This window comes from Sus scrofa, chromosome 1 (assembly GCF_054392235.1).
Source record: "Sus scrofa isolate SSC_HxYL_T2T_F1_AM1 chromosome 1, Sscrofa_HxYL_maternal_Yorkshire_Landrace_v2.0, whole genome shotgun sequence".
Lineage (NCBI taxonomy): Eukaryota > Metazoa > Chordata > Mammalia > Artiodactyla > Suidae > Sus > Sus scrofa.
This window is the reverse complement of record NC_139383.1, coordinates 134,636,531-134,708,619: the sequence shown is the minus strand read 5'-3', so window position 1 is coordinate 134,708,619 and position 72,089 is coordinate 134,636,531. Positions and strand designations below refer to the sequence as shown.

General features: G+C 36.4%; 2 pseudogenes; one reads left to right on the top strand and one right to left on the bottom strand.

Annotated features, from left to right (window-relative positions):
• Positions 1-17,901: 17,901 nt before the first annotated feature.
• Positions 17,902-55,658, bottom strand: LOC100157010 (elongation factor 1-alpha 1-like; annotated as a pseudogene).
• Positions 55,659-65,118: 9,460 nt separating this feature from the next.
• Positions 65,119-66,171, top strand: LOC100623671 (gem-associated protein 2-like; annotated as a pseudogene).
• The last annotated feature ends 5,918 nt before the right edge of the window (positions 66,172-72,089 follow it).

Sequence of the window (72,089 nt, the reverse complement as noted above, 5' to 3'; positions counted from 1 at the left end):
TTTCATGCCAGGGAAAATGCCCCAATGTGCTTGTAAAAAGAGGACAACCAGGTATTAGTGATGAGTGCTTATTCCTACAGTGTGTTATATGATAGAGGTTTAGTCAAAGGATTATGGGTAACTGGTCAGTTAGTAACAGAGGGTAAAGTGGCCACTGTTTGCATTTTCTTATAGTTGTGGGATGGAAATATAAGTTGGTAAATCCTGACATATATAGTAAAAGGAAAAGATAGGAAATCATTAAATTAGAGTCTCCCTGTATACCCTAACCTCTAACCTAATAATAACAAATATGAATTTTATACCCTCTTGTATAAAGTCCTGTGTGAAACACAAAATAAATAGGAAATATGATTTTGGTTCTTAAAGAGCTTACAAAATAATGGGGAGGTGAGATAAACCTAAAGAAATGCAGTAAAAGATTATCAATCTGATAACCTATGAACTGGAAATCTTTATTACCTCCCTACGTATATAGGACAATGATAATGATAACCCTGAGACACTGAAAAACCCTAAAGTGCTTTCAGATTCATTAAAGGAATGTTAAAATATTTTCAAAATAGTTTAGGTTTGAGGCTATTATTGAATTTTAATACTAGATAATGGGCCATTCATTCAAGCATATATTACATATCTCTTTTAACTTGAACCTGTGATGAACTACAGTAACCCATTCTCTGTTCATTTATAAACAAAATTAGAGAAACAGATAAACATTTGCTCCTAGCAACATCTGCACAGAATTGCTTATGCATATTGAACAATCATAGTGATTTATAATGGGAGTAAGATGGAAGTGGGTTAAGTAAGAGTTTATATTAACAGGCTATCTGAAGAAGATGAGCATGTTTTACAGGAGAGGTAGGAGGAATTTTGGAGCACAGGGACATAAAGATGAGTGGAGGCATTTTAGAAAACGAAACGAGGTTTTGAAACAGATGTATGAACTTGGTCACATTAATTGTGATTGTGTAGCTAGAGAAGATTATATAATGGACAACAGCAGGATGAAGAAAGATCTAATAATGGGTAGAATCTACATGCTTAGGACCAGGAGTTTTTGTGAGCTTCAAACTGCAAATTAAAACCCATTCAGGTGCTCAGTAGGCAGGGCTATAGATTCAGTTCTATATTTGTTTTAAGATAGGTTGGATAAGGAGAAGCTTCCAAGATGATTGGTGCTGGAATATAGACATGATCCCAGGAACTGCCAGAATAGAATGTGAATCCAAAAGGCTACCCAACACTAGATTGGGTATTCTTTAGGTTTCTCTCTGAGGTACTCTTTTTTTACTATTTAAGTGACAATATCCTTTGCAATGATATCAGTTACCATTAATAGGCTTACAACTCTTATTCAGAAACAGAAAAGGCAGCATGTAGTGGTAAATTGTGTACTCAAAAAAAGGTTAGCTCTTATTATATGTCTATCAAGATCTATGTACCTGAACAAGCATTTGCATATCCATCCATCTACATATTGCTATTTCCACTTAGATACCCAAAAGAAAACTCAAGCTCAACAGGTGTAGAAGTATCCTCCATCTACCCTGACCTATTCTTGTGCTGTAGTCCCATTTTATTCAGCCTGCTGAATGTATCTCCAACATCTATCTCACTGTCTCTCCATGTTGTCTGCCACATAGTACATGCCCAAATATATTAGTATGTGAACAAAGATGTAGTAGGTATATACAATGGAATATTACTTGGCCATAATAAAAACAAAATAACACAATTTGCAGCAACATGGGTAGACCTAGAGATTATCATACCAAGTGAAGTAAGTTAGACAGAGAAAGACAAATATCATATGATATCACTTATATGTAGAATCTAATAAAAATGAGACAGAAGAACATATTTACAAAACAGAAACAAACTCACAGATTTCAAAATAAAACTTATGGTTACCAAAGGGGGAACATAAGGGAAGGGATAAATTAGGAGTTTGGGATTAAAGTACACATGCTACTATACTTAAAATAGACAACTAACAAGGATCTACTACGTATTACAGGGAAATCTACCCAATACACTGTCTGATAAAAGAATCTCCAAAAGAATGGCTATATGTATATGTATAATTGATTCACTTTACTGTACACCTGAAACTAACACAACATTGTAAGTCAACTATACTCCACTAAAATTTTTAAAAATTTAAAAAATATAATTAACAACAACAACAATAAAGACTAGATAAGAGCAATGAAGAAGCTTACTTTTGAGTGTGACTCCAAGGTTATAAACTTAGGTAGAAATGTGACTGGAAATTGTAGGGAAAAGAATGTGGACTTGAGAATCAGGTTTCAATTGTTGTCACTATTTGAAATCTGCTTTACTTATCCAACGCCTCATAATAACAGAGCACAAATCATCAATAAGGCCTTAGAAAGGGCAGTTTTTTCAACAAGCAGTCCTTCATTACTTTCAAACATTTCCACATCTTACCAATTATATCCACACCCCCCCAAAAAAACAGTGCAAAATTATGGTAAAGAAAGAAGATAAAACTCTCTACTATCACAGAAATTTAGTTTCTTCTTGGCTTATACCACTCTTAAAAATAAGAAGTACATCCTCTAGAGAGATGCTTGAAGGACACAAGTTGGCATCAACTTATACAAGAAAAAGGGCATGCTTTGATGGATGGATAAAAAAGGAAGCATGGGGAAAGAAGATATTTCAGATGAAAGAAATGACAGACAAAGAGGATTAGTGAAGGGTCAAAACAATATATGAACATATCAACATTTCCTGCAAAAACATTCAATAAAAATGTCAACAAGGAAAAGCCTGGTTGGCAATAATACAGCCAAAATGTGTAATTTAAGTGAGGAAAGTAGTCTAACTGAGCTCAACATGCCTATTAACACTTATTTACTAGCCTCAGTGGAACAAAATAATGAAAGATGAGATTTTGAAATGAATAAAATGTATCCAATTTATAAGCAAATGAAAAGATAGTGAGCTCAGAGCCAAAAAATATTCCTCAATTAAACTTCTTTTCAATGGCTTTAGTTTAACCAGCTGGATTTTTATTTAAAGTTCTAAAAAACTATTATCTTATTCAACCTTTTGAAAAGCAGGAGTTTCCCTTTAATGAGTGATCTATTTCTTTTTATAAAATGTAAGTAAACATTAACTGCTGTTCTGCACACATGGAACACAATAAAACTGACAGATAAATGGAAGGCACAGTCCCTATTCTCAGAGACATGACATTCTATGAAGAACAAACACAACAAATGGCAAATGGGATATAAGGACATATATAGCTCACAGGCATGCAGATCCCTGGCCTTGCCTCAGATTTCAATTCAGAGATGCTGGTCAACTTTGGTGGCAGGTGATAATTCAGGGTCTATGCTTAACATAACATTATGATTTTGAGGATGACTCCTCAATAAACTGTAGCTTAAGGTCAAAATGTTCCAATTAAGTATTCCTCTTGCAATATACTAATATATGCAGTGTAATTTAGTAAAATTGGCATTCCTAAATATATAAAAATTATTTAAATATTTTATTTAAAGAAGTAAACTTTTACCACCTGGAAAATTCTCTTTCATTATGATGCTGAATAAATTGGATGTTACTATACAAGGAAACATATTTCATCTTTCATCTCAATTTTAAATGTTAAGATAAAATCACAATATAAATAGATAAATATAAATATCTGATGTTCTTGTGTCAGAACATTCAACATGAAGGAATAGTTTAATAGGTTAAAGTTCTGATTATTAAATGCCAAATAATAATGTTTTATCTCTACACATGAAAATGAGGTTTAAAAACTGTGAAATCAATAGATAAGTCAATCTAATTAACAGATATTTTGGAACTCCAATCAAGATGGTAGAGTAGAAGGATATGGAGCTCACCTCCCCCCACAAATACATCAAAAATACATCTACATGAGGAATAATTCTCACAGAATACCTACTGAACACTGGCAGAAGATATTATAATACAACCAAAGTTGTAAGAAAGATGAACACATAACTAAGTAGGATAAAAATAAAGGAATCTGAATGGGACTTGCTTCACTGAGAGGGAGCTGTGAAAGAGGAAGGATTCCTTCACCCTGGGAACTTCCTTCACTGGCTGGGAGATCAACCAGGACAGAAAGGGAGCTCAAGAGGCTCAGACAAGAGTATGGCAACTATCCTGTGGCATTCAGAATGGAGAGAGACAAGTACAAACAGTTCTGGCCACCTCACTACATCCTGCAATACATGTCTGCTAGTGTGTGGGGTGGGCTGGGTCCTGAAACTCTGGCTTCATAGGACAGACAGTGCGGAGAGCACTGTGGTTGGTGTGCAGAGACAGACTGATTGTGGTCTGGGCTGCAACCAGGAGTGGACGCCTAACAGAGCCTGAAAGGGAAAAACCTGCAACCTAGGATACTCTACCCAGCAACATTATCATTTAGAATAGAAGGAGAAATAAAGAATTTCTCAGACAAGCAAAAACTAAAAGAATATAGCAATACTAAACCTATCCTAAAAGAAACATTGAAAGATTTTCTCAAAATAGAAAAGAAGCAAGAATCTATAGGAAAGAGAAAATCACAATTGAAACTCACTTAAATATCCCAGTATATGGATTAAAAGTATGGAAATTATAATAACTAAATGAATAGCAAAAAGATAAACATGAAGATGTAGAAGAGGGCATCAAAATTATAAAATGTGGGGAGGGGAGTAACAAAATGTAAATTTTTAAAAATGTGTTTGAGCTGTTAAGACTACCAGTCTAAAACAAGTTGATATAGTAATGGGTTAATATACAAGAGATTCCCAAAAAAAACAAAAAGAAAAGAACAAAAGCAAAAATGATCAAACCACAAAAGGAAAAACAAATAAAAAAGAAAAAATACAAAATAAACTGGAAAATAAAGTTTAAAATTATTGATAGATAAATACATACCTATCAATAATTACCTTAAATGTCAATGGCATAAATGCTCCAATCAAAAGACATAGAGTGGAATACTGTATAATAAAAGATCCTACCATATTCTTCTTATAAGAGACTCACTTAAGGGCAAAGGACACACATAGATTGAAAGTGAGGGGATGGAAAAAGATATTTCTGCAAACAGAAATGAGAAGAAAGTGGAGTAGCAATACTCAAATCAAAGAAAGTAGACTTTAAACATGGTGATGAAGAAAAATGAAGGACACCATGTAATTATAAAAGGATCAGCACAAGAAGATATACTACACTGGTTAAAAAATATATAACCTTATATAGGAGCACCCACTACATAAAACAAAATACTAAAAGATAAAATGGGAGAAGTAGAAATGAATATCCTACTACTACTACTAACAATAGTACTTTAACACTGCACTACATCAGTAGGAAAAAAAAACTCTAGTTAGAAAATCAATAAAGCAATAGCAATTCTTTTTTTTCTTTTTTTTTTTGGCTCATTGCCAATAATATTTATTTTCATTTAAGAAAGACATCCAAATCAAAACTTTTTTTTTTCTTTTTAGGGGTGCACCTGCAGCATATGGAAATTCCCAGGCTAGCAGTTGAATTGGAGCTGGAGCTGCCAACCAATGCCACAGCCACAGCAACTCAGAATCCGAGCTGTGTCTGTGACCTACACCACAGCTCATGGCAATGCCAGATCCTTAACTCACTGAGTGAGGACAGGGGTAAAATCCTCATCCTCATGGATACTAGTCTGGTTTGTTACAATTGATCCACAACAGGAACTCCCAAAACTTTTTTAAAACAAATTATATAGAACACAAAACATTTGGAAACATTAACTCAATTCAAAATAATGACATTCTTTGACTACACTCTGGTGCTGGCCAGTATGAAGATTACCTAAATCTAGGATTTTATGTGTGCTTGACCAGTATTTCTTCCTAAAATTCAATGGTAATAATGATTCAACTTTATAATGTTAGGCAAATCTTCTATGTTTTTTTTTAAACCCCACATTTTTTAAAACAAAATTTCTTTAAGCTAAAGAATACTTGATTTACAATGTTGTGTCAATTGCTACTGTACAACAAAATGACCCAGTCATATATATGCATACATCCTTTTTATCATATTATCTTACATCATGTTCTATCACAAGAGATTGTATATAGTTTCTAGTGTTATACAGTAGCAACAACAGAGATTCTAAACGACACAAGAGAACAGTTAGACTTAATTGATGTTTTCAAGACATCATATCCCAGAAAATGAAATGTATATTCTTTTCAAGTGCACATGAAACATTCTCTAAGATAGTTGACATACCAGGACATAAAAAGAGACTCAAAAATTTAAGAGGATATAAATTATTTCAAGGATCTCTTTTGACCACACTGGTCTAAAACCAGCAATCAACCACAGAAAGAGAAATGAAAAGAAAAAAGATTACATGGAGGCTAAGCAACATGTTACTAAAAAACTAATGGGTAAAGGTTGAAATGAAAGAGGTAATTGAAAATACTGTCCTCACCCTAATACCAAAACCAGACAATGACAATACCAAAAGAGAAAATTGCAGGCCAATATCTTGGATGAATGTGGATTTGAAAATTCTCAACAAAATATAAGTAAACTAAATCCAACAACACATTTAAAAGATCATACACCTGGATCTAGTGAGGTTCATCCCAGGGTCATAAGGATGGTTCAACATACACAAATCAATCAACATGATAATATCACATTGACAAAAAAAGTTAAAAAACACATGATCATTTCAAATAGATGCAGAAAAAGCATTTGAATCTACAATGATTCATGATAAAAATTCTTACTAGAGTGGGTATAGAGGGAACATATCATAACCCGATAAAAGCTATTTATGTCAAACCTACAGTACCCAATGGTGGGAAGTTGAAAGCCTTCCCACTAAAATCTGGAACAGGTTAAAGATACCTACTCTCACCACTTCTATTCAACATAGTATTGGTAGTGCTAACCTTAATAACTAGACAAGAGAATGAAATAAAAAGTATCCAAATTAGAAAGGAAGAGGTAAAACTGTCATTAGATGCTGAAGATATGATATTTGATACTCTATATAGAAAACCTTAAAGATGCCACACAAAAAACTACTAGAACTGATAAATGAATTCAGCAAGGTAGTAGGATACATTAGCACACAGAGATCTGCTACATTTCTTTATGCTAATAATGACATATCAGAAAGAGAAAGTAAAAATAACAATCCCTTTTAAAATTTATCAAGAACAATAAAATATTTATGATGAACCCCATGAAAGAGGTAAAAGGCATATACTAAGAACCACCAAACTCTGATAAAGGAAATTAAAGGTAATTTGAAAAAATGGAAAGATAGCCAATGATCTCTTATTAGAAAAATTAATATTGTTAAAATAGCCAAACTACACAAAGCTATCTACAGATTTAATGTTATCCCTATCAAATTACCCATGACATTTTTCACAGAACTAGAACAAATAATCCTAAAATTTATGTGGAACCATAAAAGATCCATAATTACCAAAGCAATCCTGAAGAAAAAGAACAAAAATGGAGGCATTACCCTTCCAGACTTTAAAGAACACTACAAAGCTACCGTAATAAAAATAGCATGCTATTGGCACAAAAATAGACTTAAGGATCAATGGAACAAAATAGAAAGCCTTGAAATAAATCTACACACCTAAAATCACTTGATTTTTGACAAAGGAGGCAAGAATATACAATGGAGAAAAGACTGTCTTCAGCAAGTGGTTTTGGGAAAGCTGGACAGCCTCATGTAAATCAATAAAGATGGAACATTTCCTCACGCTCTACACAAAATTAAACTTAAAATGGCTTAAAGACTTAAGTATAAGACATGACACCATAATATCCTAGGAGAGAACATAGCAAAATATTCTCTGACATAAATAGTATCAATGTTTTCTTAGTTCAGTAGTCGCAAGGCAACAGGAATAAAAGCAAAAATAAACAAATGAGACCTATTAAAGCTCATAAGTTTTGCATGACAAAGAAACTATCAACAAAATGAAAACAATCTGAATGCCAGACTAGGGCTTTTGCACATCTTTCACGTAAAACATGCTTGTTTTGCCATGCAATCTGCCCTCAACCAGAGGCTATCCCAAAGTCACTGTTGAGCACAAATGGCTAGCTCTCAGAGCCTTCAGCAAAGTCCTTAGAGATCTGTGTGGAAAAGTTTCTCTGAGTTCTTAACCTTCTTTAAATGAATGTGATCCAATTATTCCTTTCCTTTATGATTTTTGTTGCCCCAGTGACACTCTCCTTACAATTATTTACAAATGCTGACATTTTCATAAGAGACTTATTGAAATATAATTCACATAGCATAAAATTTACCACATTTCAATTCTATGATTCAGTGATTCTTAATGCAGGTAAAGAGTCATGCTATCATCACCATTATCTAATTTTAGAACATTTTTATCCCTCCAGTAACAAACCCCCTACCTATTAGCTACCATTTCCCCATTGTTCCTAACCAGGTCTTAGAAATCATGAATTTATGTTCTTTCTCTACAACTTTGCCTGTTCTGGACATTTCATATAAATAAAATTACATAACATGTGGCTGTATCAGTTAGGGTTTGCCAGAGAAACAGAACAAACAGGATGTATATATACATATATACAAGAAAAAATTCAGTATAAAACTTGACTCACATAGCTATGGAGGCTGTGACGCCCCATGGGCTATTGTCTGTAAGCTAGAGAACCAGGAAAGCTTCAAGAGTGTAATTCAGTCTGAGTCTGAAGGCCTGAGAACCAAGGAAATCTATGGTGTTCATCCCAGAATTTGCCCAAGAATGGGGGGCATTTATGTCCAAGGGCAGAAGAAGTCTGATGTCCAAGCTCAAGAAGAGAGGGAATCTACCTTTCTTTCACCTTTTTATTCATTAGAATCTCTGATGGATTGCATGCTACCCGCCTTCATGAATGAGGGTGGATCTCTTCACTCAGTCTACTCAATCATATGCTAATTTCTTCCAGAAACATTTTTACAGACACACCCAGAAATAGTGTTTTACCAGCTATTGGGGTGGCTCTTAGCCCAGTCAAGTTGACACATAAAATTAACCATTACAGTGTCCTTTTGTGTCGTTTTTCTTTCACTTAACATCATGTTTTCAAGTTTTACCCATGTTGTAGCATGTATCAGTACTTCATTCCTTTTTCATTCCCCATTTTTTTTTTTTGGTCAAATAATATTTCATTGACTGGATATACAACATTTGCTTATCCATTCATCAGTTGAGGGACATTTGAGTTGCTTCACTTTTTTGCCTATTATAAATGATATCGTTGAGAATATTCATAAACATATTGTTGTTTGGTTGTGTTTTATTTCTCTTGGTTACATACCTAGGAGTGAAAATGGTATGATATCTTTATCATTTTGAGGAACTTTCCACTATTTTGCAAAGTGGCTGTAATATTACATAATCCTACCATTATATGATATATGAGGGTGTGATTTTCTTCACATCTGTACAAAAACTTGTCATTGTTGGTGGCTTTTTATTTTAGTCATGATGATGTATGTAGAGTGGTAATTTGTTGTAGTTTTTATTTGCATTTTTCTAATAACTGATGATGCTATTTTTTCATGTGCTTATTTTTGCCATTTGCATATTCTTTTGATAAATGTCTTCAAATTACTTGCTTATTTTTATTTATTTTTCTTTTTTTATTTCTTTTTTTATTTTTATTTTTTAATTTTCCCACTGTACAGCAAGGGGATCAAGTTATCCTTACATGTATACATTACAATTACATTTTTTCCCCACCCTTTGTTCTGTTGCAACATGAGTATCTAGACAAAGTTCTCAATGCTACTCAGCAGGATCTCCTTGTAAATCTATTCTAAGTTGTGTCTGATACTTGCTTATTTTTAAAGTTGAGTTATTTGGTTTTAATTTTTGAATTATATGAGTTCTTTATATGTTCCAGATATGTCCCTTATAAGATATGTAATTTGCAAATATTTCCCCCAATTCTGTATATTGTATTTTTGCTTTCTCTAGTGTCAATTGAAATGCAAAAGTTTTACATTTTGATAAAGCCCAACATATCATTTTTTTTGGTCACTTGTGCATTTGGTATAATATCTAAAAAGCCATTGCCTATCCTAATGTTATGAAGATTTATTTTTATGTTTTCTTCTGAGAGTTTTATAGTTTTAGCTTTTATGTTAAGATCTATGACCTATTTTCACTTACTTTTTGTGTGTGGTGTGAAATAGTTGTCCAGCTTCATATTATTCCTTGTTGACATCTGGTTTTCTCAGCACCATTGATTGAATAGATTATTCTTTTCCTACTGAATTGTCTTGGCACCACAGACACAACTGTATTTTAATGGTTACCATACATGTTTAAGCACATCCTTATCCTTCAATAAATTCTTTCATAAATTTAAGATTAAATATACTATTTAATTTCTAAGCAAATGTTTATGGGAAACACAGATGGATTAATTTATTGTAAGTTTGGTGGCCTTAGAAATTGACTTAAAAACTTGTCTTTATTTCCAAATTAGGAAGAAGGATGGATGCATATTCAAATCCTGAAGGTTGACTCTGGTTGAATCTACTTCTCAGAGGATCATTTAAGACATTTCCAATAAGGAGACAGGGCCCCTGAGTAGAGAGACTTATCCATAATAAAACATAATTAAGAGTCCCTGATCTCTGTGATCAGAGAGACAGAGATCAACTCAAAAAACAGACCAACTGAAAAAAAAAAAAAAAAGGAAGAGGAAGTCTCCAGTTTTGCCTACCCAGTTCTTTCCAAATTCACTAGTGAGGATAGAGTGAATGAGGGAATGTAGGAAGATCAGGTGTGTAATGCTAATGGATTACGATGTCAGAGTCATGCATATGAAAAGAAACATAAGGCATAGAAAGCAAGCATTTTCCCCTAAAACTTCTACCATACTTCTGGCAGGATGCCAGCCTCTGGTGCAGGTTGTAATTCTTTCCTGTTCACTTCCACACCCTACTTTCCCAAGGTATTTGGTGAGGAGAATCTGATGCTTATCTTGTTCAAGTATAGCTTTAAGATGAGGGTTTATCACATACACATTATAATTGTTCCTTTATTTTGATGCCTTTCATATGAACAGTCAGTCACCATAAATGATGAATTTTTTTTATTCCCTTTCACCCAAAGACCAACTGACTCATGAAACAGCTCAAAGCAAAAAGCAAAGGATAAATTTGTTGAGATATATTTTTTCTTTTTTTTAAAACTTGTAGGCAAAAAGGCCATTGTTGGAGGATTCTTGGTCTAAATATACTCTAAATTTTGGATGGAAATTGATGGTAATCTACACTGGGCCCAGGATTCATTTCTGGGCTCTACAAATGACATTTTGGCTTTACTTTACATGGAGCCAAAGGAAATTGTTCATTAACATTTGCAAGCTGTTTCTTTGTATTCACAGTCTGATGAAAATGAGTTGAGAGCCAGAAAATGTGAACTGAATTTCTATTTCTATCATTGACTCCATGTGTGGCTTTGGACAGAACTCTTAATTTCCCTGAACCTATTTTCTCCATCTGTAAAATGGGGATAACAACAATAGTAAAGTTAGTTCCCGTATATAATTTTTAAAAGGCTCTCTCACAAATGAGACAGATACAATTAAATGACTCATGTGAATAAAAGTTGGAAAATAAAAGTTTCCTATAAATCAAGTCCCAAAGTTTAAGGAACATGCACATATTGGAAAATGTGGCATAAAGTACAACATATTTTCCATTTTTAAAATGATGATGGCGATACATTAAGAAATCTTGACTTTAGCAGGCAATAGCAATCATTAAATTAATTTTTAGTACCTTTTTTTTCATCAAGCAGATATGTCTTTTTTTCCCCAGAATTTCAGTACAACTACTTTTCTAACAGTTTCTGGGTTACAGCAGATGTTTTTTACATGTGGTTCTGTGTTTCAGAGCTTAGCATAATACCCAAACCTACAGAGTAACAAGTTAGTTATTTGAGTTCTATGGTATAAAACCAACACATTCAGAGGTGGTTTAAAAAACTCTAAATACTTCGTAATATTCCCAATAATCCATTTTACATTTTCTTTAAATAGGGAGCTCATTATTTCAACAACTTGAAAAATTTCAAGTTCACACTGTAAGGAACACATCTGCCACAGAAACAGGCACTCTCTGCTTCCACATCACTAAAATGAATACAGCACTTCAGATGGCTGCTGGGTCCTTGGGAGCAAGAGGGTCTCTTTAGATGTAGCATATGGCTTCACTTGTTCCATGTACACTTTCATTATAAAAACATCCAGTGTATAAAAGAAAAGCTTTTGGCTATTTCCCAGATCATACGGTTGGCATTTACCTACTGAATCCAAAGGGGTTTATTTTAGCTTCCCTTTCATTTTGAGCTATTCAGGGATTGAGAAAATGATCAAGTTCTATTGTTCGTCATATTTCTTCGGCTGCATTACTAGGTAAATGTTTAGGTTAACCTTGGTTTCACTGAAATAATGGCTATTTCAAGGGACTTCATTCCTCTCACAAAGTGGTTCATAGCATAGATGAGTGTCAAGCAGAGGCTAAATTATCCATTCAGTGGTTGTTATCAATATAAAGACACATTTGTGGGTGTTCCCTTTTTCTCTCTCTCTCTACACACACACACACACACACACACACACACACACACACACACACACACACACAGCTACACCATGGCATGTGGAAGTTCCTGGGGGGCCAGGGATAGAACCCATGCCACAGCAGTGACCCTAGCCACCACTGCAGTAAGAATGCTGGATCCTAAACCTGCTGTGCCACAAGGGAACTCCCTGGATATTTTTATCTTTCTGGTTGGTGAGGTGCCCTGGGAATTTAGATAGAAAAGGAAAATAAACAAACAAAACTTTCAAGGTGAGTCCAACACCCAGCCATGCATGAGAATTACGTCTTAGGTTTCTTGAACCCCTTCGTGAATTCAGGGTAAATATTACTTATGTGATTGCCACTCTGCAGACCAGCACCAACATTTTAAATTCCCAATACAGACTTTATGTGGACTTCTTTCCTACTTATAGTATTTGGATGAAGCTTGTGCTTGGCCTCTTGACTTTCACATGTACTATAAACACAATGTTTATCTATTTCCCCTATGAAATCCTAACCTGGAATAATTTGAGAATTAGGCTTGCATCCAGGTGCTTATGCCATTTATTAATTTATTCTTTCAAAATGTATATGCACATTTTGAGTGTATAATATGTGCCCAGCAAGTATATTTTATTGTAGACATTTGAGCACAAAGGAGGAGGACCCCTAGCCATATCAAGTCTCTTTGAGGAAGAAGGCATTAAATGGAGACATTAAAGCAAGTAAGGTGGAAAGGGCAAAAATAAAACAAAATAAAAGATGCAGGATACAAGAAAGGTGAAATTTCACAGATTATCCCCTTAATCTATCACATATTTCACACCATTTTAGGCTTGAAAATTTAGTAGCTAGTATTGTTTCCTTCCTTCTTTTTTAATGAAAGATTATTACCTTGATTATTAGAGATTACTTCAAATTTCTAATTCAAAGCTCTTAGGAAATACTAATATCAAGCAGAAATTTGAAAGGCAACCTTTGAAAATCCTACCAGATTGAATAGCTCTGATGCTGTTATATTCTGCTGCATCCTGTGTATAATAATAATATAGGATATTAACTGAAGATTATTTTCAATCTGGACTATCCTTTTATGTCTTCAAAATGGCATTCCCACACAATAATCTTATTCTATAATGTTGTTTCTGTGAGAATAGGCCACTCTTTCTATTAACTGTGTCACAGATTGTAATAGCAATGGCAGTGATTGAGATCCAAGTGAAATGTGCATCAGCTAACCTCTGAATTGGAACTGGACTCTTGTTCAGTGAAATTAGCTAATACATCGACAAAGCTCGCCACAATCCAGACTTCTTGGTAGCTGTATTAACATCAGCCTCAGGGCTGGAGGTAGTCTGGTCAGCAGGTGGATCTGAGGGAGTTCTTTGATTTTTGCCTTCCCATACCTGTGCCCTTGCTGAAGTGAATGGCACCCCTGTTATTCCAGGGATAATGAGGTAAGATGTGCTCGTAATAGCAATTTATTAAAAATAAAAAAGCCACACATTAGCAAACTAAAATTATAATTAAAAGGAAAAAAAAAAAAAGAAGAAAGCATCTGCATAAATAGTTCCAAATTTTCAAGGGACTGCTCCTTAGAGGACAGAGACATCAGGATTCAAATTTGATGAGTAATTTTCCTAGGCCACATGAACCAAATATATCATCTGACACAGATTTTCCTTTGATTTCCACTTAGGTTTAATGGTTGAATAATCATGGCTCATAAGTTTATCTTTAATAACAGTCACAGCAGACAGTTTATTAGCAGATTCTGCAGGCTGCAGGGTTGTCATTTGCCGTTATAGTGATTGTCTGTTTTAAATATCACAGCTGTTGGTGTTTTTGTTTATTTATTCATGATTTGATTCCTGCCTCTCCCACATCGCTGATGCTCAAAGGCAGGCTATTTTCCTTTTCTCTTTGAATTGTGAAAGGCGGCTGTGACAGCCCCTAGCCTGAGCCATGGAGTGTCACACAGGGCCCTATGGTGCTGAACAAAAAGCCACGTCTTCCTGAATCTGGCAGGGCTCTTTATGAGAGCCCAGCCTTCTTGCAGCGGACTTTCTCTGTCAGTGAGTGGTGGGAATGAATGGAATCCTATCAGGGGCTCTAGGCCAGTGAAGACCCCTCTTCATGTGTTTCTTGGCCATGAGAGTGGAACCACTGGGAGAAATACAAATGTCCAGGCATCCAATCTCCTATGCAAAATGGGGTACCTCTGTGAATAAACATAGAAAGCACTGTAAACTGCAGTCTCTAAATCCAGCTGAAGGGAGAGCTTGGTCATAATACATAGCATCTTTCATTGAATTGTAAGGGGACAGACTCATATTGAACAAATGACATTATTTCATTAGTTTTCAGAAAAGCCCTGTGAGGCAGAAAATCTACGGAGTGATACAATTTTGTAAAGAGCAAAACTGGGGCCTCACATTCTCAGCAAGGAATGAGAGGGGCTACTGCTGCTATGCTGAGGCTGATTTGGGGAGCCTGGACATCCCCCAAATACCAAAATCCTCCCCCTCTTCCCTGAGGAAATAATGTCATGTGCCCTATGTCCCTTGAGTAAATTAAACAATGTCCCCATCTGATGAATAGGAGGTGGGAAAAGTCTGATATTCTACAACTTAATGTGTACTCCCTGGACAGAGGGCACATGAAATGTACATAACTAATCTCAGTCAATTTTTGTGAACAGGCTCAGATTCCTGGGAAGTCCATGAAAGCAGAGAGAAGACAGACCTAAGAAAGGAAGAATGAAGCAGGAAAGCTGGAGGCACATTTCATTCATTTATTGATTTTTGGAGGGATATGTCTCCCCCCACCAATACTCCAGAAGGTACCCATCAGTTTTCTTGCCAAATTTAGCAGGAAGGAGGCTCAGAATATCTCTGTGCCCCTGTTGCTTCAGGAAAGGGGAAGGTGCAATCTGCCAAGTAAAATTGCCCTTCCCTTTACTGGAGCAGCAGTAGATTTTCTTTTTTTTTTACTGCTACCCTGCCTTTCAGTAAGTACTTTTGTAAAGTAACAGTAAAAGCTAACGTGCAATAATATTTCAGAAGTTAATGGTGGGTGCTGAGGATTATGGACCACTTTAATTTTTACTGTTGCTTTGCTAATATCTTTATCAAAATAATGAGAACCAGAAAGTAGTATCGATTGGTAAGCAGAGCCAGAGATAGGACTCAGTACTGTGAGCTTTTCAACCTGCCTGGCTCCAGAGGCTCTACCCAAAAATCAGGCTGAAACCAGAAAATGCTGTTCCTTTTAATGAATGAGATGCCCCCAATAATACCCTTGAAAGAGTAATTTCAATATCAGCATCATTATTCTTTGAATTTGTGCAGCTTAGTAGTTCTCAAACTCTGTCCCTACAAATTCTGGGAGTCTGCAAGCTGGGTATCAATGTACCAAGGTTCAAGTCTAACAATTACTCATTCTTGACAAAATTGAAATAAACATAATACGGTAGCAGATACGGTCTTGTTTTATTCTAAGTTTCTTTGCCCATAAATGTTTATAAATCCTTTGACATTTGATGGTGCTTATCAAGAAACGTTGGCCAATACTTCTTTATTTAAACTATTTGCTGACTCTATGATAAAATTATGTTGACTCTGATATATCCAGCACTCAAAGGATTTTCATCAGGGACACACCTACTATTTTGGTCTGAGACACCAAAAATTATGGCAATCACCTCCTATCAGATCTTTTTGCTTCTGCCTGTTCTCCACACAACAGCCAGAGTGAGCCTTTGAAAATGCAGGTTGGATGATGGGACTCTTGCTCAAAACTCAGCAACTAGTTCTCCCATGTCAATACCAATGTAGGCACAAGTCTTTATATAAAGTCCTACAAGGCCTCACATGGCTTGGACATTCAGTCTTTGTCTATGCCCCTCTTTTCCTTCACATTATTCCAGGCACTTTGACATCGGGCTGCTCTTTGAACAGGCCAGGGAAACTTGTCCCGTACAGCCAGTGTCCTAGTTTTATGCTGGAATGCTCTACCCCTAGATATATGTTTGCCTGAACTCATTATTTCCTTCAAGCTTTTGCTCAAATCTCATTTTCTCAGTGAAACTCCCCTGCTTAATACCTAACCTGTTTGCCTTTCCAATTCCCATTTCTTCTTAACTTATTCCACTATTTTTCCAATCACATCTATTACTTTCCATCACTTTAACCCTTTAGAATCAGATATTTAACAAGGACCTACTGGAAATCTACTCAATAGTCTGTAATATTACAGACTAATATATAATATTACAGACACAAGGAAATCTACTAAATAGTTTGTAATAACCTACATAGGAAAAAAAGAATGGATATATGTATATGTATAACGGATTCACTTTGTTGTAAAACCGGCAATAAAACACCTTGTAAGTCAAACATACTCCAATAAAATTAGAAAAAAAATTAAAAGTGGAATTCAAATGTCAATACCATGGGAACAGAAATCTTGGACTTAAACGGAATTTCACATCTTCTAGTAAATGCTCCAGAAGTATGTTGAATAAATGAATATCTATTATTCATGCAAAAATCCTATTATGTTCTGAAGATACAAGAATTAGCAATACATGTTAGCTTATTGTTCAGTGGGAAAAATACAATTAACCAGCAGATACGGGAAATAGAATCATGCAAAGCAACAAAAGAATAATAATGGAAAAAATCATGAAGGATTACGGAGCTGAGTTTAATAGTCATGTGCATTGCATGTACTTACACTTGTGATCTAATGCTACATTACATTGTATATTTTGTATATTGTATATTGTCATTAACATGGTTCCTCCAATGCAATTCAAAACATCAGTATTCACTGCGCCCTCCAAGGAACACTATGACATTCAAGTGCTCCACACCTATGAAATTTAAGAACTGCTATTTGATTGTGAGGTGATTTTTGAAAGGCTTTTGCATATATTTTTCTTATCTAATTCCCAGGACAACCTTCAAAATGCATGTCTTATATGCTATTTCCCTTATTACGTTCTCCCTGTTGTGACTTTCAAGTTTTAAGCAGTGATATTTAAGGTAACTAAGATGCCTAAGGTTCTCAGAGATTCCTGTTACATGTTGCTATGAGTGCTATGGTTGCTAACCTGTGTTCACTTTTTTTTTTCCAGTTGCAGTCCACCATTATGGGTCTTTCTTTCAAAATAATATTAAATTCTTCAATAATTGCTGGGAGTGGGAAAAGCACAGCTTAATAAAAACTTTTATTTTCTTACCGTGTACTCAGCTGGGCCCTGGACTTTGGATCCTCTTCTCTTTCAATTTCATACACATTTATCCTGTAGTGATTGGATAAAAGGCATGGCTTAAGTAGTTATAGGAAATACAAAGATGAATAAACTAGTATCCTTGTTTCAAGATCTTGTAGTCAAGGAGTGGTGTCAGTGGTGTCAGCAGCAGCTAAAAACACTATTCTTGCAAAGTTCTTGTGCGTGTGTATAATTTTTGTCAACTTTTCATTTTAGGGTAGATTTGGATTTACAAAGTTGTGAAGATAGAATAAAGACTTAAATATAGCCCACACCTAGTTTTCCCTATTGTTAATATCTTGCTTTATTATGGTACATATTTTACATAATGAACCAATATTGATACATTAATTACATTATTAACTAAAATCCATACTATATTCAAATTCCATTTTTTTTAAGGGCCACACCTTCAGCATATGGAATTTCCTAGGCTAAGGGCTAAATTAGAGCTGCAGCTGCCCATCACAGCCATAGCAATGTGGGATCCAACCACAGCTCACAGCAACACTGGATCCTGAACCCAGTAAGCGAGGCCAGGGATCAAACCTGCATCCTTATGGATACTAGTTGGGTTTGTTACTGCTGAGCCACAATGGGGACTTCCCAAATTCCCTTTCTTTTAAAAAACTTAATGTACTTTCTCTGTGCTCAGACCCCATCCAGGATATCACATTGCATTTAGCCATCATTTCGCTTTAGGCTGCTCTTGATTATGATAGTTTCTTAGACTTTACTTGTTGTCAATGACTTTAACAGTTTTGAAGTGTACTTGTCAGGTATTTTGAAAAAAAAATGTCTTTCAATTGGGATTTGTATGATGTTTTCTTCATGATTGGACTGAAGAAAACATTTTAGGTTTGGGGAGGAAAAGTCCAAGGAGGTAAACTACCACTTTCAGCACGTTATATAAAGAGGACATGCTATCAACATGACTTATCCCTGTTGATGTTTATCTTGATCACCTGACTGAGGCAGTGCTTTTCAGGTTTCTTCACTGTAATCCCCATGATTTTCATGTACCTTTACTTTAAACAAATCAGGATTGTGAAGAAGTTTCCTTGGACTTCCTGTTTTAGGTCCAGCCTCTTCAAACTCTAAACCAGCTCACTTTCCTCTCATTTCCAAGATTTCCCAAGTACCTTTTTGTCTTTTTTTTTTTGTGGGAAAGGCATTTATTTGATGTCATCCATGAAGAAATATCAATTTTGTGTGTGGAGGATGCTTTTTATTGCTTTTAACTAGTGACTCAGATTAGCTATGAAATTAAATACCTTAGTTTAAGAGCAGTCAGGCTAAGGAATTAAAAAAAAAAGACTAATAATTTCATGGATTCACAAAATTCTAAAATTAAAGTAGCTTAATTTCAAATGAGAGACATAATGCACATAAATTGTTTTAAAAGTTGGAAAACAGAATTTTAGACAAAAACCCCAAACCATCTGTGGCTATCAAGAGATACTTACTGCTATAATTACCTTCAGTCATTTTTCTATATGTGTATGTATTTACCCATGTATCTACATATCTTTATTTTCTTTTGACTGGGGGGGTGATCTTATCAGTATATTTCTGCATTTTTTTTGTTTCCCCAATTAAACCTCATTTTGAAGGATCTCAAAATTCTGTGACAGACTTCTGGTCAAACTGTTTCTATTAAAAATACTTATTTTTAAAAATCCCCTTTTCTCTGAAGGTTTTACATTGGGTTATCATTAAGCAGAATTTTACTATTAAGCTTAAATGGCCAGTTGAGAGAAACAGGATAGCCAGGGAGCTCTCAACACATAGGCTTTCTAAACACCATAGAAATCACGGCAACAACCAAATTTCAAGAATTTTAGGCCATTTTTTCAGCTCCTTACCAGAATGGTGGTCAACCTTCTTCCTCAGCTCAGCAAACTTGCAAACAATGTGAGTTGCATGACAATCCAGCACAGGTTTATATCCAGCGCTGATTTGGCCTGGGTGGTTCAGGGTAATCACCTGATCAGTGAAGCCAGCTGCTTCCCTTGGTGGGTCATTTTCACTATCACCAGCCTCGATGCCATGATGGACATCCTTGACAGACACATTCTTGACACTGAAATCCACATTTTCCCCAAGAAGAGCCTCATTCAAAACTTCACAGTGTATTTGAACAGGATTTACTCCAGTTGTAGTGTTGACTGGAGCAAAGGCAACCACCAGGCATGTTTGACAGCACCAGTCTCCACTCAACCCCCAGGAACAGTACCAATAATCACCAATTTTGCAGACATCCTAGAAGAACAAACCCAAAGACCTGTCAGTGAGAATTGGTGGCAGGATGTAATCCAAAGATTTGAGCAGCTTGGTTTCCTTGTCATTACCATCTTAACCGGTGATTTTCGATACTGTGAACCAAGGCATATTTGCACTTGGTTCCAGCATATTTCTTTCATTCCAATGAGAAATTTGCACAAATTCTACCCATTTGGGTTGTAGCCCATTTTTTTAAAGTAGGTACTGACTTCATTATTATCTCTATGGTTGAGGAGTATCTCAGTGGAATCTATTTTGTTAATACCAACAATTAGTTGTTTCACAACCAGAAAGTAAGCCAGAAGGGTATGTTCATGAGTCTGTCCATTATTGGAGATACCTGCTTCAAATTCACCAACACTACCATCAGTACAGGAGAGTCAGTATGAGATGTACCTATAATCATGTTTTTTGCTCAAGTCTCTGTATCCTATAGCATCATTATAGTCATATAATACTTACTGGTCTCATATTTTCACATGGAATTGTCAATGGTGATACCAAGCTCACATTCAACTTTCAGTTTTTCCAAGACCCATACATATTTGAAAGAGGCCTTTTCCATCTCAGCAACCTCTTTCTCAAATTTTTCAATGTTTTTTTTTGGTCAATCCCACACTCGTAGATCACATAGCCAGTAGTGGTAGACTTGCCTGAATCTATGTGTCCAACAATGTGGATGTTAATATAAGTCTTTTCTTTTTGGCTAAGATTTAGTGATGGTTTACATGGCACACATGTTTGGAGAGCAAATGTTACAAAAAAAAAAAAAAACTACACTAAGATTAAATATGGAGAATTTACCCCAATTAATTAAGTTTTAAAAATGGCCAACTCCAGTATAAGCATTTAATCATACTCTTAGAGTTGGAAATTTTAGCTGGGGAATTTATAATTATTTCCTCTGTCATAAGTTCTGTGATGACTATATTGATGCATCTTTTGACTAATCTTTACATTTTTAATTATTTCCTTATTATAGTTAAGCTCACTAGAATTCACATTCTTGGAGGTGGGCTTGATGGAAAATTCAAAGATTCAAGGATTACCATCTTCCTTTTGTTGACCAAGAAATAAGATGGTGCCATAAGGCAAAAAAGAAAACAAAACTCCATTTATTTGGGTTTTTAGGAATTGCAATTCAGGAGACACAGATTTGAGTAGCAACCCAAATGTACTTCTAGATGAGCTGAAAACTAAAGAGTTTTATAAGGAAAAAGGAGGAACCTCATATAAGTTATTTTGAAAGAATTATGATTGATGTTGGTAGATTGGAACCATTCTAGTCTATATGTGATTGGTTGCTAAGGCCATTACTATGAGAGAGTCTGGTGTGTAAGCATTCTTCAAAGATATTGTGACCCTGTTCGAAGTTCATGTTCCATCTTGTGGAGACATGCACAATCCTCTCTTCCCCTCATGGCCTCTGTGAGCATTACAGATTTCATTCTACTTATTCTTTCACACTTTTTGAAAACCAAGGTAACTAGCCTGGTGCCTCTGAAGGAACAGAATCTGACAAAATGCTCTTCTACCTCTAAGATTCCATGATCCTATGATCATTGGCTATTTTTAGAAGTTTTTTATGGATTATAATATTTTACACATATATGCATACATATAAAAATAAGGAATACATGTTATATATATAAACACTTTAATGTGGATAATAAAACTTAGACTGCAATCCTACAGAAATTAAAATATATATTTCCTTGGAAATTTAATAAATTATTGATATTTCAATTTACATGTTCAGTATAACTCACTCAAGAAGAAAAAAAAAACAGAACACTATTTTGGAGAAAGGTAGTAGAACTGGAATATTAGTTGGTGTGATTCCTTCAGTCAGATTCTATAAACATAGTTGAAGAAAGCCTAGATTACAAGGTAATAAGTCAATAACACATGCTCACCAGTTCAAATCAAGCTCTCAAAGCCAGGTATTGGAAATATGAAGTGATTTTCCCAATATAGTTCACTTAGTTTTACTCTTAATTGCTATTGTGTTTGAGATTCATTTTAATCCTATTATTGATTTAAGAAATAAAGAGTTTGAATAGGGTCCAGAGGAAGTGAGAGTTAAAAAAATGATTAGTGGATTGACTATGAAACATTGAGTTCATTGGGGTTATTGAGTTTGGAGCAGGCTAAGGACAGGCTTAATATCAGTTTCAGGCTGTATAGGCAAGACTATGGTATGATTAACTGTGTGTAACTAATTTCAGCTTCCACCAAGGAAAATGCACATTTACATGAGTATGGATTTGCTTTGGTCATTGAGACGATACAATAGCCTAGGAGACAGCTACAATTTATCATCAACCCTAGGACTCATTGTAGCCAGGAGAAAGAAAGTTCATAGTTTACCATGAGAGGCCCCATGAAATGAACAGAATTGTATTGCATATAGACAAGAAGTGATATCTGCCTCCTAGTCACAAACGTTTTAGCTGCTACCACAAATAATGATAAGGAAACCATCTGTCCATGAAAAGCAAGCCTCCCAATGCTGAGCCCCACTCTGTCCTGTTCAGTCTTTTATAATTGGTTTGGAGGCTATCGAACATAGGCCATTGCCTTCTATGTTATTCTGTGCTTCTCTGTTATTCTGTGTTGTGCATTAGTGGGGACTGACTAGCATTAAGTAGACAGCATCTGTGACTGCAGCATTACACTTTGAGCTCACATAATATACACACAAGATATGTATGTCGTGAGTTACACTGATTTAGAAAAAAAATTATTCTGCTTTACTCCAGTATAACAATTTACACTTTTGGGAACTTCTTTTGGTCACCGAATCAATAATTCACTATTTGGAAAGTTGATGCCTTAAATTACATTCTGTAATAAGTTCAAGCCGGTAGGTTACACAGATCTGAAACAAGGTAGTGGTATTATACATTCTTCCTGAAGAATCTAGAATAGAGTGCTATATGGATAGAAGTATGGTGAGGAAAATGCTGATTTTGTTAATTGTCAGGGGACCACTCTGTCTGGAATTTAACCCAAGGTAGTTGCAGTCTGTTGCATAATCTATATCTTTTCTCTTTGCTCTGTGGCTCAGCCATAACCTCTCCGCTCAGACCCTGTTCTTGGACTCTGCTTCCTTTTCTTTCCTCCATCAACTTTTCACTGTCTACTAAATTCTTCTTTTCAGACAGCATAGCATAGTGCTAAGATCTGGTGCTTAGGTCTTGTGCTTTTGAGTCACCTAGGTACAGGTTTGAAAGCCGCTCTCTTTCCTAGTTCAGAATTTTTCCCAAATTTCTCAGAAAGTCAGTTTCCTCATCTGTAAAACTAACATAAGACTATCTCTAATGTAGGGATATTGGGTGGATTAAATGCAGGAGTATTTGTAACAGATCAACCTCTATTGCATATACTAAAACTAACAACTTCTAGGAAAAAGTAGGTATTTTTTATATGATCACTTACTTCACCTTTAAGATATTACTGATCATGCAATAATTGTGAATTGAGCACTTATCGTGTCACAGCTTTATGCATAGCAGTGTACAACAGATTGTGCTGGATGAATAGTTACTAAAAATCAAAATAATGGTAAAATATAGATATGTTTCTCTTACATTCATGGAGCTTAGAGTAGATTATGATTCTCTTTTGGTTTAATAACAGATTTTCATGGAAAATAAGAAATGATACACATTAAACTATGTATTATTTTAAGGTACATCATCATTACAGAAATATGCTAAGTATGAAAAATGCACACATTTTAGTAAAAATATTGTATAATTACTGTCCCATTGTGAATTTAAAACTGATTAATTTCTGAATACTAGCCATCATCTTGAATTTTTCTTGGTTATGTTTGTTCCATTCTTCAACCAATCTATTTCTTTTAGAGTCCTCATAGGCTCTATCCAATCCTGTGGTTGTTGCTCTGCTGTGTGTTCAGGCCTTTCTGCTACCTTTGTTAGCCCATTGTTCTGCTAATATTGTGGGTTATGCCTGAAAATTCCAGACCTGGTGAGGTGTCACATTCAACAGAAAGCACAGTCAAGAAACCTTAAGTAATTTAATACAGTTCCAGCAGTCATTTTCTGCTTCTTTTCTGGCAGAACATGAAAGAGACTTTCAATTCCAATGCAGCCCTTCTCCACACCCAGCTCCTCTCCATCTACATCTCTCAAAGTGCTCAGTCTTTCCAAAGCCTCTCCTATCTCTCCCATTCTTAATATGCTCTTTAATATTCTTTAACCTCTGTGATAAAAATCAGAAAAGAAGGAAATGTCAATTAGGCAATTCCAGGATCTTTCCCAATTGAAGGCAAGAAGGAAGCAGGGTTTATGAATATTTCTTCAAACATGAATCATTTTGTTTCTGTCATGCAGTTATAGCCTTTTGCTATTCTCACCTAAGGATGGGGCAATAAAGCAAATCAGGATAAGGAGTGAGGATGGGATCAGCTGAAACTGGGGGATAACTGACAGAGCTGGTCTTTTCAAATGCTGAACTCCTCTTGAGCACATCTCTGTACTCTTGACAAGTGCGTTTCCTCAACACTTCAATGCAGACTTTTGGGACAATCCTAGGCTTGGGCGGGAGCAACAAAACATTTGTAGAAGTTGCTCATTGATTCAATATGAACTTAGTTTTACTGTTGGCTCCCCTGGCATGTAAGCCCCATTTCTCTGGTAACACTGTGTTTGATACCCCAGTATCAACCCTGATTGAATTCCAAGTGCCAATTATTTAAGAATATTCAGGACATTTAGGGTTAACATAATTGCAATATAACAATCATTCAGTAATGTACAAGGCTAACAAAATAGAAGCATGAGTATCAATATAAGAAAGAATCATAATTTATTGTAATAATTTTCCCTTGGCATTAATACTTTGCTGTCTTGTAGTTTATCATATGTGCTTATCATTGATGTTTTATTATGAAATTTTTAAAATGGAAGATGTCAGTATATTGGATTCACCTTATTAAAATAAGTACTGAATTTGGGGGGAATTTGGCTTCCAGGTCTGGGACAATATGCTTGAAAGAAAACTGTCTTAAACATACCTTAGATCTTCCATGCAGGTAGGAAAATTGCACAATCTATAGTAAATTAGGACAGTGGCATTATTGGGTTAAATCATAGCTTAATTATTCAGTTACTTGAGGCTACATAATCATCCAGCCATATCTTTTGATAATGTTCCTTTAGACTCTCTGGGAGTAACCAAATTTAGAATGATGTGCTGTCATGCCACTTCTAAAAAGCATTTTGTGTGCTGTCATTGGTGGTTGGTTAGCAATGCCTCAGAGAATACTGTTTGTGTACATTTCATTAATTATTTTACTTCAGACTTGATGAAAGTGATTTTTAAAAATTCAGATGAGATCTAAAACAAAACCAGACATAATTTTGGATTCAGAGCCACAGAGGATTTGTTTCAGGAGCAAAACTGTTTCCATGGAGTTACAAAGTATATCTGAAGTTTATAATTTAGTTAAAATTATCAAGTATTTGTAAAGTTACTCTGTGTTTAAAATATGTTAAACATTTTCATAGATACTCTCAGACATTTAGGATCAGAAAAAGTTTGAGACAGCCAAGTTTTGAAAATGGAAGTGCTAGTTATTCCATAGCTGCCACTCCGAGTCTCACTGCATAATTAAGCTAGAGTTGTTGCATGTTCCCCAGAGGATCCAATTCAGCAACATATATCTCACCTCTTGATTTATCTCCCATAGTCCTATGAGCCCTGGGGGTATTGGGTAATCACCTATTGACTTATTGTGCTAGACATCCAGCCATATCATTTGTTGTTTTACTAAGGACAACTGATATTTCCTCAGAGTTTGGGGCTTTCCAAGTAAATAAATATAATTACTTTTCCCTCTTTCCATGAACTGTCTGCAGTATAGATAAATTATCACTAGGTATATAGAAATATATGTATAGTAACATCACAGGCCAAAGAATGGAAACAGTTATAGCCAAGGTTAATTGAGACTGGTGTTAGAACTCACACTTCCTCTCCTTTACACTTTTTATAAATACAACCAAAAGCTGCATGTTAGAACAACGAATTATAAGTGTGAACCAATCAATAATGAAGAGTGTTCTAAGTACAAGGCTAGAGAAAATACAGACATCTAAGCACCATTTTATACTTTCTTATTAATTGTCAACATTCAAAATCACTGCTTAAAATAATCCCATCATGGCTCAGCAGAAACGAATTTGACTAGCATCCATGAGGACACAGGTTCTATCCCTGGTCTTGCTCAGTGAGTTAGGGATCCAGTGTTGCCATGAGCTGTGGTGTAGGCTGCAGATGCAGCTTGGATCCTGCATTGCTGTGGCTGTGGTGTAGGCTGGCAACTGTAGCTCCAATTTGACTCCTAGCCTGAGAACTTCCATATGGTGCAGGTGAGGCCCTAAAAAGATAGCAATAATAATAGTAATTATTATTATTATTCTAGTTTTATCTCTGAAGTTGGATAATTAACCCTCAAAATTTTGAGGGTTTCCAAATACTGACACTTCAGGGCTTCTACATTTTTTTAATACTCTTTTAAACATTTAACTGTGCAATATGGTTTATTCAGAGAGCCTGGATATAGTTCCCTGTGCTATACAGTAGGAACTTGTTGCTTATCCATTCTAAATATAATAATTAGGACCTACTTTAGATTCCACCTATTTCTTAAAGATTTCTCTGATAATTCTAGCATAGCATATTCCCTTTTCTGAAGTTTCATAATTTTTATTATTTTCACCATGATTTGGGATCCTAACTACTAGCAGTACTCTGTTTTCTTTATGAATCCTTGAATATGCATATGGAAGTTGAGTATTTGAAAGATAATTTTTATGTTGAAAAGATGATATGTGGTCTTCTTCCCAGAGTACTAAATATATTATAAAAGATAATTTCCAATTATGTATACTGAAACTTTCTCATCTTTTAAAATTTTATTCTTTTTGGGTACAATTGAACATACAACTAATAAGCTGAGGCCCAATAAGTATCTCATTGGGCATTTATGCTTATTGCCATTCTTACTTGCTCAACTGTAATAAAATTAGGAAATGACTGGTAGCAGCATTTTCGCTTCTGTTGAAAAACTAAGTTTATATCATTTTAGCAGATATACAAGATGCCAAGATATAATAATTCATTCTAGACTTATTAAAGTCTAATGTAAACTATTACTTTTATCCCTTTAAGTTCCATTTATTCTTTTCTCTCTTGCCTTTTTGTTGTTGTTGTTGTTTTTTGTTTGTTTGTCTTTTTTAGGGCCACACTGTGGCATAAGGAAGTTCCCAGGCTAGGAGTCCAATTGGAGCTATGGCTGCTGGCCTACACCACAGCCACAGCAACGCAAGATCTGATCCTCTTCTGCCACCTACCCCACAGTTCATGGCAATGCAAGATCCCTAACCCACTGAGAGAGGCTGGGGATTGAACCCGTGTCCTCATAGACCTTTTTTTTTTGCTATTTCTTGGGCCACTCCCACGGCATATGGAGGTTCCCAGGCTAGGGGTCTAATCGGAGCTGTAGCCACTAGCCTACGCCAGAGCCACAGCAATGTGGGATCCGAGCCGTGTCTGCAACCTACACCACAGCTCACAGCAACGCCGGATCGTTAACCCACTGAGCAAGGGCAGGGACCGAACCCGCAACCTCATGGTTCCTAGTCGGATTCGTTAACCACTGCGCCACGATGGGAACTCCTGTCCTCATAGATCTTAATGGGGTTCCTTACTGCTGAGCCATGATGAGAACTCCTGTCTCTTGCCTTTTGAGTAATTTTTGTTTAGTATTTTAGTCAACATGTATTATAACTGCAAAAGACATTATAATTATGATTTTATATAGTCAATATTCCTTGAAAATGACCCAATAATATTTTTTTCTTTCTCTTTTCCTTGTCTAGGTTTTAACTAGAGTGAATTTCCATTTGTCTGAAGAACTCACTTTGGATTTTCTTTTAGTATAGATCTTCAAGCAAAAACAAAAACAAACCAAAAAACCAAAAAAAAAAAAAAAAAAAAAAAAAAACGAAAAACAAAAAAGCCACACTGACTTTCGTATGAAAATTACTTTATTTTAACTTCATTTTTTGAAAGACATTTTTATTGCATATAGAATTTTTAGGTTATCAGTCATTTTCTTTCAGTGATTAGAAGTGCTACTCTATTGTTTCTGGCTTGTTTCAGTTCTGTTGAGAATTCTCTTGCCAGTCTTATAATTACTATTTTAATGGTAATACATATTTTTTAATTCCTGTCACTTTTTAGCATTCCTTTTTGTCCTTGATATTCTGCAGTGTTACTATGATGTATCTAGATGTGTTTTTCTTTGTGTTTTTCCTCTTTTGAATTGAGTCTTACCTCATTGGAATTCTTTGGGTTGAGGTCTTCTACCAAATATTTTAGTTTTAGAAAGTATTTGGTCACTGTCTCTTCAAATATTGTTCTTGCTTCACTCCCTCACTTCTCTCCTTCTGGAATTCCAACTATAAGTGCCTTTGAGATGTTCCCATTTTCTCATGTGTTCCCATGTTTTTATTTTACTTGTCCAATATTTTCCATTATACTAATCCTGCTGTCTCCAACCTCTGATAAACCCATCTAATATGGTTCTTACTTTCTCTATATATTTTTTAATTTTTAATTTCTAAAATATCCATGTGATTATTTTATAGGTGCCAATTTTATGTTAAAACTCTCAAACTTTCCATTTATTTCATGTGATTTGTCTTTTTTTCTGAATATATGAATCAGAGCCATCTTAGAGTCCTTGTGTGTTAATACCAGTATCCAGATCATGTGTGAAACTGCTTATATTGTTGTTGATATTGTTTCCTCTATTTTTCTATGATATTTTCTTGTATCTTCTCATTTATAATTTTTAAAAATTATATGCTGGACATTATGTACTAGAGAGCTTTAGGGGATCCCCATGATGTTATATTATGCCAGTGAGAGCCTCCCCTTTCCTATGATCAACAGATAGGATAAGAAGCAGACAATTTGAATTAAACAAAAAAATCAGTTGGGTCAGTGCAAGTTTTCAGGTTTAAAAAGACAGTATAACTCTTGTTTACCCTCATCTCTAGGTAGACATATGGGATATGTATTAAGAGGCTTTCACTAATTTTTCTTCTGTCTTGAAGACTGTCAATAATGCAAGTCTGCTTTTCAGAGATCTCCAGCCAAGATTTTTAGCTTCCTGCTTAACAAACCTTCAAATACAGCAAATTTTTTTAAGATAGAGTTTAAAGTGGGTTTTTCAGAAAAGCAAAGCACAAAGGAACTGCAGCAGATTTCATTCTCCCTTTTAGAAAATTTGGCCCAGCCAACCAGACTCCCACTTAACACCGGAACTCAGCGAATATCCTTATGGGAAAACTAGATGCCTTTCAAGATTCCAGTTTGTTCTTCAGCTCCCAGAAACACTCAAAATAATGCTTGACCCAATATCTGGGTACCCTGTGGCCTAGTCAAGTTGACACATACAATTAAATATGACACTATTATTAAATTTATATATTATGATTATATGCTTTATAATATATACATGCATATGGGATATAATTTATTAAACATTGTGTCATAGAATATATTATTATGAGAACTACTTAAATTGGCATTCAAGGCCACTCAATATATTATATGTGTTCAATTCATATTTGTTAATTATTAAAAATGTTTCATTCAAATACCATTTTATGTAGAGATATAGTTAAGCACTCACATTTTGGAACTATTCTGCCTGTGTTAAAATCCTAGCCCTATCACTACTAGCTGTGTACGTTTGGGTATCTATTGTCTTATCTATGTAATGATGACAATAATAACTATGTCAGTGTGTTGCGGTGAAGGTTAAATACAAAAAAAACTAACTAGTGACTGGTACCTGATAGACACTCAACAGTATGTGTAACACTATCATCATCATCATCATCATCATTGTTGTTTTAATTGTTTTTTAGTTTTGAGCCCTATTTCCCATTCCAATTGATATGTTCTTCTACTTTCATATTTTCTTGACCCTATACATGCACTTCTCTAATGACTTTAACATAGCTGAAAATTGCAATTCTTTGGATATATTTATTGATGAATATTTAAGTTTTTTATTTTCCTTTTTTTTCATTTTTTTATTACTCAAATGAATTTATCACATCTGTAGTTGTATAATGATCATAACAATCTGATTTCACAGGATTTCCATCCCACAGCCCAAGCACATCCCCCCACCCCTCAAACTGTCTCCTCTGGAGACCATAAGTTTTTCATTGTCTGTGAGTCAGCATCTGTTTTGCAAAGAAGTTCCGTCTGTCCTTTTTTCAGATTCCACATGTCAGTGAAAGCATTTGATGTTGGTGTCTCATTGTATGGCTGACTTCACTTAGCATGATAGTTTCTAGGTCCATCCATGTTGCTAAAAATGCTGGTATTTCGTTCTTTTTGATGGCTGAGTAATATTCCATTGTGTATATGTACCACATCTTCTGGATCCACTCCTCTGTCGATGGACATTTAGCTTGTTTCCATGTTTTGGCTATTGTAAATAGTGCTGCAATGAACATTGGAGTACATGTGTCTTTGCGAGTTGAGGTTTTCTCTGGATAGATGCCCAGGAGTGGGATTGCTGGGTCAAATGGTAGTTCTATGTTTAGTTTTCTGAGGAATCTCCATACTGCTTTCCACAGTGGTTGCACCAATTTACAATCCCACCAACAGTGTAATAGGGTTCCTTTTTCTCCACACCCTCTCTAACACTTATTGTTTGTAGACTTTTTGATGATGGCCATTCTGGCTGGTGTGAGGTGAGTTTTTTATTTTCTTGTCTAGTAATTGTGGCAGTTTTAATCCTCCTCCTCCTCATTATCATCATCATTTTCATCATTCTCATCATTTATCATCATCATCATCTCTAGTCATTAAGACATAACAAACATTATCTGTTGAATGAATGAATGAATGTATAAAAGGATGAGGAGTGAGATAACATTTCCCATATTTGCTGAGAGAGTAAATAATAAAAAATACCACACAGTATATTCAGCATCTAAGTCTATGTTTGTTTGTTTTTTTATTCAGAATGATATTTCTACATAAATTACCCAGAACCAATAAGAAAGAGGAAAAAAAAGTTGACTTAATACTGAATTGATATAGTAATGCAAATGCAAATTGAATGACTTCATGGCATATAGTAGGAAGGTCAATGCTGCTTTAGTTCAAATAAAGAAGAATGATAGACAACTGAATCACCACAAGGCACACAGTAGTTTAGGAATGAAAAACAACATAATCAGAGTCTGGGTTTTGAGTGGAGATTCATTTTCAGCAAAAGAGTATCATCCATCATGTTAAATTTTGTTAATTTTAGTTTTTTCCATTTATTATTTGTATTTATTTTACAAATTATTTTGAATTTTAAATTACATAAGAATTAATAAACATAAGGGTATATATTTAAATTCATAGGTTTCAGATGCATTGATATTAAAGTAATATTATGATAAAATATAATTTCGGATTTGGAGTTCATGAGACATTTTACTTTAAAAGGAGACCATGCCTTACTCAGATATGTGTAAGCACCATATGACTCAAGTATTTTATTCAGTAGAATTCCATCTGAGCACAGCTTGTTAGCCTTTAGATTTGGATATATGTGCCCCCAGATACATCACAGAAATGTACCAAAGCTCAATATATCAGAGTTAATCTGTGATGCAGGCATCAGTCCAGCTGGTACATTCTACTGCTCTGAGTACTTCACTCTATTTTCGGCAGTAATTTATTTGGCATTCAGATGGAGATCTTGTGTGGGAGTAACAAAAAAGACTCAAGTCCTGAGCTGCCCAGTTCTCCTAAGAGCCACCATGTGAAGATGTACGGTCCTGCACCTGAGACAGCTGGTAGTCGCCTGTTCCTATCCCTTCTACATTTGTATGAACAGTCTTGAATAAGTGGTGAATAACTCATTTTTCCCCTACTCCAACAACTAAGTCTCATAATTGGAATTTGCTACTTCTCTTAATACATTCAATTATCTGCTGATTCAAGCATCTTCAGGTCAAATGCATTAGAAAACAGCTAATTATGCCCTTTCCCATGGGTAAGAAAATCTTTAAATTTAATTAAAAGACCTTAACTCAACTCCTTCACATTAGGGTCTACTTCCCAATGGATTTTCTACAGGGTGACTTAAAGAACCAAGCTCAATATTCAAATTAGCAGCAGCTATTACTTGTTATTTCTTTCTCTTTAAAACAAAATTATTTTTGGTTGAAGGATACTTTGATCATTAATCTCATTCTCTCAGTTATGCCTCTGCATTCACTCTCAAAAGCATAGATTAATTGAGAAAGTTTGCTCGCTGGTTTTAAAGTTGTTTACTTTCTACGTCTTGTGCCAATAAAGCACCTTAAACACAGACTTCCATTTCTCAATCTCAATATTCTCTTTGACATACTAATCAACACATAAGCAAAGGTGGTAGAAGAAATTCTTAAAAGAAGAGGGAAAAAAAATGTTAAGCACCACATCTGAGCCATGTGGGGTTCGAATATAACAGGGTGTTCTGACTTTTATGAGAGAAAGCCACAAAAATAGTTTTCTACTTCTCCTGTCTAAACTGGAAAATTGGAACACAGAGAGCTATCTTGGTTTAATATCTTCCAGAAAAGCATAAAAATCAAGGCAAATCATGTGTTTTTTCTTAAGTTTCATGAGCTTTTTTTTTTTTTTTTCTTGACTTAAAACAAACCTGTTTTTCATTAAAAGCTGGCCTTACACAGAAAGAGAAATCCAGATGTTGAAAGGAAGAAAGCAATCTGGAAAAAAGGCAATTATGTCTTATCCATAGATGAGTTTCCCCCTCTCATCCAATCTCTCTCTGTCACTCCTTTCTTCTTCCCATTCCCCTTCCTTTCCTTCCCTTCCCTACTCTTCTTCCTTCTCCCTTCCATTCTCTTTTCTTCTTGTTTGACCAATTACTTTTAGAAGACAGTTAATATGTGAGTGATGTAGTGATACCTCAAGGTGCCTGTGATGGACCAAACCCACTTCTATACCCCCCCGCCCCCGCTTCCTTGCTTGTTTGAATCAGAGTCACTGGAGAGTAATTAATGATAATAATTGTTCTTACTGATTCAACAAGCAGGCATTGGAGAGCAACTGGAGATTTTTAAAAGAGAGATGACATCAAGAAAGTGATTTTTGGGAGTTCTTGCTGTGTGGCAGTAGGTTAGGAATCCAACTGCAGCAGCTCAGGATGCTGTGGAAGGAAGTGCAAGTTCAATCCCTGGCCCAGTGCAGCAGGTTAAGGATTTGATGTTGCCACAGCTGTGACATAGGTCACAGCTGTGGCTCAGAAGTTCCTGGCCTAGGAATTTCCATATGCCACGGGTACAACCATTAAAAATAAAAGTGATCTTTTAGGAAAATTTATCTGTCAATGATGGGCAAGAAGAATTAGAACTGGAGGGTGGCAGATACGTTAGGGTTTATAACTCTCAGACAGAAGGTGTTGGGGTTTTAAACAGCCTAGCACCATGAAAATTAAAAGGACTTCATATTGAGAGGCATTTAGGAAGAATGAACCCATGTTAGATTAGGTATAGAAAATAAAAAATAGAGGTGAGCTAAAGATTATGTTCTGCTTTCAACCCTGAATGACTAAAGAAAATGGAAGTGTTATAAATGAGGGCTGATTAACAGAGCAGATTGGGTAAAGAGGATAAATTCAGTTTTAGGTAATTTGCCATTCAGTGTTATAAAGCTAATTCTAAATGGAAATGACCAAAACACTTGGGGGAAATTTGGAGAAATTGAGAAAAAAACCCATCTCAGTCATTTGTTGACATAACTCCCTGAACCTCTGGATACCTCCTTATTCATTATTTTATCTGCATGTGTACTAAAATCTCACTCATCTGCCTTGTGTGACCAGAAAACAATGTCAACACAGAAAATGGACCATATATAATTTCTTATCTGTTTTCTAAGGCAGGTGTATCCTAATAATGGGAAGATATTTTTCAAACTTAGGTATTTTATTAAAAGATGACCTGAGAATGCATGTTTGGAGGAGGGAAATACATGAGGAAGAAATGGTAAGTGCTATAATGAGGCCAGGAAGGAAGGCACAGAGGGCTGTGGTCAGGGGATCTTTGGAAGCTACCATAGGAGACAGAGGAAGTAGGGGTTGTGAGGGCCAGAGGAGGGAACTTGGAGGTAAACATATAAATACCTAATGATTAACTGGGGGGTGGAATGTTGCATATGTGCTACAATACAACCATTCCATGTATACCCCCTAACCCCTATGGATTTTAAATATGTATTTCTCATCATTCCATACAGTTTGCTTGTTTGTTTGTTTTGTATATGAATAAAAACAACTTTGTGAATCTTACTCTACAGTTATGATAGAATGAGAAAAATAAGGTCTCTGGGGGGATGATCATATGTGGTTGATATTCGTTTTTGTACAAATGTGTATATGTAAGTGTGTGTGTGAGAGAGAGTTAGGAAATGAGTATGCAGAGGGGTGATTTACTGAGGGTGGGTTGCTTGTCCAAGTTGCTCAAGAAGTTGGGGAGTTTGGGAGGTGAGTTGGCCTCTGGAGCAATGATGGGTGCAGGCCTCATGGTGCAGGATGGGCTTGTCAAAGAACAGAGGAGGCAGTTGAGGACATGGGTATCTGTGGTCACAAGTGAATTCTATGATCAGAAGTAGGTTAAATCACTCTACTGTGTGGCTGAGCCTTAAGAGAAAACAATTTTTTACATAAAATAAAGGATAGCTTTGGGAATAAGAAAAATGCTTTTGTTTTCAACATCTAAGAGACTTGGCCTTAAATTAATGGAAAGTGTATGAAAAGAAGAGGGGAATCTAATGGTTTAAGCTACGCTAGGGGTTCTTTCCTAACGTTAGAGAGACTGAGAAAGAGATATGCCTCCAGGGCAAAGCTTGGTCTCCTGTTACTCCCTTGATCAGAATATTTGAATTAAAAGATTTCCTCACATTTAAAAATTTCTGGCTAGGCTTTGTAATATTAGTCTCTGTAGATAATAAAAACTCAAAATAGAAGATATGGCACTCCATGTCCAAAGAGTACAGTCTTTTGAAGAGAAATACCAATGATCCCATGGTGGTTATGAATGCCTAGATGTTGCTTAGGTCAAGAAAGGACCCAGTAGGGATATGGCTGCCTAGAAAAATCAGAACCTATGACCAGGTCTGTGCAGCAGAGAGTAGAGGTGGAGTTAAAACTAATCAGTGAGATAAGGCTATTTGTACAGCTAGGCAAATCCCAGAAAGCCCATAATATTTCAAGGAGACACTGAGGTTCAAGGAGTCAGGGTTAGATTAGCCACTGCTTCAGTCTTTGAGAAGAGGTACAAGGGTGGGAGCAGATTGTGATATCCACTGTCTGAACACACCATGGGCTTTTATGCTTCCACATGACTAGTCCCTCAGTCTGGAATTCCCATCTCCTAGAAGAATTGCAATGCTAGTGTGATGTCAATGGGACATCCCAAGAAAACCTTTCCTGAAAAAAGGAGAAATAATTGTTGGAGAAAGCCTCAATAATGCTGATATTTAGAATACCTGATATTTGAGGCAGAGTGCTATTCTTCCCAATTTTAAGAGATTAACGCCTTATCCTTATTTCACTAATGAAAAAGAACTGGTCAAAAGTTATCCAGTTATAACTGTCAATGTCAGTATTTCGATCTAAATAAAATTCACAGATTTAAACTCCCTGTTCTTAACCACTATGCTTGTAGGAAAACGTTTGAATTCTCAAATCTGTTGGTGAATATATGAAATAAGAAATGCTTAAACAAGTCACAACTGTGTTGACCACTTTAGGTATCCTCTCTCCCCGCCCACCAGAAACATGCTGCATGACCTAGAGGCTAGAGGTGGGGAGCAAAGAGCAAGGGTTTTATTATCTCATCAAACATTTAACTTATTTCTTTCATTTTCATAAAAATTGCAATAAAATAATTTCCTAGTCAAAGGATTCTAAATATCCCACCCTATATGTAGGCTTCAATGCAAGTTAGTTTACCATCCAAGAGTTTTCATACTTTGGTTCCACCTTATTAATCCAAACCTACTCAATTCATTTCAAAGTCCACAGACATTGATGGAGGGCTAGGAGTGTGCCGGTCACTTCCATGGAGGAGAAACAAAGATGGATCCCACAGACTTATCTGCATTTCAAGGTAATCTTCTAAGTGCTGTATCAAAGATGTATTCTAAGTATGATCAACACAGACACAAAAATGATAGTCTGAGTAACAGAGAATGCAAACTTTGAGCTGGGTTTTGCAGTACGAACAGAAGTTTTTCCTGCAGAGAAGAGGTAGAAAGCATATCTCAAGGAGCAGCAGAGCAGAGCAGGAGAATATGGGACAGTATATTGTGTTCAAATAATGGCAAGAGGCTCAGTTAAGGACCAAACAATTATATGCATGAAGCAAATAGCAGAAGAGAAAATTTGAAATGCAGCACAGGGTCAGATTATGGAAACCCTTGTATCTTGTGCTAAGGATTAAACAATACTTGTATGTTTTAATTTTTTTAATTAAGATTGATTTTCTTGGGAGTTCCTGTTGTGGCTCAGTGGAAATGAATCTGACTGGTAACTATGAGGATGCAGGTTCAATCCCTGGTCTCACTCAGTGGGTTAAGGATCCAGCTTGCCATTAGCTGTTGTGTACTTCACAGACATGACTCGGATCCCACATTGCTGTGGCTGTGGCACAGTCCTTTAGCTACAGCTCCGATTCAAACCCTAGCCTGGGAATTTCCATATGCCATGGGTGGGGCCCTAAAAAAGACCAAAAAAAAAAAAAAAAGATAAAACAGATTGATTTTCTTCTTAGCATTCTATCTCAGGTATGTGAATTACAGAAATCTAGAGAATTTTAATTTGTTTACATCCCTTGGCAATCTTACATCCCTTACATCTCTTGTCCACACTACAGGAAGGGCAAGGGAGAAATTCCTCCCTCTTGGTCTCCTAATATAATTAATTTTGCACATATTGAAGCCTGAGATGACTACTTACAATTTTATCTCCCAGGTTATATGGGGAGAAAAAAAATTAAACCATGAATATTAGGAAGGGAAATTTTGTTTTTAAAAAGTTTACTCTTGTAGGAAGTGAAAGATGAATTGAAGAGAAGGAACATGTCTCCTTTTCCCTTATATATCTTTTGAATCTGGCCATAATATTTTCCCCATTGCACTCCAACCCACTCTGCCAATTGCCAACTCCAGCTTGGTCCTCTTCTCACATTGTTCTTCCTGCCTTCTTAAGGATAGAGTGCTTCTCCCTCTTCATTCCAAACAATCTCTCCCCTTCAGGCAGAAGCAAGTCCTGATTCCTCTGTACAGTGTACTAGGTCAGATTTTTCAGATGTAATCCATGTGACAAGGATTCCTAAACAAGTGATAATGGTATTTTCAGCAGTATGGATGCAGCTAGAGATTCTCATATTAAGTGAAGTAAGTCAGAATGAGAAAGATAAATACCATTATGCTATCACTTATATGTGGAATCTAAAATATGGTACAAATGAACTTATCTACAGAACAGAAGCAGATTCATGGACATAGAGAATAGACTTGAGGTTGCCAAGGGGGAAGGGGGAGGGAGAGGGATGAATGGGTAGCTTGGGTTTGTAGATACAAACTATTACATTTGGAATGGATAGGCAATGAAGTCATACTGTGTAGCACAGGGATTTTCTGATTTTCTGCACCAGCTGCTCCAGTGGTCCAAGGCCAAACTTTTGCAGACAGTTGCAAAAGCAAAGCACATAGAAGCTGGGGTTTGGATGCACAGAATGATGGGTAAAAGGGATTCTAGGGGATTTGGATGGAACAATGGCAGGTTCTAGTAGAATAGGGCAGTCCTTTCCTGCTCCAACCAGACTAGTTTGTTCTCTAAAATTCTCTGTGTGTTATTTTGTCTGCCACTCAGAGAGTGAAGCTGAGCTTCTTTTAACTGTTCCTTGGTGTTTAGCCTACTACTTGGCACACAGGATGAAAACATTTTCCTCAAGTAATCTTGGATCTCTCAGAAGACTTTCAAAGCAATTTACCTCCTCGAGATTCCTTTACATCTGAGGAATCTCCCAAAGTCCAGGGAAGACCCTCACAGTATAATATCTGCTTAGGTACACCCTGAGGCCCTCTTTACTCTTAATGTGAACCCTAGGCTATTTCTCAGAGTCTGTGACAACTCCTGGAGGTCAAGAGGATGAGGTGATGCATTTGTCATTCCAAGTGTAAAACCACAGAAATAGAGACTAATTTAGTCAGCTGATGGTAAAGCATCAAGGGATCCTCGGTGACTCCAAAATGCCATTTGCCAGCATGGAACCTGTTCAAATGTAATAGGTCTTCCAAGTTAATGCATTGAAAACTGGCTCAATAAGACCATTTTAAAATGAAAAGTACAATAGAAAATTGACTGTCAGCCATGTGAGGAGACAGTAGGCCTTTTCCTTCTTTCATTTCTCTATTCTTCATAGATGGATAGCAATCTAAGGCATTTACATGTAGAACAAGCCCTGGGAAATTGCTTAACTAAAGCACCTTTCAGCCAAGGCTGGTAGGAACAAAGTGATGCCTATTGATTTTTTAAATCCAAATTCAAGACGAGTACATTGTATTTATACATGTATCTCCTCCCTTACATCACTTTGCCAGTTTTGAGGGAAAATGTTAAAGCTTGGAGAAAAGTGTGTTGCTAATATATATGATTCTCTCTTTTGTCTGTTGTCAAGATTAAAATAGTAACCACTACAACAACTTCCTTTTTGTGAAACAAAGAGCTAATCAAGGGACATTGGGCACTTGCTATTGGCTAGCACAAAAGAGCAGGTCAGCATATATCCTTGTAGCCTGACTCCATTCATAGTCTTTTCTAACTTTGTCTTCTTACCTTGACATTTTCTGGTCTAGAGACTGGAAAAGCTGGCTTTTTAAAGCTTGCCCAAACTCTTCTGGTTAGAATACTGAGGAAGGGTTACTAGAGCTGTCGGTCAGTCATTAAACTTAAAAGACAAGTCAATCTTGCATGTAAATATCAAGTCTCAACCTATAAATAATTTCTTTACTTCATTCTTCTTCTGTTGTGATCATGAATTCCTTTTTTTAAAGTTGTTTTACTTTTCTGAAAATATCAGAATTAAGTATTAAGGATTTTAGATTCTAGCTAAATTTGCAAAGAACACTATATAATTCAGAGTGAGTCACTGTTCTTTAGTTGATGGGGGTTACAGTTGAATACTTAGTAAAAGTTGCCAAGGTTGGTATCAGGGAATGCTGCGGAGCTGAGAGCAGAGAGAAGGTAACTATGACAAACATATTAGCACCAGGCAGGACAAACAGAGCAAAACAAAACAACAAACCAAACAGATACCAAGTTTTCTTTTCTTAATACAAATCTAACATGAAATTGTTAAGCAAGATAAAATGGCAATAATCCCTGTATACTGTAGCAAGGAATTATGTAGAAATATTATAAACAGTGTTCACTTATAATTAAGATCATATTAGTGTCTTAATGCTATTCTAGTTTTAACATATTGGTTATTTTAATTACTTGGATGTCATTGCTTTCAGGACAAATCTGTTTCTCACGATCACACTCTCTCTCTCCACTTATTCACATAAGAAGCACTTATTGAGCACTTTCTGCCTTCTAGGGCCAAGATTATGCACTTTGGATTCAGTGATAAGAGCAGTTCTTCCTCTCAAATTGTTCACAGTCTAGTTGCCTGTGATAGTCAGGGCTCTCAGCTGCAAGCTACAGAATCTATGCTGAGTTAAGCAGGGAAAGAATTTCATTAAAGGACATGAAGTAACTCAAAGAATCACCCAGAAAGAAAGAGAGTCAAATTCAAGTCAACACAAGCCAGCAACAACATCCAGAATGATACCACTATAGGAGCAGCAAGGGCATCTGTGCTGCAGGCACAAGCACCAGACTCTGAAGTTTGCCCCAGAAACACATTTGGGACCAGGCCCTAGAGGCTGTCACTTTTAACCCACCCCTGTGTTTGCCCTAGGTGACCTGATAGTGCTACCATTGCTGTCATCCTCTCCTGAAAGAGGTCCTCCCAGTCTCTGCATTTTTGTTTGCATCATTAGTCTTAGTTTTAAAGGTCCTGTGGGACCTAAAGTTCTGTTAACCAGTAAGCCTAGGTTATGTGCCAGGGCCTAGATAGAAGAGAAGCCAGCAAACTGAATATCAGACATGTTCAGCTTCTCTAGTGGAATTCTCCATTTAAGAATGGTACTGGCATACAGAACAACCACAGTGACAGATACTCACTAGAGTGCCTGATTTTGGTTACCCTAAAATCAACATGTGCTCTGTGTGTGTGTGTGTGTGTGTGTGTGTGTATTTTTAGGGCCATGTTCATGGTATATGGAGGTTTCTAGGCTAGGGGTCAAATAAGGGCTGCAGCTGCTGGTCTGCACAACAGCCACAGCAACACAGGATCCAAGACACATCTGCAACCTACACCACAACTCATGGCAACACAAGATCCTTAACCCACTGAGCAAGGCCAGGGATTGAACCCACATCCTCATGGATACTAGTCAGGTTCATTACCACTGAGCCGCAACGGGAATTCCCAATATGTGTTCTTTCCTTACTTACACAGACGGATCTGGGGTATCTAGAAAGAAATGAGCTTATAGGATTTTTGATAAGAGAATGATGTCAACATAACACAGAAGTTGCATTGGTCCATTTATGATTTTTCTCAGAGTACAAACGTTTTGTGTCATCAGCTGACAACTAGTGACTGCTTACACAGCTTAACACAGCAAGCTGTGGAGTAGCACAGGACTATTCATGGTGCCCATTCAAACTCTCTCTCCTATTTATTTGGGCATGTGGTCTGTTCAGCAAGAACTCATTGTGTGATTCCACCCAGTCTTTGTGCATTTGTCCTTGTCTCCATAGATCAGCAGCCTCAATGCTTTTTTATAAACAACCCACTTAAAAATAGCCTAAGATATTCTGTAGTATTTATTAGGAATTATAACATCTCAAAAAAAAAAAAAAAACTGGCCTAGAATAGTTGTTTTCCTTGCTATTGTTCTGGTTACAAAATTGCATAGGTTTTGAGCATTTGCCCCAATCTATTTTTTTTTCTGATAAGTCCTGCAATTATTTGTTAAAAAAAAATTAGGACATGAGATTTCTAGAACATGTAGATCTGTTACAGTAGAAACACTTAAACTTTAAAAAGTGCTTTAATTAACATGATGCAAAAATCTTAGACAGCCATTCACACTCTTCCCCTATTCCCAAGAGGGGTAAAATTCACAATTTTTGGTGCCAGCAACAAACCAAGATCTCTGGGTGATGTTCATTCTCCCCTAGTTCTGTCACAAGTGTAGCTATAACGTATGGAATAGACTGAAAGGTTCACCACTAACCAATATATCTATACAAGAGAGTGAGGAGAGGGATAGGAAAGAAGAAAATAAGTTCAAATTTATAATTATATGGAACATGGAACAAAAAACAAAGTAATATTAGTGAAAGCCATAGTTGTCATCTCTGAAGGTGATGTAGAGGCAATAATGCATTGTGATTTCCTCCTTTTATTAATAATTCTGTGTGGCATTTGCCATCAGCAAGTCACTCTCAGTTAGGGTTCACTGAAAGATCTGAGCACTTTGTGGTAATCCTAAAGAGATTTGCATTAAATTTTACCACTGGGAAAAGAATTACACATAATTCTATAGGTCCTGTCCATTCTCCCCGCTTTCCCATTTTTGCAGCAGCACACCTATACATCTTGGCCATGTACACATAGCAAACCTATGCATACATAGCCAAGATAAGAGGTCCATGGGCTGATGAAAATATTCCTTCATTGGGGATTGAAAATTCTAAACCAAAATTACAGGGCAAGGGAAGCAAAAATTTTTCAAGTGGAACATTATATCACTAGGTCTAATATTAACAGAAGGCTCTCCAACTTTTAAACTCTGGTTCCAAGATCCATACATTCTGTTGATGGAAGAAATAGATTTATATATATTGAGTTATAGTTCAGAGAATTTTCTGTCACTCTAGTGCCTGAATCTTTAATAGGCCATGTCACCATTTTACATGTCCAACTACTTTTAGAGAATGCAGTCCTAAGTCCATTGCTATTGCCTTTTTTTCCTATAAAGTGAATATTTATTAGTTAGGAGCATTTTTATTGTGCACTGCAATGTTTAATAAAGTATTTTGTGATTCCTCAGATTGTGATGCTAATATGAGCATGGTAAGCAGGGAAAGCAAAACCATCACCAGTATCCAACTGACATCCTTTCCATGATGGTTAGGATCCAGTATAACTGGATTGCAACTGGATGGCTGGTTCCCCTGAGATATTACTCCACACTGGGATGAGGAAAACTTGGTCACCCAACATTGGTTCTTGCTGCTAACATAGTGCTCATTCCTCACTGCAAGTAAACAGGCCAGCCTTGGGTCCACAATATTGAACTCCTTCAACAAGGCCACTTTGTTTCCAGCTTGTTGAGCAGGGGTAGAGTGACTGTGGAAATATGCTGTCCAACCTTCATAAAGCAAGTCATCTTATGCACTTAGTTATTGAAAGCCTTCCCCATCAAGGAAGACTTTTGATTAACATTTGCATTGAAACCAAAATTCTTCCATTTTGAGCCCATTCTAAAAGGTCTATCTATGTTTCATCAAACCTCCTTGATACCTATCTTGCAATTTTGTTATCCCAGAACAAAGAGCCTTCATATAGGTCATATTTCCTTCAAGGAAAAGTTAACAATCAGATATACTGTTGTTTAAAGTTCAGCCTTACCAGGAGGGATATTTTATGCCTTGAAGGAAAGACTAGCTGCCTCATCCATCATCAGACAAGCTCCAGATGCTGGCTCATTGAGGGCTTGCTTCAGTTGCAAAAGTCACCTTCCCCAAGGAAATAACTCTCCCAGGGAAGCACATACCCACTGATTGACTGAGATGGAAATATAAAAGCCTGGCCATCTTTGTCTAATACAGGACAATGCTGTTGACTATGTTGTAGAGTTCCTCATGGGGCCAATCAAGTGTTTTGGTTCTTTATCACCATTTTACTTCTTCCTTTGCTGAATTTGCTTTTTTCCTCCCTTACTTTCTAAGGTGTTGATGCCTGATAAATGTTCTGTATTTCAAACTCCATCTAAGTATTTGTTTCTGAGGACCTAACCTGTGACACTATCTATAAATGAGGCTCAAATGTTTTCCTTCTTAGTCAATGAATCTAGGAACTTACTTGTAGGTAGAGGTTGAAGGAAGTTTGGCTATGCTGCAAGATTAGCTGTACTGGAGTGAAAGTTCCATGTTCATGAAAAAATGTTCTTTCAGGACTTGCTTAATCCAGAACTTTTATGTACAATTTCCACCTGATGATAGAGTGATTAAGTGTATGTCTAACTTTATGAGTTAGTGTATTAGATAAAACCCAGGTTACAACAAATTGCTAAAATCATATGTCACCAGTTAATCCATGGTCAGATTTTTAGTTTCAAGAGTAAAAGTTGGCTCTATAAAATAGTCTTACAACTATCCCAAATATTTGTGGCTTCATTTCCCAAACCTGCAGAATTTCCCTGAGGTTCTCTTTTGAGGGAGACTTGATCCATGCACATCCAAATCTCCCAAAGACACTGTAAGTGCAGCTGTTCTACTGCGTGACAGAGAAATGAGCTCTTATTCCACCAAGTCATAAGATAAAGCACTGCCTGAACACTGAAAGAGAGCTTAGATGCAAATGATCACTTCGAGACCTTCTTAATATTACGTTTCAGAAAAGTATGATAAGCTTTGTAATAGAGCAAAACATATCAGGTTAAGTATGCCCATGGTAATGACCATGGTTCATCTAAGCTAGTGTAAGACAGAGGATGATTCACATAAGGATCCTTGGAGGTAGTAACATCTGGGACAGGATTTGAGGAATAAGTTTGAATAAAGGGACCAAAAAAAAAAAAAAAAAGATGAGATGGCATTCTAAGTCGAGGGAGCAGCATTTGTCAAAGAAGTGAGGTGAAAGAATACAGACATGGTCACAATAATGCAAGTTTTGAAGTCAAAACTTGTATCTCTTCTAATTTGTAGGGACTTTATCTGGGGAAAATGCAAACTGTCAAGATAAAGTTTATTTAATATTATTGGGAGAAGCTCCAGCAGTGTCCAAGGGATATATCCTCTCCTAACTGACTGTATATAGAGAGATTGGTGGCAATCTTGCACACATTTAAGGAAAAAAATAAATTGGAAGAACTCTTCCCCACTTGACCCCTTTCAATCCCTGGGAATTTGACTTGGAAGGAGGTTTACACATGCATATACCAACCACTTAAAGTGTGTCATAGTGGTTAATAATGTAGGCTCTGGGTTCAGGACTTCATACATTATTGTCTGTGGAGCTCTGAGGTAGTTACTTTACCTTTCTAAATTTTAGTTACCTTGTACATAAAGTGGAGGGACTATATCTTTAAGTTATTGTGAAGATTAAGTAAGATGAGGCCAATAAAGTGCTCAGGGATGTGCAGTCACATAAAAATGTTCCAGAATTAGCTATTATTTCATTATTATTACTTGAAATATTTGTATGATATGCTGCAAATATCAGCTAATTTAGATAAGCATAATAGGACCATAGGCTCATTTTTGTTCTCACTTTAGTGTTCTTTGCTATGATTTGATCACTTTCTCTCCTATGATTTAGGATGGCTACAAACCAAGTTTCAAGTTCATGTGCATGATTATGAAGATAATCGAAAATCCATTCTCTAATGCCATCAAATCATTATGTTTATGTATGCGTTTAACATTGCCAAATCTGGAATGAAGGTTAATGTTCGTGGCCAAGAACAACCATTTGCGAATTTATGAATTTGAATCTCATTTGGCTTTATTGACAAAAATAATCACTAGAAATTCAAGTAATTAATTTATATTAACATCAGGGATACTAGGCATATTTGTGATATCTGGACTAAACAGACAGACATTTATCTTATCTAACCATACCCTCTGTGTCTTACTGTAAATCAGGAAGAATGCTGCATAGAAAAAGAAGATCAGAGTTTATCACACTCTGCACCACACAAAGTATTTTCCAAAATGGGTTTTGAAAACTGCTGATTTTTGGTGATTAAAAACCGTTCTTCTGTCTACAACATTGTAAATTGACTATACTTTAATAAAATTAAATTTAAAAAATGGTTCCTCTGTGAAAATGGATTCCATAGTCAATATGGGAAAATATAAGGTTTGATTCCAGCTTGAGATTTAATGGACATAGAAACATTGTATAAGTTTAAGGTGTACAACATGATGATTTGATACATGTATATATTGTGAAATGATCACCATAAGGTTAGTTAACACATCTAGCACCTGGCATAATGACTTTTATGTGTATGTGTATGTTGAGAACATTTAAGATCTATTCTCTTAGCAACTTTCAAGTATACAAAACACTCTCATTACCATGCTTTAAATTAGGTCACCAGAACTCATTCATCTTATAACTGGAATTTTGTACCCTTTGACCAACACTTTCCCATTTCCACCTCCACTCCCAACCCCTGCCCTTGGCAACTACCAATCTACCCTCTGCTTTTATGACTTTGGCTTTTTTTAGATTCCACATATAAGTGAGATCATACAGTATTTGTTTTTCTCTTGACATTTCATTTAGCACTCCATCCATGTTGATGCAAAAGGTAGGACTCTTTTTTTTTTTTGGTGAAGAATATTTCACACATCACATTTTCTTTATCCATTCACTTGTTAGTGGACACTTAGGTTGTTTCCATGTGTTGGCTAATGTGAATAATGCTGCAATGAACATGAGGGGTACAGATATTTCTTTAAGACTGTGACTTCATTTCCTTAGATATATACCTAGAAGTAGGACTGCTGAATCAAATGATAGTTTTATTTTTAATTTTTTGAGAAATTTTCACGTGTTTTTCCACAATGGCTGTACCAATTTACATTCCTACCAACAATGCACAGAGGGTTCTTTTTTCATACACTTAACAGCTCTTATCTCCTGTCTTTCTGATAACAGCCATTTTAACAGGTATGAGATGATATCTCCTTCTGGTTTTGATTTGAATGTCCCTAGTGATTAGAGATATTAAATATCTTTTTCATGTATCTACTGGCCAGTTTTAAAGTTAAACAGAATTCCTCTTTGCAAAATCTCTCAGAAACTTTGTCATGTACTTATAAGTTGTAGATCTCTAAGAGGGGCTACAGCAGTGCCATCCATGTGAAATACAGCATGAACCACATATGCATTTTTTAATTTTACAGATGGCATATTAAAATTAAAGAGGTAAAATTAATTTTAATCATGTATTTTCTTAATTCAATATATCCAAGATGATATCATTTAAGCACATGACTGATACAAAATTATTATTGATTTTTTTACATTTTCTTTCCTCCCACATTAAGTACTTGAAATACAGTATTTATTTTCAAATTGCAACACATCTCAATTTGGACTAGCTGCATTTTAATAGCTCAACAGCTGTATGTGGTGAGTGGCTACTACATTTGACAGTGCAGGGCTAGACTATGCAGTATTTCTCAGTCTGGCTTTTCTAAGATGTGTTAGAAATGCTTCACATCTTTCATGGGATTTGTTAAGGGATTATATGTCATGAAATACATGCATTTTGATAAACACTCATTTACGGGGAAGACTAGTGAAGATATCACTAGATGCAAGAGAAGTGTGAAGAGATGGAAAATGCCTTCCAGATACAAGATTTGGGCAAAATGGAAGGCTGCATGGCTGTTGTGAATAACATCATCATACAAATATCACAACTTGGTGTATTGACCTATATGCTGGAGCAGACTGACATCCAACTGGATTACCCAGATGAGTATGCAAAAGGAAAATGAAAACACAGCATGTCAGCAAATATAATTGAGTGAGTGATGCTCAGAGCTAGAGCCTGGAGGTATACCATATACAGCCTTTCAAGGGAGGTTCTCACAGGCTCTAAGAAGGACAGTGATCCCCTCTAAATTTAGTCATTTTTTTCCTATAAAAAGGAATCCTGGAAAAGAAAGTATTTAGCTCTTAGAATTTCTTCCATATTCTAAGTCACTTCTAGACATTTTAGGTGAAATCCAATAGATAAGAATTGCTGAAAAGAGATGCTGAGCTTTTCATCCCAAACAAGGTGTGGCTTGAATCCATAAGGACATCTTATTCTCATCTTGAAGGATCATAGCCCCAGTTGTTTCCCCCTACCCTAAAGTAAATACCTCAGTGACTGCCTTGGCATTAAAGTGTATCCTCCAGGCCTGAGTTCATTGTTTACTTTCCCAGGCAGCTAGATTACTCATAGGGCTTTAGGGCAAAAGAGAATCTATGCTCAAAGACTGATATAGGTTTGAACACTGTACACATTTCCATTCCAAAAAGGGATAATAATAATGAGACAGATTCAGGGACCAGTCTAGAGCCTTTCTCTATTGAAAACAAACTCCTTTAACAAGGCCAAAAAAAAAAAAAAAAAAAACCACAATCCTTTTCACAACATTTGCTCAGGTGTCTTGAATTTAAACCTAAAGAGAAGAGCAAGGAGGGGCAAGGTGAGGAAAGATGCAATTTGTATAATTGCAGTACTATTGATAGGAACACCAATACTGCCAGATTTAATTATTCCTTTCATCTTGCTTTATTTCACTCTCAAAGATCAATACACTTGTTCCCTTCTTAAGCAGCAACGATTTCTACAATCTAAACATAAATTAAATCATGCACTGCCATCTCAGTGTTTAGAGACTCTGTCAAAGACATAGCCCATTATAATTATTTTCTCAATCATTCGCCACAAGAGAAACACTTCAGGCAACACTAAAACTTAACTTAATCACCAGAAACAATATCAGCTCAACAAATGGATCTTATTAGATGGCTATTTTACAAAAGGAGTAAAGCTCATTTCCCAATACTTTAATTCTCTGCTAAATTTCAAACTGTGTTTACATACAGAAATTGAACTATTGCCATATTTTATATGAACCATAAATGGAATAGTATCATGCATACTGTTATTAAAACTGATTTCCAATGCAGCATATGCAAATTTCTAAGATCACAAATCACTGTGGGTAGTTTATTTACTTCCACCCTTAAAAAGAACTGTATGTTAATGCTAAAATTGAGTAGTAACTATAGAGTATAGAAATGGCTAAAAAGAAATAAACTGAATTATTTGAAGACAAAGCACTTATAAGAAAAGCAGCAGCTCAGATGACCTCCAAAACTTTTTCAGATCCAAGAGATTTCAGGTGAAATATGAATTACACAAACAAATGTAGAATTGTGAAAGACGCCAGTGGTGTTGTAACTGTGAGCAGATGACCCAGTAATGTCAGAGGTATGCATCAAAACATAATTCTACAGCATAAATATGAAGAAACTCATATGTATACACCAAGTAAAAAACAAAAGCATGATAATTATTCAATCTTATTAAAATCAAGTATAGTAATACCATACTACTGGGAAATGAGAAGTATGTATATATGTGTGAATGAACATGTGTATAAATATGTGCATGTGTATGTACATATGTGTGTTTGTATGTGTTTTTGCACATATCTATTTTGTTTACATAAATGTGAGACTGTATGTATATGTGTGTTTTCAAGTGTGCTCCTAATCTCTATAAATAAAATCATTAAATATATTTATTTTGAGGATTTTAAGGACAACAGTAGAATCTGTTATAGCAAACATTTTGTTTTAAAAATATATTCAACCATATATAGAAATTAATAAAAAAATCATGTAAAATTCAATTTTTTTAAAGTAGTGAGGAGAGATTTTGATTAAAATGATTTTAGAAGAAGCTCTAAAGAGTGCATTTTTATCTTGTTAATTTTTTATTATGACTTATTTAAAACTTACAAAATGTCTAGAGAGAAAGGAAACAAATTTCCTGTAGCTATTATTAGATTTAGTTAAATCTATCAACTGGCCGTATTAACTTTAAAAATAATGTTATATTTTTAGTAGAAGTTTCTATATACTCTTCTACAAACTCATTCCTGTCCTTGCTTCCTCACAAGTAATCACTATCATAAAGTACTGTATCCTTTCCGTTCATGATTTTGTGCCTTTAATATTTAATCATATTAAACATATAATGCATTACTTGCATGTTTTTATGGAATAACAATCCTATTGTAAATGTCATTTCATATTTGTCTTTCTTTGCTCAAAATTATGTCTTTGAGATTTATTTACATCAATAAATATTCATATTGTTAGCTTTAGTGAATCCATTAATTGCTATGCAGGAGTCACTGTAAAAGTCTAACACTTTATTTTTGTCCATTCTCAAATTAATAGACATTTATTTCCAAATCTGTTCTTCTTTTTTAAAATTTTTTATTTATGTTTTTCTATGCCCATGTATTTTATTTCATTTTATTTTAATTTAATTTTTTTAGTTGTTATTTCCCCAATACATTTTTTTTTCTCCTGTACAGCATGGTGACCCAGTTACACATACATGTACATATTCTATTTTCTCACATTTTCATGCTCCATCATAAGTGACTAGACATACTTCCCAGTGCTACACAGCAGGATCTCGTTGCTAATCCATTCCAAAGGCAATAGTTTGCATCTATTAACCCCAAATTCCCAATCCATCCCAATCTCTCCCCCTCCCCTGTGGCAACCACAAGTCTATTCTCCAAGTCCATGATTTTCTTTTCTATGGAAAGGTTAATTTGTGCCTTATATTAGATTCCAGATATAAGTGATATCAAATCTGTTGTTCTTCTAATCATTCAAGCAAGGATTATTCCTGAACAAGTACCCCTGAGCACATATCCCCCAAATATGCTGTGGAACCTGAATTGTTCCACAGAATTGTTGAGTTTCTGGGAAGGGCATCTTTGACTTTAAAGGATCACTGCATTGCTTTCCATTGTGTTTGTACAAGTTAAATTTTAGTATATAAAATTTCATATTATCTCACATCAAACCAGAACTTGCTATCAGGTTTTTAAATTTTGTCAGTGTGAAAGATGTGAAATGGTAACTCAACCTTTTGTTTTCATTTGCACTTTGTTGGAAGGAGACAAGATGGTGGAGTAGAAGGACTCAAGCTCACCTCCTCTAAGGCAAACACCAAGCTCACAACTTACTGCTGAAAAATCATCAGCAAAAAAAGACTAGAAACTGCCAAAAAAGATACTCTACACCCAAAGACAAAGAAGCCAAAACAAGACTGTAGGGGATCCCATTCATAACATAAGCAAGTCTCATAACCTGCTGGGTGGGCAACACACAAACTGGAAAATAACTATCACAGAGGTTCTCCCACAGGAGTGAGATTTCTGAAGCCCTGTCAGGCTCCACAGCCTAGAGCTCTGGCATTGGGAGGAAGAACCCCTAGAGCACTGGTTTTGAAGACCAGCGGGACCTAATGCAAGAGCTCCATGGGACTGGGGGAAATGGAGCCTCCATGCCTGGAAGGCACATACAAGGTTTCACATGCACTGGGTCCCAGAGCAATGCAGTGACTTCACAGGAATCTGGGCCAGACATACCTGTGGGTCTTTGAGGGTCTCCTAGGGAGGCAAGGGTTGGCTGTAGCTCATGGAAGGGGTGGGCAGGACCCTGAGGGTTGTGGCTCCAGGGAGTAATCATGGGTGTGAGCTCCCCTGGAGGACACCATTTTGGAAGCTAGACCTGGCCCCATCCAACAGCCTATAGGCTCTAGTGCTGGGAAACCCCAGGACAAAAAACAAACAGGATGGCAACAGAGCCCCACCCACCATCAGACAGGCTGCTTAAAGTTGTACTGAGCTCAGAGCTATCTCTAAATGTGGCTTGGACATGGCCCTGCTCACCAGAGGGACAAGACCCTGGACCCTGCTCCTCTCACCAATGGGCAGGCACCAGTCCCTCCCACCAGGAAGCCTGTGCAAGCCCCTGGATCAATTTCACCCACCAGGGGGCAGACAGTAGAAGCCCCTGGAAAGGAGACCACAAACACAGACAGAATGATGCAATAGAAGAATATGTTCCAGATAAAGGACTAAGACAAAGCCCAGAAGAATAAGTGAAGTGGAGATAAGCAATCTACCTGAAAAAGAACTCAGAGTGATGATAGTGAAAATGATCCAAGATCTTCGAGAAAATGTGCACTTTGCTGTTTGTCAATTAGCCCATCATGACATGAGTTCCAAATATTTTTCCAGTTTATCATTAGCCTTTATACTTTGGTGTCTCTCCAAACTTTTTTTTCTATTATTTTTTTCCTTTTATATGTATATTTTCTTGTTATTTCTTTGGTATTTACCCTTTTCTCCTTTTATTCCAGATTCTTAAGGTAAATCCTTGTCTCCTTTTTTTTTTCCTTTATTTAAATACACATTTAAAGTTTTGCTTTGGTTCTCAAAACTTTCCTCTGGAGACAATTGTTCATTCAATGAAGTAATTTAAACAGTGAGAATTTTAAGAATAGTAGGCTGAAGTATGTAAAAAAACTTTAAATGATTCTTTTGGGTTTCTTGCTATCACACAAAGTGGGTGGCTACCTAGGCTGCCTGCATGGTTGGGGCTGGGCTTGCATACATAGTACAAATTTAATTGTGTTTAAGCTGGCATGCCCAGTAATCATGAACAAGTGCTTTTTCCAATTAAGAAGCTTCAGCTTTGCTCCCTTTAGGTCATCTTATAAATAAAGACATTAGAATTCTGTTTAATAAGGAGATCAGTGAGCCCTAGTCAGCAGAACAACTTCTAGAAACTTGGCTGAATGATTAGGGAGTTATCCTAAGATATTACCAGCTTAATCCAGTGTCTTCTAACTACGCCTCTCAGTACATATTATTGTCCTCAGAGAGCAATCAAATACTTTAACTGGAAACTTTCTTCTTTGTGTGTGCCAAAGGCCAAGACAGTTTAAAATTTTAAGATTCAAAATCTTTAACCAATAGACTATTAGAAATCTTCTTCCAAAATCCCTTGCAGATATGATAGCAATGTATTACAGCATCTTATAGATGGCTGTCTTTACAGATTCACACATAATTCCATTTGGATTGATTTCCATTATTAAGGTTTCTTGGGGTTCATGATCATTTTAATCATTGGTGTCTTTATCTATCATTGTTTTCCATAAAATATGAAAAAAAAACCTTTATTTTGGGTAGAGAAACATTTCCTTTTTTTTTTTTTTTTTTTTTTTAGGTCTACAAATGTGGAGAGCACAGATAATAAATCCATTTACAGAATCTCCATTTTATGGACTCCATACACAATTTCTAAAGAAGAGATTATAAATTAGAACCAAATTTCTAGAGACTTTTCTTTCTGAGAGAAGAAAATATTTTGCCTCTTGCTTTCTCCTTTTTGATTTATTTTCTTTTTTAAAGAACTGAGATGGGCACATTTGATAAATGATAGTTGGAAATAGTTTTTTTGGATCCACCATGAGAATGACTGGCCAATTTTCATCACTAGATGTTTTAAGAGTCATGTTTTACTGCAAATGTCATAAGGTTTTTTTTCCCCCTAAAAGGCTATAAATAGCAAACTTTATATACATTTATGCCAATAATGAGGGTTTAGTCTAGTGATGTACTCATAATTGTCTAAAAATTGACTTTATGGAAGAAAAAAAGCCCCAATTTTAGCATTTGCTGATTCTGTACTGTAAATACTCCCACTAGAGGCTGATTTCCAACTACTAATGTGATGTCATTAAACATGGAATTGGGAAGAGAATCATAGTAGTAGAGTCATACATGTAAATACACCATTACATGTATTTCCACCATATAGATATAAGTAACCTCAAGAGTATAGGTAATGTTTAATTAAGTGGAAAATAATGAGTATTGAATTAGTATATTGGCTTTATTTTAATTTATTTACTTTAATATATGTAATTAATTTTTAATTAACAGCTGGTTTAATGATCGGTAAACAAAGTTCCTAAAAATTTAGCGAGTGGCTCTTGTGAAACAGTATCAGTATCTGCAGCACATCACTGGTTGGGTCTTTCTGTGACTCTTTGGTTTTGTGACTTGTCCTTGTGAAAAGTAAAGTATAATAATTGGGGTTTTCAGGGAAATTATTTCTTTACTTGGTAAGTTAATTTCCTTTTTCTTTTGGAAAAAAGATATAAAAATACTTTTTCTATCATTCCACTTATTTCCCACATTTTTTGGTCAATTTATGTTACATTTTTATTAGAAAGTAATTAATTATAATTTTATTAGTACTTTTAAAGAGAAACATTTTTGTATGACAGAATTTATATTTATACCAAATCTTTGAAGCAAGTAGATTTCCTCATAGTTAAATAAAGCTAAAATTGAGGTCCTCTGTTGTTAAGACATTACCTCAGTTTTATAATATTAGTGAATAATTTCATTAGTCCATTTTGGATTTTGAAAGGAAAATGCTATAGAGTGAAAAATAAGAGCCTGGAAATCAAATGATCTTAGATTCAAATCCTGGCTTTGTTATTCACTAGCTGTGTGCACTTGTGCAGGTTAGTTAATTCTCAGACTCAGCTCCTTTTCCTTAAATGTAAATAATAACACCCCACTTTTGAGACAGTGTAAATATGATTAATAAATATGTGTATTTGAAACATTTGATCTCCAAATGAATTTTGAGAGAGCTTATCAGTTTCTCACTATCTCTGTCTGAATTCTGCACTTAACTTTGCATTTATTTTCAATTGGAAAAAATGTATTATAAGCACATGAAAAGATTATAAAACAAAAATAAGTCTACCTCATACCACAGACCCTCAGTCCCCCTCACCAAAGGTGTATCTTCCCACGATACTCTTTCAATTTCTTATTCTCTTTACAAAAATGATCAATGCACATTTATTTTCTTTAAAAAATAGTCAATACATATATAACTATGTATATATGACTGTTCAGCACCTTGTTTTTTTTAAACCTAACAGTACATCCTAGCAATTATCCTATTAAAGTACACATACATCTGCCTCATTCTTTTGCCTGGCTGCATAGGACTCTACTCTAGCAATGTGCCAGTATCAGACCAGTCCCTTGATGAAAATGTAGGTTGTCAGTGTTTTTTTAAAATTATTACAGTGAATATATTTGTATATACATCATAGTACACATGTACAGTAATATTAATATAGCAATTTTATGGAAAGGAAATGATCGAGTCCATAATTTCTTCATTATACTATTCAGTGTTACTGTGGGAATTTAATGGAATAATTCAGATAAAGTGCTTAATGCAAAGTCCAGCAGAAAGTAAATGATAAGTAAATGTGATGTATTATTATGTATTATGTAGGGTACCTGTGGCTCTCAGTGCCTGCAGGCAAAGCATTATCCAGCAGCCGCAAACAAAGAGAGGCAGGTGCTAGATATTGGGAGCACAAGCACTCTGGCGGGAGGTGTATGTCAGAAGAGCTAAGGGATCAGAGGGCAACAGGGTAGAGTCCTAAAGCTGCCCACTCCAAAAACATTACATTATTTCATTTTTCTTAAAGAGTGATATGGATGTCACTGGAAATGGTCTTGCTAGACCCAATAATTATGTTTTAGGCTTAAATGATAGATCGTTCAGTCCAATGATCACTTTTGTTCTGGGTGACATAAAGCAAGTATGACAATTTTTTATGTTTTCATTGAAGACTTTGGTAAGTTTTAGACATTTTCCATAGGCATTGAAGGCAAAATAAGTTTAAGCTTTATTACTTAAGTTTATTCTATAATATTTATTACTGAAATCAGAACATTTTAATCACCCTCTATGAGGAGAAAGCCAATAAACTGGAAACTGGTTTATAATCTCCAGTATCAGGCAGCCAGGCCTTTGGCATTAGAGCTTATGTATTGACTCTGCTTTGTGGTTCATGCCAAAGCAGAGGCCCCACAAATCCCATTTTTTAATTGGATTTTTTCCCTTTTTGTAACAAACAACTCTCTATCTCTATATTAGGAAATATTCTTCTTCCCCGCTGAGTGCTTAAAGGTTAAGCATTCAAGAAAGGAGGCAGATTTATTCTGGCTTTTTATTTTCACATATTGGATTGCTTTCTTAGTATTCACTCAGCATTCAAAATGTGAAAGCGTCTCAAAGCTAAGACGCCTTGCTTCTTGTTCCTGAAGGTATTCATGAGAAGAAAACATAGCATTTGAACTAATTAGATATATATTTATATTTAAAGGAAAGACAACTGTATGCTTTTTTTTTTCCCCAGGAAAAAAAACTAGGTATTTAACCTAGTTACCATTACATACCATACTATCCATAGGGAAGCTCTGCAGGTGCCCTGCAAGGCAAGCTTGGAACCATGCATCTTGATAGTGGCTCTGCCACAACGTGCATAAAGCATGTCTATTGCCCTATTTACTTTCAGGGAGATTATCAAAATCTCAGAGCCCAGATCCTTACAGTCCTAGATGCCAAGCTAATTCAGCTACTAGGCTGTTTAAAACATTTTGTGAACAGTTACTGTTTCTAGTGACTTGGGTGCTTGTCAGTAAATGACGGTGAAAGTCAATATCAGAAGGCAGGAGGATCCTGAGGAGGCTGCGGGGTGCTGGCTGGTGAAATTAGCCCTTGGAATGACTGCAGGACTTATCTACAGTGGCTTTCATGTGCTAGAGGAAAGGCTTATCGCCCAGGTGGCTGTGAGGCCAATGGGAGGTGTCTGGGGCAGGGCATGGGAGCAGGGGGATCTAAGCCAGCCATGCCTACTTGCACTAACAGGTTAGATGGAGATTTTCAAAATGGTGCCTCCCAGGAGTTCCCATTGTGACACAGCAGAAATGAATATGACTAGTATACATGAGTATGTGAGTTCCATCCCTGGCCTCATTCAGTGGGTCAGGGATCTGGCATTGTTGTGAACTATGGTGTAGGTTGCAGACATGGCTCGGATCCTGAGTTGCTGTGGCTGTGGCTGTGGCTGTGGCTGTGACTGTGGCTGGCAGCTGTAGCTCTGATTTGACCCCTAGCCTGGGAACGTCCACAGAGGGCAGGTGCGACCCAAAAAAGAAAAACAAACAAACAAAAAAACCCCCAAAAACCCCCAAAAGGGTGCCTTGCAATGTTGGTATTATTAGCAAGTTAGCCTAAAATTGCCAAAAAATGGCTCTGTTTTTTAGGTTGAGTGAGTCTGCTCTGGTGTCCTTTAATAAGCAGGTTTTCCATTCCCCATTGGTTGTCAAAGAGAGGTGTTGGGGGTGTGGCTTTCTCCTGGGCATATCTAAAGGTTTGGGTGCCTGATGTGAAGCTCAAATCCCTTGCTCCTCTGGGAAAATAATTGTATCTGTGATTCTCCCTGATTGCGGATGACTGCAGCCAGAGTGTAAAGTTGTTTCTTGGTGTAATTATACCTCTGTTTCTCCTACCCTCTCAGAGCTGTCCTTTTAACCTTTGTTGTGGAGACTGTATTCATCCAGTTTTCCTTTAAGAGGAAATTATTTCCTATATAGTTGTGGATTTGTGTCCTTGGGAGGAGGTGAGTCTCCTTTCCTGTATTACAATACACAGATCTCTTTTGGTTTTCCTCCTAATTCTTTGGCAACAGTTTCTAAGCTGGGCTTTCACACTTTATGGAAATGTAGATCCTAATTCCTTGCTCCCAATCTTCTTCCACTTAGAGATCACTTTCTTCTAGGATCCTTCCCTGACCCACAAAGTCTAAGTAAGGTGTTTTAGAACTTTTCCTGTTGCAAAAACACCCTGTGCTTCCCTCCCTTCTCTCATAGTGGTCACATCTTGGCTGGGGATAGTGGGTTTGTCTGTCTTTATTCCTTACTGAACTATAAGCTCTTTGTGACACCAGAATTCACTGAACTTATTTATCTCTTTAACTCCAGTACCCTAACACAGTGCCTGGCATATAATAGATTCTCCAAAAATATTTTTTTAAAGCAATGGCTTTTAATTCTTTCTTAGCCCTGATCTATTTCCTATAATTTAGCTGCCTACTAAGCACTTCTAACTTAGTTTCTAGCTAGTACTTTTATTTCAATACACCCGAAGCTGAACTCCCTTCCTCACAACCTCCAGGCCTTCTTTTCTCCCCATGGCAACTCTATTATTCTAATCTGCTTGGCTCTAAACCCTGCCTCCATCTCTCGCTCTTTTCTCTCCCTTGCCAGTCCCATCAATGAGTTAACAAGCCTGTAGAGTCTCCTTTCTCAAAGTCTCTTTAACTTCTCTCTTTTGCTATTTGCTTCCATGATCCTAATATAAAAGATTTATATTTTGGGGGGTTTTTTTGTTTGTTTGTTTTTTCTGGCCAAGATTTGCTGTGTTTTGACTAGATGACTAAAATAGTCTTGTGCATTTCAATTTCTAATCTCCTTCCAATATATCCCATGATTAGATTAATTTCTAGACAATTCCAATTATATTACTTCTTTGTTCAAAATCTTCAACTATTCTTTATTCTTGATTTAGTTAAAAAACAAAAGCCTAACATTTAAAGGCTACCTAATACGGCCCTGATCTGGCTGTCTATCTTTATTTCTAACTTCTTATACATTCCTACCTGGGCATTTTGTTCACTTTCTCCCCCATTAGTGGAATGCCTTCTTTCTATCCTTTTTCTTCATATGTTGGAAGCCTCCCCTTGCATCAAGGTTCATGATAGAGGCTGCCTCCAGCATAAAGCTTTCCCTGATTTCACTTGATGAAATATGATGTCTCTCATTTTATTTTATTAAAGTATAGTTTATTTACAGTGTTGTGTCAATTCAATTTCTGCTGTGCAGCAAAGTGACACAGTCAAACATATATATACATTTTTTTAAAATTTAATTTAATTTTTTTTTTTTTTGCTTTTTAGGGCTACACTCATGGCATATGGAGATTCCCAGGCTAGGGACCGAACTGGAGCTGTAGTTGTCGGCCTTACGTCACAGCCACTGCAACTTGGGATCTCCGATCCTCTGAGCAAGGCCAGGGATCAAACCCACATCCTCATGGATACTGGTTGGATTCATTTCCACTGTGCCACAATGGGAACACCTACCATTCTTTTCTTATATTATCTTCCATCATGGTCTATCCTGAAGAGATTGTATGTAGTTCCCTGTGCTGTACAGTAGGATCTCTTTGCTTATCCATTCTAAATGTAATAGTTTGCATCTACCAACAGCAGGTCTCTGCTGGCCAATTATTCCATAAATCTCAGTGTACATATGCCAATCCTAAACCTCCAGTATATCCTTCCTACCCCTCTACCTGTTCTGATTTGGTAACCATAAGTTTTTCAAAGTCCAGGTAGTATTCATACTCACATATCTAGATTAAGTTGCCAGCCCCTCTGGGACTTGGGAATAAGAGGAGGCTGCTCTTAGCCTGAATAAAAGAGACTTCATGCCTGACTTGTTCGCAGGGAGAACAAACACGGCCATGTTTGCCCTTACCAGAGCACAAAAGGACAGGGCATATCCATCCTTTTACTGTTCAGAGTAATGGGGAGCCCAGCTGGGGTGGTTACCAGGTTCACAAAGAGACAGGCAAAATTTTGGCAAGTCTTAGGGAGACCTAGCAACAAAACCCATTTCCCCCACCCCCTTTCCCATCCATTTGAAATGCACGTCTCTTCAAAGCAGCATGAAATCCCTGGGAACTTCTTGTGCTCTTTCAACAAGTCAGTTCTATGAAGGGAGAAGATTCAATCACCTCTGACCCCCAAAACCAGCGCCAACTCTGGCTACCAGCAGTCTTGGCTTCACAAAAGAACCTTTTACCCAGGTCCCCTCCTCTCCCTGACTCCAATCAGTCTCCTTGCTGCTTCAGATGACAGCAAAGAGGGCATGTGTACTCTGTATCACTGCTTCTCTGGAAATACCTTTGTGATGGCCTCTATGTGCAAAAGTACCCCTTCACAAATAGACATCCCTACTTGTCAAGAAGAAGAGGCCAATGCAAATGAAAGACCCCTTCTACCTTTACACTCGGTGAAATTTTTTTGCAAATGGAACAAATTAGCTCATGCCAATAATGAAATGGTTCTGCTGACTCTCAGCAATTTAAGTCTGTTAATTAAATTGGAACTGCTTGCCTTCTGTGGTTCAGTAGAAAGGATTTATAATCTGAACATACATGTTTTAAATAAAATGTGTCTGCTGAGTCTTTGTTTTGGTCTGTAAACTAGTCCTGAGTTAGCCTGAAGCAAGAATGCTGATGGAAAATGGAGACCCAGACACACTGCAATGCCTGATGGATGGGCGAAGCCACCCAGCTATGCTGCTTCATTTTTCTCAGAAGGAAGAGGGGTTGCACCTCTGCTCAGAGGACATAAGTCACAGGGTCGGAGGTCAGGGGTCACAAGTATATAAAGCTTTATGATCGTTAGCTGACAGTTATTCCCACTGGATGGAGAGAGAAAACTGTGCTTATTCTCTCTTTCATGTCTTATCTCTCTGAGTTTAATTTCCTTGTTACATTCAATCTGAAAACATTGCTTTCTCAGCGTTTCTGCTATTTATTCTTCTCTATCTCATTCCTTTTTACTACTGTTTGCTCCAACATCCTATTTACCTTCTCTCAGTCATGTTATTACTGTTTTATTTGTTTTAGCCAGCTCTCAACCTTCTCCAGAAACTTACTGTTACTGAGATTTTTTTATTGACAAATTCCTGCCTCGTCGAAGAAATGCTGAATTAAATTATAGAGATAAACTCTTTGTGCTCTTGTAATTTTTTCTATTAAGTTTATTTTGCTAATATGTATTTCTATATTTTATTTTGGCTTAGATGAATGGATATAGAGAGAAGGGGAATAGCATACTATGTTTTTCATTTTTACTTCCAATGTCTGCTTCCTATCTTACTCAAAAATATGAAGAGTCTAGATAAAAATTAGCCTTAAAAAACTTTATGGATTTCTAAGCAAATTTAAGAATAAAATGAACCTGACCACATGCTTCTATGTTGTTTATTTGGAAGCATATATTTCTGAATATTAATAGAGATGTCCATGTCAGTTATTTTTTAAAAAATAGAAGAAATAAGAACGAAATAGTAGAGCAGCAGAAATTAACAAATCTCACACATGCTTCAAAAAAATTTAAAAAATTAAAAAATGAATCTGGAAGAGAAGAAAAGGAGATCAAAGGCAGAAAGAATGTTTACAGAATGACTTTAGGGTGAGTCCTGTGCTCCTTCACATCCATCACAACCCTCATAAACTGTCAGTCTAGTGCTGTACCATCTCAGCTAGATTGAAAGCTCCTTTGAGGCAGCTTGGTATCTTGTGTGGAGTTCTATATCCAGTCTCCAGCACAGCTCCTGACACACGATGAGTGTGCATTAAGTGTGTGCCTGAGTAAAGAACTGAATGAGGTGAGCAGAAACTTATAATAATGGGGCTCATACTCCAGGATTGTTCTGTCACTTATCTGTTCTCCATCAAGCTGTAGCTCAAGTCTTATTTCTTGTGATCCTCCACACATGATGTTTTCTCTCACTTCAACTTTCACGCCCTATTCTTTCTCAATGAAGCAGACCTCATTCTCCACCCACCTCTACTGACTTGTTCTGTTTAGTGTTCTATTTCCTGATCATCCTCAGGGAGCTAAGTGAGATGTTGCAAAACAGAGCATGCATCCAACTCTATTGGAGTGACATGTTTGATTTGTCTGTACTTCTTTCTAGACTAGAAGTATCTTGACTATAAAAAGAGTCTTATAATCCCTGTATTTCCAGGGTCTGTCCCAGAACATGAGGCAAAGTAGAAGTACAATTGTTGCCTGTTGAATTAACCATGAACAAAGGAGCACCAACAACAATCAAAAGAATCATAAAGGAGAGAGAAATAAATAACAATGAGAAGGAGTGTACTATTGACAAGAGCTCATCTGCATGTAACTTGATAATACACCCTCTCTCCTCTGATCTGGGCCTGATGGTTCTGATCGTGGAAGCTAAGCAGGGTCGGGCCTGGTTAGGACTTGGATAGGAAAATATAAGGTGAGGTAAAGCACAGTCTTATCAGAGGGTTGCATTGATTTGGAAGCTAGTGCCATCCCATGTGGGCTATCTGATTGGATACATCTGCATTTCTGGGAGGATGAAGGTAAGCAACAAGGTTGGTGAGAATACATTGTTGGGTTGGGCTACAAATGAGAAGAAGGCACAGGACAGGTAGTGTGTGTGGATGTTATCCTCTGTGAACAGTTATGTATTTTTCTATTGACTCCATGAAATAGCTCATTAATTTCTACCTCACTGTTTTTTCTCACATTGTCCCTCTCTTTTAACTCTTCCCCTTTCTTGATCACATGTAAACAATCCTTCAAAGATCACGTTTCTCTGTCTCCACTGAAATTTCACTGACATATAGCCTTTCAAAATACTTACTTTTTCTACTTTACCTACTAATTTGCAAGATCTAAGAAAATAGCCAAAAGTAAACAAAACTAAAACATGCGGACAATTCAATCGATGCTAAAAAAATGAATAAAAGTGTTGTTCAGCAAATGTCATGAAACTTTACCAAAAGAAAAAAAAAAAAGTTTCCGTGTTTCCAGGCTTAATATAAGACTTCCAAAGTAATCTAAGCCTGTTATCTTCAGAATACCTGCAATATTGCCATCTATATTACACAAAAAATACAGAATATAATTACAAATAACTTGTAATTTCCACTGCTTTGTGTACTCACTTTGTCATCCAATCAGACTATAAACTCTTTCAGTGCAGGGATTATAATTTAAACTTTTTGTAATCTTTCAAAGTACTTGGCCTGATAACATATTATTTACTCAATGAATACTTGATGATTGAGGAAAATGGTTTTCAGATAACTTTTTTGGGGGGGTTCCAAGGAAACTTTATTTTTTCATTTTACTTCTTAAAATCCCTTTATTATTTTTTTTCTGTAACTGTTCAGATAACTTTTTAAAATATATGTTTATGAAGTAACACAGTTCTCAAACACCTTTCTGATTTTCTTCCCCCAATTTTTGCCTTTGTTAAAAATTTTGGGACATTTTGGTCTATAATTCTACATGTATATGGTATACATAGAAACTCAGTTATAGAGAAGTAGAAATAGCTATTTCATGTTTTATTGTAATATTTATATTTTAAAAGTTCTTGTATTTATAAGCTTTTCTCTTATTCATTCCTAAGAGAGTATGATAAATTGCTGTTTACTGCCCTTTGAATAATAGACTGTCACGAATGCTACTTCTGGTTTTCTCCTTTCTCGGCTAAACAACCTTAGCCCCTTTAGACATTTAAATGCCATGAACAGATGCTCAATAATATTACTTGGTGGCTGGGCATAATTTATAGTGCTTATTTCTGGAAGTAGATGAAAATAGAAGCATTATGTATTTTTAAAGCTTTTCTTTCACATATGGCATGCTTTTTACAGGGAGCGAGGATTTGGATGAATGAATAGATGAATGTAGCTAATATTCTCATTTCAGTCTCATCTAAAAAGAGGAGAAACACAGGAAACATCAGAATGGAAGCTAAAATGCACAAGATGCTATTTTACTATTAACTCAGACCTTTCTTATGCCAGATGGTGTTGGAGGAAAGCTTTTATTTTCTTGATAATGGGCATCTCCTTTGAATTTTGCTATCCAGACATGTTTCCTCTCTTCTTGGCATCCACAGACATTGTGCCTTCTTTTACACACCTCTTATATGCAGTAGCTGGTTTGGTATTTCCAGGCATTGTATGCCCTTCTGACTGGTTTCCAGGAGGTGAACTTATGCTCCTTGATCTTTGAAAATTGTCACGGATTCAGATAGCCATGCTTACTACTATAACACCCCATAATAGCACTCACCACATTAAAATGGCATTTACCTCTTTTCCTGTCTCTCCAAAACCCATACTATGCACTCCCCGTTATCAGGAACTCTTTCTGACTTTTCTGTCTATTCTAGTCTTGCATATGGCAGATGCTCACTACACATTTCTTGAGTACATGAACAAACGAGGACCAGAAATCCAAAGATGTGCTGAGTCTGGAGCACATCTCATGTTACCTTATTTAATATTTTCAAGAAATTCCTGAGCTATTCCCTTATTTGCTGCCAAATGTTGGTTATTTACCTCTTTGATATACACTAGGTTCCATCTTTTCAAACATTTTCTAATTTAATATTTGTAGTGATCCTTTGATGCAGGTAGTACTGTTCCCATTTGTAAAAGAAGGAAGTTGAGGCTCAAGGAGGATATGAAGTCCCTGAATCCAAACCCACCTAATTTTAAAACCCAAATATTTCCTTCTTGACCATCATGACTAGCAGACAAAACGTTTTGGACAAATAAGTTATTTATGTGACTTCTGCTTTCTTTGTTTCTTCTCTAATATCTGCATCTACTACCTTCTCCCTCTGTATTTCGCATTAACACTCTTCTAGATAGAAGACTTTACTATTCACTATAAAATATTTAAAAAAAACCTTATTGACCCTCTTATAGGCTGCTAGTCTAATATTAAGTCAATAAATACATTCCTTTGAGTAACAATCTTTGCTTCAATCAGTTTTGACCAGACTCTTAAAGTCACATTCTAGAAAGCCTGGCTACTTTTACGTAAGGACTTGCCTTGTTAGCTTTTCCCAGTGGGAGCCTGTAGGTCTGGAAAATGCTCAAAATTTCATGAGTGGTCAGTCACAAATAACAGATGCTCCCAAAGGTTAGTATGAGACCCTCATCAATAACTTTAAGCACAGCTTTACTAAAGTAGCATCAAATTCTAATTGGATATACTAGACTTCATTTAAGGAGCCACAATGAACTAATTGTAACGTACTATTACATTCAGTATATCAGCACAATATTGCATACAAACAAACATGTGTGCGTGTGAGTATATAATGTTAAAGTAGAGGGAAGGGTGTGGATGTGGGGATAGGGTAGTGGACTGAAAACATTATTTTAACCTTGTTTGTTGTACCATAACATACAGGTCTTGGTATTGCCCATCAAGAAAGATGTAAGAGTAGAGGGAAAAGAAAGAGTAACTAAATAAGCAAAAGAGAAAGAGGTTGCCAAGCTAGTAAAACTAGATCCTGAGATGAAAGGAAACAAAGTTCAGCTAATACAACTTCCTAACCCAAGGGGACTGCCATTTCCATTTTCATCTGTGAATATCAATTTTCTTCAAAGGGATAATCAGACAATTCTCATTCTTCATTTTGCAAAGATGAAGACAGAGAGGGGAGAAATCAAAACTAGTAATACAGGAAGGATGTGGGTAGGATATATCAGATGCACTCATCTAATAGCAGAACATCGGACTTAAAAGCAACTCTTGAACCTGAGAAATAGGATTGTACATGTGGCATTTAGCATGGTACAGATGGAATGTGAACTAGACTTCTTTTCCTGAGACCTAGACTCCAGGCCAGATTCCATCACCATTAGCTTGCTGTGTAGCACTGAGCAGTACACATGCTTTCTCATCTATGAAATGAAATGAGATTCCTACATTATTTTCTAGAAATAAATTACATAATCCTAAAGAAAATATTTACTTCTGATAATGAATGAGTTGTAGAACATATTACTCCATGTACTGATTCAAAACAGAAATAGTTTTAGGGGGTGTGGGTCACCACTTCTGCCAGATAATAAATTCACAATCTTCACTACACTACTAGAGTTTTGACTTAGATACAATCAATAGGTTTACTTATAAGTAATTTAGCCCTCTAAGCCCTACCTCTTGCTCAACTCTGTGCCAAAAATGCTTAAGTGTGTGCCCATGCCATGACTAACATAGACTTGGTACATGTGCTGGGTGGAACTGACTGAACTAAAAAACCATGGCACAGGTACCAGTGGAATCTTCAGTGGAAGAAGTGAAACCCCAGTTGTTGCCGGTGGGATAACTTGTTAGAAGGCTTGGATCCCTCTGTATCCCTGAAGATACCTCAAGAGTACCTGAGGCCAGTCTTGATTGAAGCAGTGCTATGACCAGATGTCATAGTAGCTCACATTGACCCAAAGCATTTGAAGAGGAAACAGAGTGTGAATGTGTCTCTTTCAGAATAACAACCTGCTGCCGAAGGATATCCCCCCACACTTCAGATGCAACAGCAACAAGTGGCACAGTTTTCAACTGTTCAACAGAGCATGACAGACATTGAAGTCTCTGGAAATCACAACAGTTGGGTAGTAACAGGATCATGCCTTTCAAGTATGTGACATATACAATTATTTCTCCCTTCCTGGGATAAACATCCTTCATTCTCCCAATATCTGAAGATGAAGAAGGCTGTGAAATTTTTGTCTGAGCGACAGACATGTTATGTGCTGAAAAAGCCATTGAAGCAGCTACAAATGAAAGTCCTGAGATAGTTTATATACTTTCCCTTCTTCCTATTGTTAGCCGAATGACTCAGGCTGGAATAAGTAGTGTCTTGGAATAGCTGAATAATGGTTTGGAAAAGAGCTTTATTCCAGAATTGGGATGATATGTTTATTTTCCCCAAGTATAGTTGATTTACAATATTGTGCCAATTTCTGCTGTACAGAAAAGGGACCAAGTCATACATAGCTATACACTCTTTTTCTCATATCATCTCCCATCATGTTATACCCCAAGAGATTGGATACCATTCCCTGGTGTGTACAGTAGGACCTCATTGCCCATCCATTCTAAATGGCTTTATGCTCTATTGACTTATCTTGGAAAAGCTTTATTACCAGAGAATCATTCACTAATTTGGCAGCTTGCAAGAAAGTGCTCTGAACTGAGGCCCTTAGTGGACAGCAAAGATGATCAGAAGGTTCCTGCTTTGAATTTATTAATTCACTGGGTCAGCAGGTATTTTCACTAACACGATTTAGATGATAAGCCTTCTTCATGTAGCTGATCTCAGGGATAGAAGATACTTTGGATGATGGCAGCCTAAGTCTGAGGAAGGGCAAGACCAATTCAAGTGCAGATTGCACCACATTGTCAACACTAAGTGGCAGGTTCTCATCTTAACCTGTGCAACTCAAGGTTGACATTCAGAAGACAGAATGTAATGACTTGAATATCTGAAGTACTTTTGGAAATTTCCACCTAGTTTTTGATGAACAGTTTAAACAGTTTTCTGAAATCTTATGCTTTTAAAACAAATTGAATGTCATTTATTGATGAGGCATCCTGCAAAGAAACTGTATAATAAAATATTACAGAGGTCCTTGCACTGTTATATTTACAGAGATACATATAAAAATTGTATTGAAAATGTGAAAAAAAACTTTCAGCAATGTGGGTCTTTAGCTTTCTATTACATTCTCCCTTATTAAAAAATTATGTCATTCCAGTGCCTTCCTCATAGATCTGTTCCACATCTTCTCTAGGCTCTACATTTTTCTTTATAAGATTAAATTCCTTGTTCTGGGCCCCTCCCACCGAACCATAGTTGGGTTAGAGAGGTGCTAACATTCACTAGGTATCAAAGCTATTATGCACCTTGTAGGGGTTATGCCTTTCACCACAGCACCTGACTGAAGGAGCAAGTAGCAGTGGCAAGCATGTACTTTCGTGTGGGTACATCCACTTGAAGGCAGTCATGCCTTTTTCTAATTCACTCTAAAGTGTAGTATAGGGTTGAGTTATTCTTGAAAATGGAGTTCACCCACTTGCCCCATGATCTGAAAAGACCTGAACTATAGCAATTCTATTAATATCCATTTTCCAGTGCCAAACATACATCACAAAACTAATTACAAGGGACTCTTGGGGGGAATGATTAAAAAAAAAGGATACAAATCAGTTCCACTTAAGGGACAAACCATTCTAGGTAGCTCGGATTAAAACTTTTGCATCAGCCTATTTTGTTGGAATAACAGTACGTGATCATGAAAGACATTTTTTTTTTTTTTGCTTTTTTTTGCTTCTTTTTCAGGCCCACACCCACAGCATATGGAAGTTCTAGGCTAGAGGTCTAATCAGAGCTGTAGCTGCTGACCTAAGCCATAGCCACAGCAATGCCAGATCCAAGCTGTGTTTATGACCTACACCACAGCTTACGGCAATGCCAGATCCTTAACCCACTGAGCGAGATCAGAGATTGAACCCACAACCTCATAGATCCTGGTCGGGTTCGTTAATTGCTGAGCCATAAAGGGAACTCCCAAAAGACATATTTTTTAAAGAAAATTTATTGGTCAAAACTTCCTCAGGGCTTACTTGCACTGAATCCCTGCTGAATCATCTTGAAGGAATAAAACAAACTACGCACACTGCACTAGGCCCTAGCATGCATAGTTCAGTCAAAAGCAGATTCAAACCGTCTCTGTAGGTGCCATGTCTGGCAGAGAAAGGAAAATCTCACTGAAGCACTTGTTGATAGTCTTTCTCTTGTATGAAGAATTCGATAGACTTTTCTGCAGGTACTCAGCAATCTATTTGTGGTTTGGAACGAAAATGTGTTGTGTAAGGCTGCCCTAGATTTCATAGAAAATGTAAACTGTCTAAGTTCCCTTACGAGTAAAATCAGACTTAAAATTGTTCCCATAGCTCTCCCTTCAATCATAAGAAGCTCCCATTAGTGCCAATTAATGCTGAGACCCTGGAAGTCCATGTGCATGATTCATTCATGAGAATCCTCCTTTATAGCTGAGAAAGCAATGCAGTAGAGCAGCTCAATTAATTTCTCACCTCCTCTGCATGGACTCATACCCTGCAAACTGCTGAACTCTTATCACGGAGAAGCTTCACTCCCTCTAACCTATCCTCAGGGAACAGCGGACAAGGCAACAATGATGATGAAATCCTGCCTAACATTCCAGCTTCCATGCTTACTTGAGATCAAATTTGAGACTCTCCCTCTAACCTTCCTTTTTCCAATGAAATTTCTAATTCGATTAAGGGTGGTACAGAGGAGCCTAGACCTCTCTTACTCTGCAGTACATTGCTTTTTGTGGACACACTCTAAATCTGTAGAATATACTGCCAGTCTCATTACTAACATGACTCCAGCAATCAAACTGGCTCAAGTATTTATAAGCAGGCTATGTCAGTGATGCTGGTTTTTTACATCTATATATACATATGTTATTATCCTGAATATTTCATTGCCATAACTTTGGATACCATAGTTATTTATTAAATGATAACAGCCAACTTACCATTTTTTTTCCCAGATGCATCCTTTCTATTCTCCAACCTAAACAGGGGTCCAAAGGAGAAGTGATTGGACACTGGGTGCCAGCCACAGTCTCCCAAATCTGCTACAGTCAGAAGAGTCAAGAGAAGGTACCCACAAGTCCAGGGAGCCAAGTCACAGTGATGATCTTCAAAATGAGAAAGGGGCTCTCTCTGCCTCTGAAGGAAAAACAGTCAAGGCCCAGAAAGCTCTTTTATCCAATGAACTTGTAGGTATCTTTCTCCTCACTCCTATCCTTCTTGCTCCTAGAAGTGAGCATGAAACACTCATCAATAGAGGTGTTTTAAGCCCTGCTTTGCTTAAAGCAGCGTCAAATTCTAAACAAAAATCTTTTGGTTTTAATATTAGTTTTCATTTATTTCAGGAAGGAATGGGCTTAAATGCGATTTTGTACTTTCTATGAAGAGTAGTGCCAAGTCATACTGAAGGGGAAGCATATATGCAACCTGGGAGAATCAAATGCTTTTCAAGCAACATTAAGCCTTTTTAGAAATAATATATTTGATCAATACCCTAGCTGAGCTCTTAACAAGTATGTAACCTCAGACAAGTCCCTAAACCACTACAAGCCTCAGTCTGCTCATCTGTAAAATGAGAGCACCAGATTGGATTTTTTCTCTGGATCCTTGTAGCGCTAAGAGGCTATGATTTTATACATTAATTGCCGATGACTCTTACCTGGGTGATAAAAATCAGTGGCCTGAAACACTTGGAATCAAGGCTGTTTCCAGATTTTTTTTTCCTGGATGAAGATGGAAATAGCAATCATTACTTGGGCCTTGGGGGCTATTTGCTCATACTCAGGCTTTCTGAAAAGTTGAGATAGCATTAATTGGCTATTTTCTGGGCCTAAATCTGCTTCTAAATTGATTGGGAATTTTATATTTTCCCTATGAGATCCAGTGATGGCTGAGTACTAAAAAGAAGTCAGAGTTAAACAGGAGACATAGTTCTGCTCCCTGAAGGCCTCTAACTAGAACAAACCTCAGCCCTGCTCAAGCCTCTGGTAATTTTCTGGAGAATGCAGGGACCAAAAATTACCCAGGAAAGCTATACTTTTCTGATATGTTTAAATGAATTGAGGCAGAATTTTACATATCTCATAGCATCAAGATGATGGCAAGTAAACTGTATTAACCAACCTAAGATTTATTATTAACCATCTATACCTGACATGGTGAAAGTTATAGATGAGACTATACATCCTTTTTAAGTTTGTGATATGTGACTTTTTAAGACTATATGTTAATACCTGAAGGATTCATTGGCTTTAATGCTGTTTATTTCCTTTTAAGTTTTTTATTATGATTGATTTACAATGTTCTATCAATTTCTGTTATACAGAAAATGATGTTTATTTCTTATAAGGTGGTGTAGTCAGATTAAGTATAGGTTAATAATAATAGTTTGTTTTCTTCAGTGCAAAGAAAAAGCCCATGGACTTATGGGCAGCAGTTTCACAGGGGTTAACTATGTTCTTACAAACCTCTATTGCAAAAGATGATAGGATTTTGGCTTTGTTCCCTCAATGGCTATATAAGTGGAATAAGTGCTATAATTTCATTTCTTGTGCAAACTATTCAGATAACCCTTTACACAGAATTACAGCTTCTATTAAAAATATGTATTCTTTCCCAAAGACTTTTTACTCTCTTGTTTTAATATGAAACAATGTCAGTGCATTGGGAAAGAATTATTATCCTTGTCAACATCCTTAGGGGGCCTGATTAATATAAGAACCACTTCCTCCTGAGGAATGATAGCACAGGTTGCAAGAGCCTTCCCCACACAATTGTGTAATTCAAATCCTTTGTATGGAGTGTGTTTTTGTCAGACTGTTCAATAGTGCCTGCTGAAGAAAAGTATTCCTCTCAATTTCAATCACAAAGCAACCTCTGAGGAAATTCTCAAATCTGATAAGTAGGCTAGACTTAAAACATCATACTCACCTGTGACACTCTTGCCTCAATAGAGATGTGGAATACGAAAGAAATCTGGAGTATAAATGACAGCAAAAGGTCACCTTCTGTAGTAAAGAAGAAAACAACCAGATGAACAGTGAAAATCTTAAATTCTTCTTCTACATGATAATACACCTAATAATAAAAGTTATCATGTGTGGAATACTTACCTGATGCTACCAAATCTTCTAAGTGGTTTACATATATTAACTGATTTAATCTTCCTATAAACCTTAGAAAGTTGTTAGTAGGACTATAACATGTAGATAGTTTTGGCTAGCATTTATTTTACTTAATATTGTTTTTTTTTTGCATTTTTCTCCATTTTTTTATGGCCATATCCCTGGCATATGGAAATTCCCACACCAGAGATTGAATCTGAGCTGCAGCTGTGGCAACGCCAGATCCTTTAACTCACTCTACCAGACCAGGGATGGAACACACGCCTCTGTGGCAACACAAGCCACTACAATCGGATTCTTAACCCACTGCACCAGAGCAGGAACTCATCTACATCTTTTTTTTTTTTTTTTTTTTTTTTGTCTTTTGCTTTTTAGAGCCACACCCGAAAAGCATGTGGAGTTCTCTAGGCTAGGGATCAAATTGGAGCTACAGCTGCCAGCCTACACAACAGCCACAGAAATGTGGGATCCAAGCTGCATCTACAATGTACACCACAGCTCAGGGCAACGCTGGATCCTTAACCGACTGAGTAAGACCAGGGATTGAACCCACAACATCATGGTTCCTAGTCAGATTCATTTCCGCTGTGCCACGTTGGGAACTGCCTCCTCCTTTTTTAATTTTTTAATATCTGATTTTTAAAAGCTATTGACATTCCCTTATCTGGGTAATATATTACTTTATTCATTCATTTCAGTATTGCAAACTTGGCTTGGAAATGTCCCCTTAACAAGAAAGAACAGAGAATATTCAAAAGATAGAGAGGGGACAGATAAAGGAAGAGCGTAAATTTTATTATATAGTTTCTCAATGGTTTCAGTTGTATAAGTGCCTTTTTCTTTGCTAGATGTTTACTTATGTTTGTGATTGTGCCAAAATGGCTAGTGATAGATTTGGTGTCTATTATGAGCTCTGTTGTGTGTCCATCCTCTCCTGCCCCATATGCTGAAGTCCTAGGTCTCAGTACTTCATATGTAATTATACTTGGAAATACATATTTTTAAAGAGGTAGTTAAGGTTAAATATAGTCACTGACGTGGACCTTAACCCATGTTACCGTATACAGAAATAAGAGCTCAAAAAATGTGATTAAGTGCCTGAGGGTAGGACATAATCTAATCTAATTGATGTCCTATAAGAGGAAGTTTAAAATGGGGAGACAGACTCCAGAGGCTCACACACCTGCACTGAAGGACAACCATGTGAAGTGAGTAGCCATCATCGAGACATAAAGAGTGACCCCAGAAGAAAGCAACCTTGATGGCACTTTGATCTTAGATTTCCAGCCTCTACTGCTCTGATAGAATAAGATTTATTTGTTTAAACCACCCAGTCTGTGGTATTGAGTTGTGGCAGCCCAAGCCAACTAATAGTACAGTGCCATAGAGCAAAACTACAGATGATAGTTATCATTAATTCATCCATCTCCTCTTTAATTAGCCCAAAGAAATTTGCATTGAGGAAAACCAGGTCCTAATAAGCCCT